The sequence below is a fragment of the Haemaphysalis longicornis genome, unplaced genomic scaffold (assembly GCF_048455015.1).
Source record: "Haemaphysalis longicornis isolate Haplotype H1 unplaced genomic scaffold, Haemaphysalis longicornis Haplotype H1 scaffold_4, whole genome shotgun sequence".
Classification (NCBI taxonomy): Eukaryota; Metazoa; Arthropoda; class Arachnida; order Ixodida; family Ixodidae; genus Haemaphysalis; species Haemaphysalis longicornis.
The window spans coordinates 78,203,545-78,275,633 of NW_027526361.1; the positions used below are offsets into that span (position 1 = coordinate 78,203,545).

A 72,089-nucleotide genomic window follows, 5' to 3' on the forward strand; every position below is an offset into this window, starting at 1 on the left:
GTTTTAACCTGTTTCAATAATTCAACACTTCGTGTGCGGCAGTAATCTTTGTGCACCCTAGCCTTGCGTTTAATTGACGAACGTCTATCTTTAGTAATCCAAGCTTTATAACAACAGCCATCGGCGGTTGGAATTCTCGGTTGGACAGAACTGTTTACCAAAGACAACAGCTTACCGTTAAACCACCAACAACTCCCACAAACTTTCAAAGTCATCGGCGTGGCAGCATTAGATGAACGACTGAACATGCGCATCAAGTTCACAATTGATGCCATCATATCTACCTCTATCGTAAGCGAAAACGTACCGTGAATGAGGCCCACTCATTTCTACATTTTTCCACTCTATGGTGGCAGCAACGAAATCGTGACCATTTAGGCATAGAGTTAAAACAACCCACTTCATCAAATAAGACACTATTACTTACGGTCCGGCTGACACAGCGACCGAAAAATTATTCTCACATACCCTATCTATTGATCACGCCAAGGTCAATCATTAGAAAATTTTTGGCGAGTTTTAAATGCAGAGCATTTCTTTGCCTCGCCTCTTCCTGCGTCGGACGGCGTCCACAGCTCCGCGTCCACAGCATGTGTGCCTCCCCTCCTTCCCTCCTCTCTCTCAACAGCAGCTAGCGGGCGCATGCGTCGTAGTCCCCCCTTTCGCTCCATCGCGGTCTCGGCGAAACAGGTGCGTGATAGCAGCGCGGTGGGGCGTGGAAGGGCGCGCGCTGCTTGCGCATGCGCGCTCTCCGCCCCCCGTACTGATCTCCCTCTACTGCGCTAAATATAAAGCGGCTAGCGGTCGCTCGTGCTTCAGTCACCGCGTTGCTCCTTCCTTCCTCGCTCCACCCTAACGCGACTTTACTTTCCTCTCTCTACCCCAAACCAACACCAACGCAACTACGACCCAACTACCCACCCTAACGCGACTTTACGTGGCGTTAACGACCCCCAATGCTCTGCATTTACTCGTGTTCCCCTCGCGGGAAGGCGCGGGAATTTTTTGTTTGATCTTTAGGAATGCGTGATCTTCTCGTCCCCCTCCATCGCGAACTACAGACTCCGCCAGATGCACGCACCTTGCTGCAGCTTCTAAAATCAGCGACGCGATGTTTCTTGTACGCCTCCCGTGTGCCGGAGCAAGTATGCTTAGCGCTCTAACCACATCAGAGGCAATTCTGCTTTCATTAGCAGCGGCGTTAGCTTCCTGTCGCTCCGTGCAGTTGTCCATCGCTATTGCCATTTCATCACCTTCATTCTGATAGCTTCCTCCTTTGCAGCCTGCACTGGCTGTAGACATGATTTTGCGCTGCCTACGAGCTTTGACGGAAGTAGCGCTACATGCACACTAGCGTCGAACCTGCCGTGCCGCCCTACCGACGGCAGGCAAGTTTCACGCAAGTGTGCACGTAGCTTTACAGGAACGGGCGAGGCATCGCGTGATCGAACCTGCGGGTGGCCGTAGGAAGGTGCAGAGCCGGGCTTCGCCTCACGTCTCGTGACAACCTGACACTATTCATTCTCCAAGGCAGCTCCCTCAACGTGCTCTCTCCAGTCTCTCGTTTTCTATTATCGTTCTCTATTACAGAGCGACTCAAGCGACACCAACATTTTGCCGACCTGCCCCGTCTGTTTCTCACACGATTTTAAATAAATAAATAAATAAATAAATAAATAAATAAATAAATAAATAAATAAATAAATGAGTAATGCACGCGAATGACGGACAATGTGCAGGGGTAGATAAGAAGGCCCTCATTAAAATGTTCGGGAATGTACTGTTTGGGTTACCCTTATGATTTCGCACACGTAAGAAGCCAATGCATAATATATCAACACGTACATATACATTAAAACACTGCAATTCCTCTCGCCACAGTCCTCGTCATGGTCTCCGTATTGCCGGCGCTCCTCTGGACAATCTCGATCATGAACACAATCACTGCGCCATTCCTCCGTCTTCTCCGTCACTGCCGTCATTTTATTTTCGTCGTTTCACTTGTCGCTTCAACTACTGTTCTGTCGGCTCTTTTCTCCAAGCGGTTTTTTCACGGTTTTAAGTGCGAATGCACTTCTTGAGCGAGCCTGAATCGTCCGCCACCGTCGTCCGCATAGCAACAGCTGCGGGTGCGCGCGCTCCTCGTCTTCCCTAGCAACGGGGGGAGATGGGCGCGCGCTACTCTCCTCCTCCTCTCTCCGCTCAGTGACTGCGGGTGTTGGGCGCCTCCTCTCCACTTCGGGCGGGAGAGCTCTCGCTCGCGTAGCGGGCGCTCCGCATTCCGACGCGTGAGGGCGCTCGTGTAGCCCTCGCCGTAACGGCGGGCGCTACTCTCCTCCTCCTCTCTCCGCTCAGTGACTGCGGGTGTTGGGCGCCTCCTCTCCACTTCGGGCGGGAGAGCTCTCGCTCGCGTAGCGGGCGCTCCGCATTCCGACGCGTGTGGGCGCTCGTGTAGCGGCCGCGTGGCGCGGGAGGGTATTAGTCGAGCGCGCGCCGTCGTCGAGAGCGGTCGCTGGTCCTGCATCTCGATAACGATGATGGCGGACCGGGCAACGGTACCAGCAATAACGAGTCAAATATCTTTCTTTGTAGTTGCGTGCGTGTGTGTAATTTCTCGACTACTCATTAAGATCACGATATCCACCGTTATCGCGCAACCAACAACCGTGCATATTCGCACTTACACACTCTCCCCCTAGGGGAAGTGCGAGGGAATTTTTTATTACTCGGCTACTGTTCTTGCTACCACACAACCTGATCGGCGGATAGAACGCACCAACCTTTCAATGTAGAGCACATGCCGAACGGCCACGTTACACCAACTCCAAACCACCCGGTTTTCCGTGTATTCTTGAAAGTGGTATTTTCTTGTTTTTCAATTTAATAACCTCGCATTTGCCTTACCTTTGAGGCCGTTTCTTAGCAAATCATGTGAGTTTTTTTTTAGAAATAATTTGTGTGGCCCTAGCTGCTGATGTCACTAAGCTAGGCCATTCTACGTGTCCTAGTATTACCAAGGTTGAGAAAAGATGTTCCACGCCGAGCAATCTCTAACCTGTAAATCTATTTCCTATAGCTAGGGACCTATATTCACCCGATAAAAACACGTGGCAGGATAACAGGTATGGAGAGCTTCTTGGCGAAAGTGGGGCACACAAAACTTCCTATATACTTCGTGACTGCGGAAAAGCGCTTGTAATCCGTTTTTTTGAATCTAGTAGACTGCCTCCCTGCCCAGCTCGTAGGGACGGCGTTTTTGGTATGGCAAATTTCTGCGCCGGATACGTCCTCTCGGCCTAACGTAAGCATGCGTGCGCTTCTTTTCTGTGTATAATTGAGCTGGATAAAATGTTCCCAGCTGTGGGACATCTTCACGCGTCGTAGATCCCGCAAAGCTCGGCTCCGAGCATCAACATTGCAAACTCTGGCACACGAAAATACGCTGTTTTCCACAGCTGCAATCGATTAATACGCCGCTTTCATTTTTTCGCTAAAGAGGTGCGACAGCGACCAAAATGGGCAAAGCAAAAACAAAGACCTTCGAAATTCTCAGTGACGCACGCTAAAATGCACAAATGTAAGCGGGTGGACGGATTATGGGAAGAAATTGCGGATGACGGGACGTGCACAAACTGTGTGAGGGCGTGCAAATGGGTGGCACTTAAATTTGAGCCTGAACCGTCCTTATTTCCTTTTTAAATTGACTTAAAGTTTTGTTCCTGTTTCCTACACTTTCTTTTTTGTGCCAGCAGAATTTACGTGCCCAGCATGTTTCATACTTTCACACTGTATAATAGTACGCACGTACGAATAATCAGAACAAAAACAAAGCCTGCTTCATGCTTAAACAAATATAAATAAGTATTAGGGGTCACATTTATTTGTCCTTGATAAATAATTTTGTTCGGGTCCCCGCAGGTACTGCTTCCTACGGCTAACCTCTTCGCACTTCGACGACTGAAATTTTAAACGGTGCACAATGAAGGGGCTCTCCGAGCACTAGTGAGTCTAAAGCGTGAGCAAGTGTGAGAGCCCGGCAGAATTGAAACATTGTATCCTCCCTCGCGGCTGCTCCTGCTTAGCCACAAGTTCGCACCGTGGAAGCTTGGCGGCGTGGCGGGAACGCTGGGCATAATTCATAAATTTGAGCGCCATTGTGCAACGGTGTCAGGCATGCATACGGGAACGGTGGAAGGCAGGCATACCGGAGAGGTGTCAGGCATGCATACCGTATACATAATGAATGAGGAAGGACTAGCCCCCTTTGTGACACTGCGGAGCACTCTACGCACGCGGAGCTTAGTCTTGCAGCCAAGAACGTTATATATTTACGGCAAGAGGACTAAATCCGTCAGATGGGGAGCAGCTCAATAGTAAAATATGTACGTTTTAGCTTGCATCGCACAACGACCACAACATGCCGCCCTGAGTGCAGTGGTCCGTACTTCTCGGAGAACAATACGTCCGTTCGCGAACCGCGTAGCCCAAATAAAATGCTGCGAACCACAGATACGTATAATGTCTCAGCACGTTCTCAGAATGTTCTTTGATTGATTGTGGGGTATAACACGCGGACGCAACGCAGGCGATGAGGCGCGCCGTAGTGGTGCACACGGTATTAATTTGGACCACCTTTTGATCTCTAACATGCGCCGAAATCTCGTACACACGGGCGTTTTTGCTTTCCGCTTCCATCAGAAAACCGGCCGCCGCAGCCAGGAATCCAACCAGCGTCCTCGTGCTCAGCAGCACAACGCCTTAGCCACTGAGACTCCACGGCGGGTCCAGACTGTTCTTTAAAGGGGTTTACACGTTTTATAGATTCCTACTGCACAATCATATTCAAATTCTTCTTTTTGCGAACTTTAATACGTTGGCTGGTTCTTGATGCCCTTTGGAATGTCTGCAAACGCGGGTTGTTCACTTCACAATGGCAGAAAATGTTTCATCACATCCGAAAGCATATGAACACCGAAGCGGTTTTGTAAATTGTAGTTTTTTTAGTTCGCTCTTAAAAATACCAATAAAATGCCGAGAACGTGCATATGAGCGCATCTTCTCGGACACCATCTGCAGTTAACAAATCCAGTGAAATGCCGAGCGCTCATGAATGCGGGCCTCGCGGTGACCGCACTGCGTCCGCGGCGCACGTTTGTCAAAACAAGTGTCGTGACCGGCGCAGTGACAACCAGCCACGACAGCGTTTGGGCTCACACTGATTTTTATTGTTGTTGTTGTTATTCCTTTCTGATTGTGGCGCGTACCCACTTGGGGGATTGGCCAGGATCGGGAGATATATTGGGGCTAATGTGCCCAAATTAGGAGACTAAATTTTGGAGAAAAAAAAAATAAATAAAAATTCTCGATCAGAATAATTGTGTCATGAATGTTGGGCCGGACCGCGTGCAGAGCAATGAGCCGTACTACTGTCTGCACAAACACACGCGTTATATTCAACAAGATAATCCAAATCCAAACGGGCAGGTACGAAAGGGGGAAGGTCAATATTTACAAGACTGGCGACGAACTTGTCCACTAAAGTCCGCTGGTGCTGGCACGATGAATGGAGCGGAGACGGGCCTGTGACTTCGGCGAGTCGACGCGAGGTGGCAGACCGTCCGCAGAGGTGACTAGACGTGGGAGCCCAGGTGCTTCAACCCGGTGAAGAACGTGGCGGTGCCGATGATTAGCGGCGGGAGGAGTTAGCTTGGGCTCGAAACGAGGCCTCGCTGCCCGCGCTCTGCATCGCCGGCACACCGCTCCCTCTTGTGCCGGCCCCAGTTTCTCCCGGCGGTGTCCAGGGCTGTCGTCGGGCCTACACCGCGACAAACGGGAACTTCGAAGGAAGCGTCGGTGACGGACCTCGGGCCTACACCGCGAGGGCGCCGTCCTGCTGTCGTCTTGCCCGAACGCTTCCGAGTTCTTCCTCTTCTTCTTCCCTGCTGGCCTGTTGCCTTCGGCCAGCGCTACACCCCTGGTTCGGCGGATTGGCCACCACACTGCCCTGGCCCTTCACTACACTACCCCCCTCTTCAGAAAGTTCTTAGAAAGAACTATTCTCTAGACGTAGGGGATGGAGAACGCCAGTCAGTGTCGAATAGTCGAAGAGAGGGTCTAACCACCAATCCAATTAGCAAAGTCACACAGCACAGTCGAGTTCGTAGAAAAGAAAACAGTTTACACACCAAAGTTCAAGCTCGTCACCATAAACAGTTCGCATGGGTAGGAAACAGTTCAAGCAGTTCTCGAAGCTACCAGAAACAGAAAAGTCTACGGCGTAGTCGGCTTGAGTGCACTACAAGAACAAAAGAAAGCGTCCAGAGCTTTATACAGCAGGACATCGTTGTCCAGAGTCACACTTCCATGTACATGCGTGCGTCTTTGTCGGAAAAGCATACGGTTGCCTAGTAACTCGGCGCCTCTTCCGCTTCGGGGAGCATGAACCTCTGGTGTGAAAGACACTCTGGTTGCCTTTCCTCCGCCTCTTAATAGGGTGTCTGTGTCCTGACAATCCGGTAGGAAAAAAGCATGATTGAAATGCGGTGAATAGGTCACGTTTCTTTCGGGTTTGTGGAGTTCGCCTCCGTTGGCGCTTGCTTTTAAGGGGTTTGCGGGAACGGTTGGGTGGAGTTCCTTTACGTTGCGTACGACTTCGCGGGGTGATCCGGAAAGCAGTGGTTGGTCCTGCGTGAAAGATGCCCACCCTCACACTCCCACGGAGTAATGAGCCTGTTAAAAATCGACGACGCGTTACGTGGTGGTTGTTTCTTATGCTGAACTTCCGAAAACATCCCGTCTCGAGGTGGTTGGAAATCAAATGGAACTGTCGCTGCTGGGATGTGCGGCAATTCGGGGCGAAAACCGATGTTTTCGAAGCCGAATGCGTCGCAGTCTCCTTGTGGCGCTTTCGTTTCCGCAGTCCTTTTTGGGAGCGCGAAAACGTCTCACTGGCGGCTGGGAGTCCTTTGGGAATATTGACTTCCGGGCCGCTGTTTGAGTATGCTTCGGGAATAATTGAACCCGGTGCCTTGTCTTCCTCAGGACCTTCCGCGTTGTCGTCATTAGTCTCCGGTGCTTGCAAATCAAGCTCTCTTTGAGTAGGCACTGAACAATTAGCAGGGTGGCTAGGTGCGGAGACTGGCACCTGTACGGGGGTACGCGATATGTCGGCCGAACGAGCGAGGCATAAGCGCGATTCGAGCGCGGCAATTTCTTTGTTCAGGGCGGCAATCTTGCGTTCATCCGCGTCCTTCCTTTCCTCGTACTCTCTGAGTGCCTCCCTTTCCTCCTCCTCTTCCCTTTGCTGCCATTGCTGCAGGATAGCATCTTTGTGGTCACCAGCGTCTCTCAAGAAAGCAACACTAACACCGAGTCGCCTCGCCTCCCTACTTAAAGATAGCTCTTTTTTTAGCTTCTCCTTCTCCGTGTCAAAATAGTTGCGGAGGGCTGCACCTGTCAGTCCAAAGTCTTGCCCCGCCTTCATTATTCTTTCCAAGCCCGCGATATACATGTTCGAATATTTGCGTGGTCGTAGGGCTAACAGCAACCGGACTCCTCTCTATTGGTAGCACGCGAATCCTGGCAGGCTCGCCACTTTTGTCATGAATGTTGGGCCGGACCGCGTGCAGAGCAATGAGCCGTACTACTGTCTGCACAAACACACGCGTTATATTCAACAAGATAATCCAAACGGGCAGGTACGAAAGGGGGAAGGTCAATATTTACAAGACTGGCGACGAACGTGTCCACTAAAGTCCGCTGGTGCTGGCACGATGAATGGAGCGGAGACGGGCCTGTGACTTCGGCGAGTCGACGCGAGGTGGCAGACCGTCCGCAGAGGTGACTAGACGTGGGAGCCCAGGTGCTTCAACCCGGTGAAGAACGTGGCGGTGCCGATGATTAGCGGCGGGAGGAGTTAGCTTGGGCTCGAAACGAGGCCTCGCTGCCCGCGCTCTGCATCGCCGGCACACCGCTCACTCTTGTGCCGGCCCCAGTTTCTCCCGGCGGTGTCCAGGGCTGTCGTCGGGCCTACACCGCGACGAACGGGAACTTCGAAGGAAGCGTCGGTGACGGACCTCGGGCCTACACCGCGATGGCGCCGTCCTGCTGTCGTCTTGCCCGACCGCTTCCGAGTTCTTCCTCTTCTTCTTCCCTGCTGGCCTGTTGCCTTCGGCCAGCGCTACACCCCTGGTTCGGCGGATTGGCCACCACACTGCCCTGGCCCTTCACTACAAATTGCACAACAAATAAATTTCTCCAGCGCAAGCGCACGTGAGCGCGCGCTTCATGGTTCTGCCTTCGTCGTCGTAGTCGTCTCGGCGCGGCGGACCCGCGCCGCTACACAGATCCCCCCCGTACAGCCGGAGGCCATTGTTAGAGCCCACGTGACAGTTTTGGGCGGTTGATGGTGCAAAGTGCTGGGCATGGTTGTTGAGGCGGGGAAGGTCTGGCTGGGTCGGAAAGAGGCGAGGTATGCAGGCTTTACGCGGTCAGCGGCGACGACGTCTTGGCGGCCGTTGATGTCGAGGGTGAAAGTCTTCGGGTGCCGCTCGATGACGCGGTATGGGCCATCGAAAGCGGGAGTGCGGGGTCGACGGGCAGCGTCGTGGCGCACGAACACGTGAGTGCAGGAAGAAAGGTCCTGGCTCACGAAGACGGTGTGGTCGCTGCGTTGTCGAGGAGGGACAGGCCGGATTTGCTCGAAAAGGCGCCGAAGGTCAGCCACGTAAGCGGCGGGGTCCGCAGGACCATCGGCAGGTGGAGGTGTGAGGAGGTCCCCCGGGAGACGAAGAGGGCAGCCATACACCAGCTCAGCAGATGTGCAATGCAGGTCTGCCTTAAAAGCCGAGCGTAGTCCGAGCAAGACGAGGGGAAGGTGGTCGGCCCAGTGTTCCCTTGGCTCGGAGGTGGTGAGAGCTGCCTTGAGTTGGCGGTGTTAACGTTCCACCATACCGTTGGCAGACGGATGGTAGGAGGTGGTGTGTATGTGGCGTACTCCCAAGATGGCAGCGGGAGCGTTGAACAGGGCTGATTGGAATTGACGCCTGCGATCAGTGGTGACAACAGCAGGGCAGCCGAAACGGGACACCCAACCACCAACAAATGCTTTGGCGACTGTTTCCGCCGTAATATCAGGTATCGGGATTGCCTCTGGCCAGCGCGTGAAGCGGTCGACGCACGTCAACAAATAGATGGCGTATCGCGACGGTGGTAGGGGGCCGACCAGGTAAATGTGCACGTGTGCGAAACGGCTGTCCGGTGGATGGAATGGCGAGGCAGGAGTGACAGTGTGCCTGGTTACTTTGACACGTTGGCACTGGAGGCATGTGCGTGCCCACCGGCGGACACCTGCATTCATGGAAGGCCAGAACCACCGAGCTGTGACGAGGTGTTCAGTTGCTCCGGATGCTGGGGTGACTCTTGCCGTGCAGGGTGTCGAAAACGGCTCGACGAAACGCCGGTGGAACATAAGGTCGGGAGACGCCGGCTGATGTCTCACATGTGATTGTGCCCTCGGTAAACGGCAACGGCACATCCATGAAAGTCAGCGTGGAGGTGTCAGAGCGGCGTTGCTGGAGCTCAGGGTCTTGTCGCTGTGCAGAAGCAAGCTCTTCCATGGAAATGGGTTGGGGTGTAGACGAAAGGGCTTCGACGCGAGACAACGCGTCAGCAGCAGTGTTGATTGGGCCGCTGACATGGCGGAGATCGACAGTAAACTCCGAGACGAAGGAGAGGTGACGGATCTCACGCGACGAGTACGAGCTGTGGCTGCGCTGGAAGGCGAACGTCAGGGGCTTGTGATCCGTAACGACGTAGAAGTCCCTGCCTTCCAGGCAATGCCGGAAATGTTTGATGGCAAGGTAGACCACCAGTAGCTCGCGCCCGAAGGTGCTGTACCTTGTCTCAGCAGATTTCAGCTTCTGGGAGTAGAAACCAAGAGGCTGCCAACCGGAGACGAACTGCTCAACCACAGCACCGACAGCCAAGCTGGAGGCGTCGGTGATGCTCGCGCCCGAAGGTGCTGTACCTTGCCTCAGCCGATTTCAGCTTCTGGGAGTAGAAACTAAGAGGCTGCCAACCGGAGGCGAACTGCTCAACCCCAGCACCGACAGCCAAGCTGGAGGCGTCGGTGATGAGGCGAAGTTGAGCATCAGCAATGGGGTGTATAAGCATGGCAGCGTCGGAGAGGGCCTTCTTCACAGCAGAAAAGGCGGACGCTGCTTGCTCGCTCCACCCGAAGTGCTCTGCAGGTCCTGTCTTGGTGGCCAGCAGATCAGTGAGGGGCTGGACTAGTTCGGCACAGTTGGGAATGAGCCTCCGATAGAAGTTCAGGAGGCCCAAGAATTCTCTCAGCTTCTTAATTGAGGTGTGCTGTTTAAAGTCCTGGATGGCCTTCATCTTGGTGTCGAGAGGTCTGATGCCCTGTGGAGTGACCAAGTGGCCCAGGAACTCGATGGTCTGCACGCCGAAGACACACTTTTTGGGTTTGATGACGAGACCATATTCGTCAAGGCGAGTGAAAAGGGCTAGCAAGTGCACTTCGTGCTCGGATGGTGATGAGCTTGCGATCAACAGGTCGTCAAGGTAGGCAAAGACAAAGTCTAAACCACGGGTAACCTCGTCGATGGCACGTTGAAAGGTCGAGGCGGCGTTACGCAGGGCGAAAGGCATGCGGACATATTCGAAGAGACCAAAGGGCGTAATGATGGCAGTCTTCGGTATGTCTGCTGGCTCCACAGGTATCTGGTGACATGCTTTGACCAAGTCAACCTTGCTGAATATCTTGCAGCCTGCCAGATTCGCGGTGAAGTCCTGCAAATGCGGGAGCGGGTACCGGTCCGGCACGGTGATCGCATTGAGCGCACGGTATTCACCGCATGGCCTCCAGTCACCGGGGTCTTTTTTGGGTACCATATGCAGGGCTGGCGCCTAGTTGCTCGGGGATGGACGGACAATTCCCAGTTCCAGCATGGGCTCGAACTCTCGACGAGCAATGGCATAACGCGATCCCGCGAGACGACGTGCTCGAGCGAAGACAGGGGGTCCCTTCGTGACGATGTGGTAGGTGATGGTCTGCTTCACCGGGAACTCTCCCGTGTGGGGTCTTGTGATCGCAGGAAAATCGGCAAGTATCTTCTCGTACACGGAAGGTGGCACAAAGGCTGGAAGTCCGGTCGCCGTAGCAGAGGAGAGAATGCCGTGTACCTAAAGGCTCGTCGTCATGTCCACGAGGCGTCGAGAGTGCACGTCCACGGCCAGGTTGTAGAAAGCCAGAAAATCAGCACCGAGAATGGGCTGCTTGATGTCAGCAATTGCGAAAAGCCACCGGAAGGTGCGACGTAGGCCAAAATTGACTGTGAGCGACCGCTGGCCGTAGGTGTTGATCGGCGAGTTGTTGACGGCGATTAAAGGGGAGGTCATGTCTCGGCGTCGTCGGTCTAGCGAAGAGGCCGGTATGACGCTGACCTCTGCTCCCGTATCGACCAAGAAGCGGTGGCCGGCAACCTTGTCGGTGACGTAGAAGAGGCGGCTGACTGCATGAGCCGGTTCACTTGCCGCCGCCAGTGTCCGGTCTCCTAGTTTCCCGTCCATGAGCAAGGGTGGCTGCACTTGCGGGCGGCAGTGCCGAAGGTACGATGATACCAACAGACGCCCGAAGGGCCAGGCTCACCGCGTGTTGCGGAGGAGCGATGTTGAGAACGGGACGGGGATGAGGAGTACCGTCGGTCGCGGGATGCACGTCGGCGTCGGTGCAAGAGGGGTGCGAGGGATGACAGCTTATGGCTGATTTCATCAATGCGGCTCTCAAGTCGACCAAGCCTGGAGTCGTCCCTTGAGGTGGAGGGCGTATCGACGACTGCGGCGATGCTTGGGGACCGGGAATAGTCCGCGATGCGGTCAGCCAGTTCCGCAAGTTGGTCGAGTGGCATGTCAGCAGCTGCCGCAAGTACCAATACCATGTTCTGGGGTAGGCGTTGAAGGAGGAGCTCCCTAAGAAGTGGGTTGTTAAGGTCCTGGCTATGATCGCCCAGTAGCTGCCGCATGCGATGTAGCAACTGCGAGGGTCGCCTGTCACCGAGCTCCTCGGTGTTCAGAAGCTGCTGCAGCCTGCTGCGCTCCGACTCCGACTTGCGTTGGATGATCGCTGCCTTTAGGTGGTCGTACGGCGCTTCAGGATGTGGGGCGTCGAGGATGTCGGCCAGCTCGTCCGCGATGCTGCCTGGCAAGGAGGTCACGACGCTGTTATATTTTGTCTGCTGGCTAGTGATAAGATGCAGACGAAAGCGCGCTTCGACTTGCGTGAACCATGTCCGCTGGTTCCGAGTCCAGAACGGGGGTAGAGTAGTGCTGTGCACAGCCGCGGTTGTAGCGTGCTTCGTGGGCGGGCGTAGCTGCGCCGGGCTGTAGTTGGCCCGCAGAATCAGGCGAAGCCGAAGGGTCCGACATGGCGCGGTCAGAAGAGGCGGATTCGGTCCACGTCACCAATTCATGTCGCGACCGGCGCAGTGACAACCAGACACGACAGCGTTTGGACTCGAACTGATTTTTATTCCTCCAGCGTGAGCGCACGTGAGCGCGCGCCTCGTGGTTCTGCCTTCGTCGTCGTCGTCGTCTCGGCGCGGCGGACCCGCGCCGCTACACAAGCATGCCCACTTCGGGAGATTGGCCAAGAATGCGGCGACCGTGTGTGCGGGCCTTGCGACGACCGCACTGCGTCCCTGGCGCACGTTTGTCAAACCAAGCATACCATCTTGGGGAGATTGGCCAAGACTGCGGCGACCATGTGTGCGGGGCTTGCGACGACCTCGCAGCGTCCCCGGCGCAGTGTTGTCGAACCAAGCATACCCTCTTGGGGAAATTGGCCAAGACTGCGGCGGCCGTGCGTGCGGGCCTTGCGACAACGGCGCAGCGTTCCCGACGCATGCTTCTCAATCCAAGCATACTCACTTAGGGGGATTGGCCAATATTGGCTCAAAAGCTCTAGCGTCCGCCGTAATCGTAGCAACCCTTGTTCGGAACGAGAAATACTCCAACGTTCGGCGTAATCGTGGCAACACTAGCTCGGAACGAGAAAGACATGTCATAGCGTACGCCCTTCCAAGGTGATGTCCAATGAGTATTACTCCCAAAAAAATGAAGGACGCTCACACTTATAGCAACAATTATGAAGTAAAATTCGGGTCGGCAGCGAAGAAAAATCAAATCGGCTGCAATCGTAGACTCAAATCCTTCGTGATGGTCGTGAAGGTGTCGTGCAGCATCACTCGCTTCAAGTCTTACGCGTTAGTGTGAGCTTCCTGTATTTTTTCCAGCAATTTTCAATATTATCGATGAAGGCTAAAACAATTACACCATCTTCCCGTAGGGGAACCCTGAGTAGTATGCAAAGCGGCCATGCAGTCGACTGAAGTTCCCATTAGTTTTCAGTTTGTCGTTTCCGTTGACGTTAACCTTCGCGTGCCTTCGTTGTATCAGTAGCTTCTTGACGTAGTTTGAATGAGTGAAGGACATAAGGCGCGTTCGTAGCACCTGCTCCCGTCTCGGTTTGTAGCGCAGTGGGAAGAGTGCCAGGTACCTCCCGTTGTGGCCAGACAGTCGTGGGATGGAAACCGGGCGCCACTTAACTACTTCTTTTGATAGTGGAATGCGCTGACGTCTGCCCAAACGCTGACGGGGCTGAAGAGACGCGCATGCGCCGTAGAGTGCGGACGGTGGACAACAACAACGAGGGAGGGAGGGACACAGCCCCCAACATGAGATGCTTCGCATCTAAAATACAGCAGTCCAGACGTGTTGGGAAAGATTGTGAGAACACTAAGCCTCATTTACGACAACATACTAAGAGCGCCTGATGCGCAAGCATCACTCTCATAATATGGCTTTGTAAATATGAAGCATGGTTGCGAGAATACGAGCGCACCTTTTGCGTTTCTCCATTCAAACTCCTACCAGGTAACATTGAAGGAAAACGCAATAAAACATCTAAAGGGTGTCTAGCGTTTACAACATTATTTTATTCAAAAGCTGTCTATGCCTAGGGTAAACAGCCTGCATGCCATGGAGCAGAGAACCATTCGAGGCGAAGAGTGTTCTTGCGGCAAAGAAACACAGTGAAGTGGCGTCAAGCCAAAAAGGGAACGGGAACGTCGGGGTTTCTAGCGGTGAAATGCGCCAAGGCCACGTGTTTCTGATGTGACTAATTATTATCAGACTTTAGGCGAAATTTTGCTGCATTGAAACAATGTAACACACAGTATATAAGTATTCACATATTAGCCGGGTTGCGCGAAAAGACCTGATTACCAGTCGGCACTGCAGGTAAAGACGATAACCACCGCATCTACACAAAAACAGTAAACAATGAAGGCGTGATTTAGCGTGTAAGGAGCTCCGCCGCGGAGAAGATATAATCCAGTTCTTTCTCTTAACGACTGAGGGACGGCATACTGGTGCATGCGTCGCCAAGACGTGCCATATCGGCGGATTCTACAATCTCTCTTGTTAATTGATAAAATGATTGCACACTCATTGTACAGAGGGGCACAGTCCTTACGAAAGCCACAACCCTTTTGATGGGCGCTTAAGTGCCCAGTGTGGGCACTCTGGACATTCCTAGGGTGTTCACGTGGGTGGATATTGAGGCACCTTGAAGTCTGGCCGACGTAGTTTTTTTCCGCAGGATAGTGGAATGAGACAGACGACGTTGTCAACTCAAGGCACATAATTATCTTTGTTTTATGTGGCAGCCTTCCTTCCTTGCGTTGGCAAATGTTTCTTTGTAAAGTTTTGACAGTTTTAGGGGCGCTGAAAAAACTACGTTTACTTGGGAGGCCGCCCCTATTTTTTTCACCCTATTAACGATATGTCATATTTTTTCACCATATCGACACAGCTCTTCGGTCGTTCTGCACTTTCTTTCCTAGCGAGCCTAGAAACCTCGAAATTCGCACGTCTGTCATTGGGGAGTACCCACGGTATTCACAGCTTTCGTTCAGTATCCACGTTATCCTAGTTGTCAGCAATTTCTTGTCCTTTACCCGTTTTTGTATAAAAAGTCCGAATAAGTGCTTTGTAAGCCGCCGACACGGCCACCCGTGACGACCTATTGTTTCTAAAATCCTGCGCAGAAGCCCCGGGCACGCTTTTGTTTCCCATTGGCGGTGCGCGTCCGAAAGAAGGTGCGTAGGAATCTCGCTCCGAAGCTCTTCCCTTCGACACTGCAATAATTATGGGTCGCGCAATTCGCGCACTCATCAACCTCTCTTGGTTAGTTTCCTGTCTGTCGCTGACACCCGTCGGGTTAGATTTATTTACCTGTTTATTTATTTACAGATGCTGCTGTCTCCATAGACGAGACAGCAGGAGCGGGTACAGTACAGCTGATAACAAACATACATGACGCAAAGTCAAACAAAAAACATACAGTGCATTCGAAACACATTACAAAATTTGGTTACGCAGTTCTGTACCGAATGGTTCATCGGGCTTTCCCCTGGAAGGACCATCTAGGTAGTTCCAAATATCTGTAAAGCTTCCAAAAAAAGAATACCTGAAGCAATGACTGAATCGCTGGAATGGGACAGTGATTTAGCAATAGAAAAACAGAATGAAACATTCGGACAATTTAATTGAACGCTGTAAAGTGGTGTTCCAGGTGGAAGCGAAGATGCAGTGCATTCAAATATTCTGGCTTGGCGAAGAACAAACTAAACAGAACTTTTTATAACCTGGTAATGCGTGGAAGCACGGTGGGTTCATATCAATGTCTCAGTAGATTTAAAGAGCACCACAGTAGTTGGTTTGTGATAAATACCTGTAATAACATTTGTTACAAAGATGCAGTAATAGTTGAGCACCATGTATCCAGGTTTACTTATTGCAAGCATCCGATAGCGCAGAACAAGAAATATTTGTATTTCCGAGCTGTAAAGAGTAATAAAGTACTAGGCAAATAATCTGCAGTCTACCTAGGCGTCCCCGCCAAGAGTGAGCTGCGGGTATAGCACCCACTTCAGTTGTCCGCACTTATTTTAGGTCATGTAACTTTATTGAATTTGAAAGCCTTTGCTCTTGAAAAGGCGCCCACCCCCGACGAAGGGTTGTTAACAGTTCCCATCAGCTGTGTGTATATATCGATTTTTGTCTTTTCGGTATAGTGTGCCTCTTTTAAACTATCAGAGACACTCTCTGCGGTACCCATGACGTATAAAACTTGAAACTGAGCAAATTTCTGAGACGTTAGTGTCGAGGGTAAAAACCTTTCACTGCCGCCCGCCAGGATTTCAGCAAAGTAAAATACCAGAAGAAAATTCTTGTTGCGAAATGATATAACCACATTTCTACCGGATCATTTTTTTTCATCTGTGAATAGTTGGCCAGATATAACCCTTTCAGTCACCATGTCTCCATATGAGCGACTTGCTTCCTCGTTTTCCTCGTGAAAACGAAAAGAGTTCATGCTGCAGAGCGGTGCAGCTGATGTTCGAAACCTACGGAAATGAAAGGTAGCACCATGGGATGTGGAATGGCGGAACCGCCCTCATAAACATCGTTTCAAAATGGACGCCAACAAGTTTTGTGGGAGCTCCGGTGTGTTGCTGTCCTGAGTTCTCTTTTACTGCGGTGAAAATCATTCATAAATTTATAAACACCTCTTTAATGTGCAGAAATTATTATTTCAATTCCTTCCTTGTAAACTTCCTGACGATATTTATTATTCTTTATAGGGAAAAGGATTGAGTAAAGGTGCCTCCGTATGAGGACACGACGCCATTTGCGTAATAAGTATTCTAGAGAGACTGAACTTTTTTTCTTACCTCTAGACACTTGACACTGGACAACTTCCAGGTATGGAATTATTCTGCAGTGAATGTAATATACCGTGACTGAAAGGAATAAAAAAACCTTACGTGACATTCGTGCCATTTGGAGCCCCGTCACGGAATCCCAAGGCAGTGGATTGTTAGCACTCGCGTTGGACAATGAGCTTGCTGGTGTTCTGGTAGCGTTTCTCTAACGAAGGTTGGATTGCGCTGGCCTAGAAGCAGAGAACAAGACATGGGAGGAGGGGAGAAAGGTTCGGCCAAGATTTATTCACACGCTCAAAGCGCAAGCAAGGTTATTGTGCGTGCAAGAAAACCAACGCCAGATCTGGAATAAAGTCGTCATTTGGGCGTGTTCGTACATACTACACAAGTGCGACACAATTTATGGTAATCATAAGCCACCACAGATATCGGCATGGATGACTGTAAAGTGTGCAACAGGATTTCGTATATCTACAGGGAAAATCACTGGCTACCGGTGTCTTCACCTCCATGAAGTGTGAACCACAGTATACTTTCATAGATAACTTCTCGGATGCAGAAATATGGAAGGCGTCTTTCCATTCGATTGTGAGCAGTGAGGTCACTGATTTCTCGCGCGCACTTCGCCTTTTTACGCATATCAGAAGGGCGTCGGAACTGTGGTTCTTGAATGCTACTCCGCCTAATCATTATGATTATGAATAATCGCAAGCGAACAAAGGGTGGGTGTTGCACGTCACGTGAGGCTGCGCAAATTACTCTTTGCGCAGTTGTAAGCCATTTCAAGCTCTTGAGGATCTAAGCGAGCACATTCATTTTTTTTTTTGCTTCCGCAGGCAACACTTTATTTCTGCGTATGTGTTAGACAGACAACGCAAAGCCTGAACGGCTACAACGAATTATGAACATACCAAGATAACCCCTGCGCTCAAAAAATCCTGAAATTCGGGCTCAGGTATTTTACGCTTCCGGAATCGGTTTCTTTCAATCGTACTTCAAATTATTTAGTAGGAGAATACCACCAGCGTCAGTATTTCAACCATCAATTTTTTTAATTAAACAACATTGTCCTACAAGGTTTTAGGGCTATTTTTCACTTCATAAATTCAGCATGCCAGCGATCATTACATGAGACAAATCATGCGAAACACAAGCAAGGTAAAACACTTGATCTTGCGTGTGTTGCGTTTCTTCGTCAGATTTGTCATGTGTAATCTTTGCTAGCATGATGAATTCCCAAGTTTGTAACCAACTTGCCCAATTTTCTGATTTAGATGTCCGGGAGAACAGAACAGAGAAAAAAATTATACTCGATGGTGGTTTTTACTTACATCAAAAACTTAAGTTTGAAAAAAGAATGCACTGCAAAGGACAGAGCAAAAAAGAGGTAAGAGAACTCCACAAGAACTTTTCCCATGTATAAATTCTTGTTGGCTTAATTCTCTAACTCTTCTTTTAAAGCAAAACTAGTCGAAGTGCTCCAATGGTCCATTCGTGTCCGGTAATCGTAAAAAAAAAGAACTCAACAAAATATGCTTTGTGACACATCTAACTTTCCTACAATTATTCTGAAATAAATATCTGTGAAAAAAGTATAGTGCCATTGGTCGCTAAGACAACTTTATAATTACGCTGGCTTTTATTTCATAGTCATAATTAGTTTTTCACCGTGAAGTCGTAAGCAACTCGGGAAATTCCGGTGTGCTGTCATTACATTGGCTTCGGCGGGAAGAGTACTGTTACGGTAACGTAGCTCGTGTTTTATCTGAATACGAAAACAATTACACGACTTGAGACTGCTGAAACGCCTACACAACCTCTAAAACTCCGAGATATTTTAAAACACTGACAGTATCTTTTTATATAAAATGGCAACAAGCCGCTGCTCCTAAGCCATGCCAGCAGAATCGTAAGGCCACTGTGAAGCAGAGAGCCCGTTGTGTGTCTACAAAGACAAAACTGTAGTCCTTTCAAATTTCAGTAACCTGAATAACGCAGAAATATGCTAAATCACAAATTGCAAGCAATCGTGTGTTGTGCTTGTTGTACTAGCCTGGACTCCGCTGTGGTTAATTGTGCTTTCTGTCGTGCTCTCCTTCCTCTTTGCCTGCCAACCACGCTCACCCCATAGAATGAAGGCAATGTTGAAACCCCACTAGCCTTTTTCTTTTTTGAGTTTTACAGCGAATCTGCTGGCCTCTAGGTTGTCCGAATCTTTGTGTTGTTTATGTGCAGAAAATCAGAAAAAGCACAAAACAAGTCACCTGCAGTACGCGTAACTTGTAAATGGGCATGAAGACAAAATGCGAGTTTGGTACATTAGAAAAGTGCTTTGTCCGGATAACAATGAAGAAAATTTTATCACAAGTTCAGGTCATTAGTGAAGACAATGAAAAAACAGATGACGAAGGGGCAACTCCCCAAGACACTTTGCGGGCATTTATTTGTGAAGTCACGGAATCTTGTTTTTACGATTGGCGCCCGCTGACGTAAGCCACCCACAAGAAACATGACTAGTCGGTTGTATTGGGACCTGTAGTTCTGTTTGTTTGTATCACTTAAACATTAACGTGTAGTTACACACTAGTTGTTTTTAATACTAGCCCATACTACATCAATTATGGCCATAAGATATTAGTGTAGCGCAAAATTTGAAAGTTTCTCTATATTTCCTACCCTTTTTTATCATTTGAAAAAGCGTCTTTCATGCTGAAAGAAATCTAGTGAGAAGGCAACGGCTAGTTCTTTCAAATTGAGCAATTTTGTGGGGTTTATGGCCCCTTTAAGGCGTTTACAACCTAGAGAAGGTTATTTGCAAATACAGTCGCGTGCTGCTTGACGTTGTAATCGGTACACACCAGGTAGTCTATGAGCGGTGTATTCTCATCCGTTTCTCGCGCCATCCCCTCCTGCCGGACAGGGCGGCTTTCCTATTTTTGACTTTACAGAAACTTATTCCAAACATGCTCTTAATGCACGTTTCTGTTCTGTGCAAATAATTCAACCCACTTCAATTTGTTTCCTGAAACAAAACACCGACATATTCACATTCTGGCACATGGGTCGATTTATTAGGCCCGAATTAGTTTTTATTCAAAAATAAAACACTAAGCACCCTGGGACCCGTTTGGCCCTGTGGCACGTGTGAGCATTAAATGTCGTTTTTAGCTTACACAAAACCTGTTTGATATTGCTCATCATTCTTCCCTCCATACGCCCGTCCTCCCAGAAAAAATAGACGAAAGAGAGGAAACGCTTTGTGCTTGTGGGATTAGCCTTCAATTTGGAATGACGTCGCTACTCAGGCGCCGTAAATCGGCCGCCATTAGCGTCTTTCAAAGCTAAGCTTGTCGTCGCTAACATTCTTAGGACCTTACCTTCCAGGTATCGAGCCTGGGGGGAGCAGGAGGGACAGCGAACTGTCAGAACGATTCCGTTAATGGACAGAGGAGGCTCATTAGAGCCGTGTGTTCATTTCGCTTGGGTAGCGCTTTCCTTCAAAATTCTGGCATAAAAACCAATTGCAAACCATTGGGAGCTACAAAACTCCGCACGGGGTTTTTGCGAGTTATGTATAATACAGACTGTAAACGCATACTCTAGGAGGCGCTTGTACTAGGTTTTATAGTTGTCTCCAGCCAAAACATAAGGTCACTTGTAAGTGGGCACAAATATTAAAACTAGCCATTGTGTTTGGCGCATCGTCGGTTTACTGCTAAATCAAATAGAAATATCAGGCAGCAGTGCTTTGGAAGCGAGTAGTTCGCGGAAAAACTGTATTCCGAACCCGAACATGCATTATTGTTTCAGTAAAATAATAGGCAGAATCTCAAGACGAATGCTACGTTAAAGATCCCCAGGTGGTCAAAATTAATCCGGATGCGTCCACCACGGTGCGCCTCATTGTCTGCGTTGCGTCGGCGCGTTAAACCCTACAATTAATCAATCAGGACAAATGCTGGTATCTCCAGCAGAAAAAAAGATTAGGCTACAGAGAACACAAAATTTATAAACCCCTGCAGCGATTATTGCAGAATAGAGCGAAGCTATGTTGAAACGCCTGAAATGTCATTGCGTCCGCTCATATAAAGGTTTGTGGGTCAATTGGGGCACAACAGCCCCATGCTCTCACTTTCGAATACCTTCTGGATTCAACTGTCGCAAAAGTGGCATTGCTCTTCCTTTTGCCTGAGTTGCTGCAGGTTACCAAAAATACTGCCCAAAGATTACGAGTACACCTAAGCCCTCGTTATGATGTAGTGATTGCGAAGGCATGAGTATCCTCTTGCAGAAATCTCACAAATCATTTTTATCGTCTTCCTTTACCTTCTGTGCCTCTTCTTTCACTAGAAATGGCTCAGAGCACCACCCATTTTCTATCGCTAGGGAAAGATAACATTTAGTGGGGACATACTTTGGTAGTCGCTTAATGCTATTTGTGTAATTAGAACGCTGCTTTGGTATTTCGCAACGCGCCAAGCCGCAGCCTGTGCTTTTCATCCAGCAGGCGTGCACAAGCCCTTGAGTGTCGCTGAGCGCCCAAAGCCTGCTCTCCCGTGCAGGTCCTTCCCTTCCCCCTTTCGGCTCGCATGAAGGGGCGACCACCGGTGATGTGCGCGTGCCTGGCCAGAAATGACGCCTGAAAAAACGTCGCTTTTGGAGCCCTTCAAGGGGCCTGCAGCATCGAGCCTTTGAGCGGTGGGCCATATTTTGCGTTCCAAGGACGCCATTTTTTCGACGAACATTTATACAAATACTTCCAAGTTAAAATGCAGCACAGGGAGCACAGTAGGAGGCGCTAGTTGCACTATAATTCTCACCACCAGGCACTACCGCAATCGTAATGCCGCAAAGATTACATGCAAGGGAAATATCTCTCTGATTACGAAGCCATTGTAGCAACAGAAAGCGTAATTACAAAAGATCTACAACTTATGTCTCCATCTCGTGTACTGTACTAACAAAAATCAACAAATTTGCGCATGGCTTTCGCGCTCTTGATATACAGTTTGTTCTTTGCATTTCTGGAAAGCACTGCGTTTCCGTTAATTGCGGAAGGGTGGCTGGGTGTCGTTCATTTTTTTGTTTGAATAGACAGTAGCGTCTTGTTTTCTTCTTCTTCGAGATCACTCTAAGCAATGGTTTAGTTTACGTTAGCCGAAGCGTCCCACTGGCTTAATGGTTTTTTTTAAAAAAGTGCCTAATTTGCACACCTGAGAACCAGCAGTTCACGGGGAAATAAATGTGGTTACAATTTTTAAGAGAAGATTTGACACTTTGACACAAAAACTACTACACCCGCGCACGCACGCTCGCGCGAACACGCTAACATACGCACAGATGTAGGATTAATTGCATTAATTTACTGCAGAACATATCTTCGAAGCAAAGAATACTTCGCGTTTATGTGTCTGTCACTCTAAATACTTGTTTAAATCCGGAATGGCGCTCAATTTATTTCGCTCTTTCGAGTTCATAAAGGCATTGAGCCGTATATGCACCTGCGAGGCAATTCGAATTTGTTCGTTACATCGGGATATTCTTAAAATCTCGTTTCGTTGATCGAGTGTTGAGTGTAGCTTAGGTCATTTTGAGGGATGCTTAAAAAGTTTTAGCTTTTTGGGGGGCAGAGTGCTTTGATATTCTTGCTTCTTATATCATCTATACTAGTTAGGTTCTTCCACTCCAAACTTTGTTACCCCTAAACAAAGAGTAAAATGAAATTGCTTTTTTCGAAGCCCCGTGCTCATAGCCAGCCATTTCATATGAAGTGGGTGCGGACTAAAATTAGGTCTGAAGGAATATTGTCTCTGGGGACGTTGATAGCAAATTTGGCGCAGCCTTCGGTGAATTTCGTGCTATACACGCATCGCCTCTTGCTGATAAATAACATCACGCCATTCAATGTTGGGGAAGTTCGTTTGAATTCATTCTAAAAGATGCCAGCTGCAGCGCTCCAGTGAATTTAAAACGTGCGGCGTCGTAAGACGGATGTGGAAATTGATGCTGATTCCCTGAATACTGTCCTTGACGTTGAATGACAAGCATCGGAACTTCCAGTAAGCAAATAAAACAACTGCTTTAATTGGACTAAACGCTGCGCATACAAATTCACGTCTTCCTCCGTCGCGTTCCTTTTTGCCACTGCCCGTCCGTCCTACACTTCCCTCGCTCTCGGCCAGGGCTCAGAGTCCGATCCCCGCCGGGCGGCGGGCTCTCCCTCTCTCTCTGGGTCATGAGGCCCGATTTGGGGGCTGTGCGCGAGACGTTGTGTTTAGGCGACGGGCCATGTTTTCAGCTGGTCGGGAGGCCCCGATATGGGGGCCGCTTTCGATGTCTTGCGCGGGAACTCCAGGGGCCGTATACTCAAGACCGTCTGGCGCTCCGTTCGCGACACATTCCCCCCCGAAATGACGATGTCATTTCTCTCAGTCTCTCATCTCGAGAGGGTAGAGCACTTGGACGGGGCGCCTGACTGTCGATCCCCCGGATACTTGCACCGTACAGGATCGCACTTTTCCGTCGCGGCCACGGAAGGTGTGCTCAACCCGTCCCATTTTCCAAAGTTGTCTGGGCTGCAGGGACTCTTTCAGTAGCACCAAGTCCCCACTCTTCAGGTCCCTCGGTGTTCCTCGGTGAATTTTAGATCCCTGCAGTTCGTTCAGGTATTCTGATGCCCACCTCTTCCAGAAGTCGCTTAGGAGTTTGCTTCGACTGGTCAGCATTTGTTGTAGGTTGCCGCAAGACACTTCGGCGATCTCCTTGCGCTGTATTCCTGGTAAAGATGTTGGCCGTTTTCCGGTCAAGAAGAAAGCCGGACAGAGGGCATCAGGCTCAGATGGTTCGGTGTAGACGTGGGTCAATGGGCGGGAATTGAGCATGGCTTCCACTTCACTCAGCGTTGTCGTGAGTTGCTCGAAGATGAGGTAACTAGTACCCAACGTCTTCTTTAGGGCTTGTTTAGTCAGGCCAACCAGGCGCTCGTAGAATCCACCCCACCACGGTGCACGCTCCACGATGAATTTCCATTCAACACGGGTGTTTGCGATAAAGCTCCTCACATCGTCGTTTCGTATGACCCTCCATAGCATAGCTAGGTCCTTGCTGGTTTTCTTGAAGGTGAGGGCGTTGTCACTGTAAACGGTACTTGGTACACCGCGGCGGGCAATGAATCGTCTGAAGGCGAGAAGAAAGGAGACCGCTGACATATCGCTGACCAAATCAAGATGTACTGCTCGCGTGACACCGCAGGTGAACAGCGCAATGTAGCACTTTGTCGTAGTGGCACCCTTGACCAGCAGTGGCCCTGCGAAATCAACACCTGTCACCTCGAAGGGAGCTGCCTCAGAGATGCGATCGGGTGGAAGCGGCGCGGTAACCTGAGTGGCCGGCCGTGAGCTAAAGCGCTGGCATGTTATGCATTCCCTCAGTGTCTTCTTAACGAGTGGCCGCGCTCCAACCACCCAGTACCTTTCTCTGAGCTGCGCCAACGTATCACGGATGCCTCCGTGAAGCACTTGACGGTGGCACTGGACGACCATCTGTTTTGCGAGGCAGCTCCGTTTAGGCAGTATAATAGGGTGCTTTGCGTTATAGTCGAGTTGACTTCGTTGTAGTCTTCCATCGACTCTGAGAAGGCCATTGTCATCCATCATAAGGGACACGTTCTTTAAGGGTGAGTCTGTAGGCATTTTTCTTTGGTTTTTGAGAGAATCGATTTCTCTTGGGAATCCTTTTCTTTGTTCTTGAAGGACCCAGTACTGTTCAGCCCGGTCCAACTCTTGTGCTGTCAGTGGTCCAGGTTCGTTATTTTCTCTCTTGGCTTTGCCAACAAAACGAAGCACCCATGCAGTGATTCTCAGTATCCTCGTTTACGAACTGTAGTTCCGCGCGTCAATAATGGCATCTGTAGTCGGTGGTGATGACGCCGTCGGTAATACATTCGCTTGCTTTTTCTGCTCAAGCTCTGAGTCACTGAACACAAAGTCGAGAACATCATGAGGCCACTCGCTCTCCCCTAGGCATATCCAGGACGGTCCTGCCCACCACAGTTTCGTCGTTGTCAAGTGGGCCACCGGCAGCCCGCGAGTCAGGAGATCCGCTGGGTTGTCCTTTCCAGGGCAGTGCCTCCATGAAAGATCGCCGGTCAGTGTTTGGATCTCGACGACTCGGTTGCGCACAAACTGCTGCCAGCGGTCCGCGTTCCCTAAAATCCAGTGTAAGGCAATGGTGGAGTCTGTTCACAGGTAGGCCGTTGCCGGTCGCTCGTCCAGAGTGTTAAGGATGTAGCGGCACAACCTGGCTGCGAGAAGACACGCCATCAGTTCCAGTCGCGTCAGGGTCAACTCTTTCACTGGGGCAACACGTGATTTGCTCATCACGATGGTTGACATGGTACCTTCGTTGTTAGTGACTGTGATGTAAGCCACTGCTCCGTAGGCGGCTGGGCTGGCATCTGCGAAGACATGTAATGATACCGATGTTTGTTGTCCTGAGATGTCAGCTCCGTAAAACCGCGGCACCTGGATTTCAGGGAGGTGTCGTAGTTCTTGGATCCACACGTCCCAAGCGTCAGCAATGGCACTCGGCAAAGGGTCGTCCCACTGGATACACTGGCGCCACAGCTGCTGGAAGAGTATCTTGGCACGTACGATGAAGGGTGACAACCAGCCAAGCGGGTCGAATATCCGTGCCGTTGTTTGCAGCATTGAACGCTTATTGCTGCACCCAGATATGGCGTTGTCCAAGCAAGGCGAAAATGTAAGTACGTCCGGTATTGGATCCCACGTCAGTACCAGTACCTTCAGCACACCGGACAGATAGCCGAGCGGCTTAGATCCACGAGAATCTTGTTCAAACTGCGAGCGAAGCCTTTCGTTGTTGGATGACCATTTGTGGAGCTTCATGGAGGCGTCAGTGAACATCTCGTTAGCCTCGTTGTAGAGTTTCAAGGCCGCTTCCTCGTCGTTGGCTCCCGTTAGGAGGTCATCCACATAGAGGCTGCGTCTCAATTGATGTGCAGTGAGGGGAAACTGCTCCTCGCAGCCACTCAGGTGGTGCTGTAAAGTGGCCGACAAGAGAAATGGGCTTGCCGTCGTCCCAAATGGAACACGTGTCATTCTCCAAGTGTCAACCGGAGGCATCGTGTTGCCAGGCTGGGGTGTCTCACGGAACCACATAAATCGGAGGCATTTCTGTCGTCTTTCCTGACGCCTATTTGCAGGAAAGCTTGTTCAATATCCGCGACAAGAGCTATTCGATGTCTACGGAAGTTGAGTAGCAGTCCGACAAGGTCGGCCGTCAAGTTCGGCCCAGTCTCTAGGTTTTCGTTGAGGGACTTCGAGTTCTTGTGGTGTGATGAGGCATCAAATACTATTCGGAGTTTTCTGGACTCACGAATCACTGCCTGGTGTGGCATGTAGTAGACGTTCTGCCCATCGTCCACTTCTCCTTCGACGCGTTCTACAATGCCTTGAGCAATGTATTGTCTGATGACCGCATCATATTCTTCAAGCAGCTCTGGCGACTTCAAGAGCCTGTTTGTTAACTGCTGCAGCCTTTTCGTAGCGATTTCCTTGTTGTTGTCAAGAGATATCTCCGTTTTCCAAGGCAGTGCCACTTCATACCGGCCGTCGACCTTCGTTAATGTCTGTTCGAAGACCTCCATCGCAGCGCATTCGCCTGGCTTGCATTCTTCCTTGTCAGTGATTCCGATGGATTCCAAGGTCCAAAATTTGCTCAGGACATCTGCCGTCTTGTCTTCAACGACCGATGTCCGCAAAGTAACAGTCCCAGTACACTGGTTTTGCTGAGATGTCCCTTCTTTTGGACCCTGCACGCTCCAACCGAACACCGTCTCAACAGCCCTCAGACTTTCGCCGAGTTTTCTCGTTCGGCCAGTTGTGAGGTCCCAGATGTACTCGGAGCCGATGAGTAAACCAATGTCCTCAGGAGCGTCGCCGTTGGCGAGGTCGGCGATGTCGCAGTCAAGGTACCCAAGCTGATGCGCGACTGACTGTGGCGAAGCCGGCATTTTATGGTCGCAAATGTCGTCGGTTTCCAGCACCTCCAACTTGAACCGGCGTCCCTGTTTTGTGTTCACCGTCACCGTTACTCGCTGGAACATCTTTTCTTCTTGACGACCGCCGAACACGCCAACTGTCAATCTTTCGTTTCCCACGACTTGACATCCGAGCCTTTTCGATGTGGCAGACGTTATAAACGACCGTTGGCTTCCTCCATCAAAGAGCGTGCGGATTTCAGCGTTGTAAGTTTCTCCGCTGCACATAACCTTCGCCGTTGGAAGCAAGACGACTGTCGTCTTAGCTGCAGGCACCCCATCATGGGTTACGGTTCCTAGGCTCACGTGCGAGTTGTTGACAGGCTCCGTTGATTCGAGCCACTTTCTCGCTGTATACGTTGGATCGCACATGGTGGTGGCATGCTTCTTGTTGCATTTCATGCATTTTACGTTCACACGGCATGCGCGTGCTTGGTGCTTCCCCGTCGTGCAACGAAAGCATCGTCCGGCAGAAAGCAACATCTCTTCTTTTCCTCAATAGACTTTCCAGAGCTGCAGTTCTGGGTGGAATGCGCGTTGTCGTCGCTGAAAAAGCAGCATTCTTGACGTGCACTCTGGGTCAACGTTGAAATGGAGGATGCATGCCTCTGAGGTCGCTGTTCAGGTTGTTTCTGGCGATCTTTTTGCTCATGCTTCACTTCCTGCCTTACGTCCATGCGACGGAGAGCAGCCAGGTTCTCCCGACTTTCCACTTCTACTCTCAAAAAGTCCAGAAGCCGATAAAAAGACGTCACGGTACCTCTTCGCGAGTCAGTGGTAGTCTCGGGCACACCCTCAGTGTGAGGCGTTTGTCGGCTGTAGTGGCCGTCGTTCGACGTATCGAGGACGCGTTTCCGACTATAATAGAGCAGTAGGTCCCCTGGCAACGCCCTCTGTGCGATGGGTAGCAACATAGAACTGAAGGTCTCCAGCTTGCGCCCGAGTGTCTCCAGGCCTCTGATGTGGGCTGCCAGGGTGTCCTGCAGTCGACGCAGTCCGCGCACATCTTCCGACGACCGAACAGGCTTCAAATCAATCAGCTTTTTGAAGTGCTCTTGTATGAGGAGTTCTTCGTTTCCGAATCGTTTTTTTAGTAGTTGCACGGCATCGTTGTAGCAACGAGCTGTCGGTGGAAGTCCAGCGATGGCGGTGGCAGCATCTCCAATGACGGACACCCTGAGGAAGTTGTACTTGTCGATAGATGAAAGGTCTTCATTTTTGTCGACAACTTCCTCGAAGAGCTCCCAAAAGTGCTGCCACTCGTTGCTTCGCCCTCTGAACTTGATCAGCTCCAGTTTTGGCAACTTGATCTTAGACCGTTGCGTTTGCTCTGTGCTGACCACCTCGTTGATGACCGTTGATGGGGCAGCACTCGGCACTGAGTCGCCGTCTATGCGTTGCTGGAGTCTTGTGAGACACGATAAGATGCGGTCGTTGTAGTCCAGCACCTGCGCGCACTCGTCCTCGAAGTCTTCATCTGGCACGAGCGTCTCGATTTTGTTGTCGAGGGTCTCCAGGTTTTTCGTTACTTTTTTCAGCCGAGTGTGCAGAACTGCAGCTTCGCTTCTTGGGAGGTCCCTCTGCATAGCATCTTGGCACTCGTTCAATATCCGGGTGACTTGAGAGCGGAGAGCGGCACGTTTTCTGAGGCAGCGTCCCATGCCGTTGATCTTACCGGAAGGTCCGATGTCGTTCGTTGGCGGAGCGTCCAAATCGTTGTGGAGACACGCAGTCTATTGAAGCCAATAATTGGACGACTCCCGGGTTTCGGCACCAAAGTTTTTTGTCCTTGACGTTGAATGACAAGCATCGGAACTTCCAGTAAGCAAATAAAACAACCGCTCTAATTGGACTAAACGTTCCGCATACAAATTCACGTCTTCCTCCGTCGCGTTCCTTTTTGCCACTGCCCGTCCGTCCTACACTTCCCTCGCTCTCGGCCAGGGCTCAGAGTCCGATCGCCGCCGGGCGGCGGGCTCTCCCTCTCTCTCTGGGTCATGAGGCCCGATTTGGGGGCTGTGCGCGAGACGTTGTGTTTAGGCGACGGGCCATGTTTTCAGCTGGTCGGGAGGCCCCGATATGGGGGCCGCTTTCGATGTCTTGCGCGGGAACTCCAGGGGCCGTATACTCAAGACCGTCTGGCGCTCCGTTCGCGACAAATACTGTTGCGTGTAAAAGTAACAGCTATGTTTCAGATTCCCAATTCAAGTAGTATTCAAGGAGGCGGAAGCTCACATGCTTCCGTTCGGATTGGCTACAATTGTAGCAAGACAGAATGAAGAGGTTTGCGGGCATAACTCTTGGAAGGGTCGAAGTTGTAATTATTTTAATATTACCGTGTTTTACGAACGGAACCCAAAAGAAAACATCCCGTGCCTATCTCGATCTCTGATACCGATTCGTTTCTCGTGGTTCATAGGACGCGTCAGCACCCCCAAAACTATGTATATATCTTCAACGCCACCTTTCCCTACCCCAACAATTTGACCACGAATGTTTCTAATAGGGCAGCATACGCTCATATTTTCTTGAGTAAGGGAATCCTGGTACGTAGGTTCCGTTTTGTATGGGAGAGTAAAAGCAACCATTCGGTAATTCTATAGCTGTTACTTCGTCAACAATTACACTCACACAGTTCTGCAAGCACCTACATGTCGCAGTACAATGCGGCTGTTTTAAATGCTTATAGAAATCGTTCGGAAAGCCCAGTCACCTACACTCTTGCCGTACGATGAAAATCGTGTGTTTTCCTTTGAAAAGTTTTCATTGCGAAAGAAAAGCCCCAACCTGAGGATTTTAAATGCTTGCTTGTCCACCAGGAACAGTTTCTGTTCCATTTAGTTTTCTCATCTGATAACCAAACGTCATTCTCATTTACACAACAAACAAAAAACATGGATAGTTCTTTCTCACGAAATTATTCGGCGCAAAAAAATTCCCTCCTAATGGAAACAACAGCTCCCGACCACGAAGAAGAAATATTTTGTCACGTACGCACCTTCTCGAAATACTTTATCTCCTTTCTATTACACAATATCGCTTTTGTTTTCTTGCCACTGAGAGTTCGGAATGAAAGGAGGCATAATTAAAATGAGAAATGTTCGTTAAAGCAAGCGATAAAAAGAAAGCAGAGGGAATGAGAACGGAATAATATTCTTTCATTTATTCTAAATTCTTTTTTTTGTGCGCTCGGTATTTATTCCACACTTCTTCTTCACCAAAAATAGTCGAATTTACGTGCGGAGTTTATGGAGAGAAAATTGAAAATAAATGGGGCGTGTAACTTCATTTACACCCGGTGGTCGAGCAGTGTAAGTTGATTTTGCATACTCTTCGCCCTCAGTGTATTCATTTGCCTCTCGTTTACGCTCGGTGCTTTCCTAAAATATACCTTATGCGTTTCACGGTCGCTTGCAGTGCTGCTAAGAATATAATATTTTGCACGGACAGCGATGATTGAAGAGAAAAAAAAAAAAACAAAAATTATCCAGGCCACGCTTGATCAAACCAACTACTCTTTGGGCCAAAAGTTGAGGGTTACCGAAGAACGTAGGTAGGCTTCAGGGCTGAGAAGCTAACAAAATCATGGCCATAAATACGGTCGATTTATTCTGTCGTATTTTGTTGCGCAAATAAAAATAAATTAGGCATTTTCAGCCTACGAGCACAAGATAACGGGGGTGGGATGGCGCAAGTTCTGTCTTCTTCGTCTTGGATATAAAAACTGGTACTTACGATGACAAAGACATATAATTTTCTATAATTACGATGACAAAGACATATAGAAAATTTCTGTAATTTTCTCTCCTGGCATTATTAGTAAATGCTGCAACCTGTCTCTTCAACGCTACCCCCTCATCACCATAAAATTACAGTTATGGCGTTAGAACGGGACTAAACTTATACTTGTCCATAAATAACATTGTAACCGCAAAGTTTAGTCATGCAGAAGTCAATACGACTGATTAACATGCAGAAACAAGACTATTCGTGCACCCAAAGTCTGACAAAATCAACTGATAGGCAGGGAATTTCTCACAGAAGGTGGTTATAATATTACCGCGGTGCAGAAAGGTCCCGCATGTCTCGCCGCTTGGCCAGGGGGATGAAACTCCGCCGTTTTTCCGTCCCGTGACCGCAGCGATTCTAACGGTTGGGGGCTGTACTACATACGAGCATAAATGAACGTTGTTGCTGCATTTTATATTTATTACCAGGTTACTTATTAATTACGAAGTTTTTAATATGCAAGTGAACTTAAAAGTTGTGGTTCTAGACTGCAAAAATACGAGCGCCACCCGGAGTGGAAAACCGGAAACCGGAACCACGCCTTTCTGCTTCGCACCGCAGAAAAGGGGCGTTTCTTGTCGCGCCCGCAGATATGCTACGATCCACGGTGTTCCGAGGGCCGTTTTTACCACCGTGAAGTTTGTTTCATCGAAACAGACGCATGAATAGATTCGCACCGTCATCACAGATCATGCTGTACTGAGTGGTGTCAAAATTATTCACGCCAGGCCGCATAAAACTCTTTTGGATCCCGGCGGACGAAAGGTACGATCTGCATGCTGCTCGTTTTGCTTTTCTACGCTTGCACGACATAGCAGGACGCGATTTCAGCAGTAGATTTATAATTTAAGTGAGTATACACGTGCACTATTTATTTATTACATTCTGATTGTCTTCTTTTCCTCTTGAATTACGCATGAAATGCGTAGCAGAGCATCTGGCAATTAATACAATGACTACATTAGCTACACACGTTTGTTTATACATGCGTTATTGATTTAATGCGCTTCGATCGTGTGTTTTGCATTTTAGCGCAGGTGAACGCACGGTATACAGCAAAATGTATATGAGGCAACTATACAATAACTAATGCAACAGTGTGACCTTATCTGCACTCCTTTTGTTATCTTTTGATTGCCTGCGTTTAGTATGTTTTCCTAGCATGCGTTGTAGTTATTATTATTAATATTATTGTGATTATTATAATTATTATCAGTATTATTGTTGTCGTAATTATTATCAGCCTATTTATGTCCACAGCTGGAGGAAGGCATCTCCCACACACTTTTGGCTCAAAGGGTGGGTCCAAAGGTTCATTACGGATTGTTAGCACAATGTTAACTAAGTAGTGACCACATTAATTATTTTATTGCGTTTCAATTGTGTGTTCTGCATTTTGTATTCACGTGAATCCACGGCATATAACAGAATGAATTTGTAGCAATCAATATACAAACTAAGCAAGTACTGTATATGTTTATAATACAATCATAAGTATAATTCCACCACTTATAATTTATAATTTACGCTTCAGTTCCGTGCTTCGAGTTTCAGCCTTTCAGTACAGGAACGATATATTCACAAGAACGGAGTTACAGCTATAAGCCGATAAATAATTAGACAATGCAGGTTTAACCTGTCCTAGTAATTTATTACAGGTTTTTAAATAAGGTGTTAATAACCGGTTTACTTCAGGGCCCGAGAAATACCTTAGGAATACAGAGCGCGCGAAAGTATATATGCCTTAATAATAGTTTAGAAATCCCGGTGTGGGACGGCTGCTTTCGTCTAGAGAAATATATTTTGGATTAGGAGCTAGGGTGGGTCTTTTCCACCGAACACTATAATCGCACAGATAGAAAAACGTATCCGCGTCTCTTAATAATAGAGGCTGATTTTAATTTAAAATTTGCTTTTACGATTGGCGTTGTCACAAGTCGTTTTTAGCCAAAATCAATTTAAGAAAGAAAAATTCCTAATAACGTTTATTTCGAATACAGATGCCACAGAGATTTCTCTTCAAACTATCGTATGTGCGCTTGAAAGCAGCTATAAAGCTAGTATTCATTCTAACCCAAATATGCACACGTTCTTGTTGATGTTTAAGATCTCGCATTTGGCTCCAGTGTGCGAGAAGGGAGGACCTGGTTCATTTACCACCTCGTGAGATCTACAGCAGCTACCGGCTGTGTCCTGCCCATTTCACCAGCAGAGTCTACGCGGACCTTGGACAGATATGCACTGGCTGGGTACCTAGTTATTAGCATGCGGCCATGGGCCATACACTTTTGTATGCGACTAATAGCGCAAAAAATCCAAGTTGTATTTTTACTGTACGAATGGTACATTTAGGCAATAAACATAAAAAAACTGCGCTCTTTATTCTTATCTGGATTGTGTTTACTAATAAAGCAAAACAACGTCGTACTTAGAATAAGAGGTGAAAAAAGAAGTAGATGCGCAAAACTCTATCAATCAGACCGAAACAATTGCCCTTTTGATAATGTGACGGGTTGCACAACAGGAACAAGGTCGTGCGCTGGCCATCTGAATGCCTTTTGAATTGGCGCTAAATCACCCCCCCGCCCCCCCGCTCGGCTTTTCAGTCCGCATCAAGATGGCGTCTCCTAATGCATGTCTGCAACGCGCCGCAGTACCGCCCCCAAACACCAGGAGTTTGTCCGGCGCTGCGAGCGAATATCGCGTCCCATGCAAGGTATAGGAAGTTTCACTCCCCTGGCTTGGCTCGCAAGTAAGCCGGTGAGATGAGGAGTCGACGCCAATCACGAACGATGTGAACTGAACGAAGCTGCGCGTAGAGTGCCAAAAAAATGAATGAGGAGCAACGTAGTGAAAGAAGGTAAAACCATGCGAGCAGTAAAGAAGTATTGCAATACCTCAAACAGAAGAATAAAGGCTGTACTCATAAAACAACTACAAAAAAGAAGCTATTCTGGGGTCATCAAATGCACCTGGGGTAACGTTTCTAGAATTTGGTAAGAACGCAGAAACTTTAGACGGTTTACAGCACGGCTACCTGGGCGCGGCCATGTTGGCTGACGTGACGTCATTAGGCATGGCTGGCCTTGTAGGACGCCTAACTCGCAATGGCCATCGCTAGTGACCGTGGCCATCGGAAAGCCCTCGGGCGGCTTGATACGTGAATTTGAGAATTATTATCGAGGGTTGCTATGAATTGGCACTTAACGTCTGACTAGGTAGAGTTCGCCAACCTTCAGAGATTACTTCACCATGAAAAATCGTTCGTAAATGTCGTCTGCGCGCTGTTTTGCTTAGCGCCCGTCACCAAATATACTGTTACCACGCATCACTCAACAAAGTTGTTCGATAGCTTTAGTTCCTTTTTTTATTTTTAGGGGCTGTCATACAGCATAAAAGCCTAATGGCTGAAACATTGCGCAACATGACAGAATTCTGCATGGAATAAAACTTCTCTAATAATTGGGAGATTTGCTTTCCAGCTAGCGTACGCTAAAATGGTTGAATGTGGACGGGCTATTTATGACTACGAAGGGCCCTGCCACAAAATAACCCTTCATGGGTGTGGAAGTTCTGTGTTTCTCCATGACCGCTTTATGTTTTGACGTGCGATGAAAAGCTGCAGCACCAAGCGTTAGCTGCCAGGTGACGCGATACAGCGATACACAAAAAGGTGCTAAGAATCTCGGGATCCGGACAGGGCGCCTTTGAAAACTGACCCTGGCATCATTCAACCCCCTTACCTTGTCTCGTGAGGGAAACTTAGCTGTACTACTAGGCGAGCTCTCGGACGTTCAGTGGGGCATTATAGGATAAGACAAACTTAGGACTGAAGAAGGCTTCATGGACATAACTAGAGTGCATATGCTATGCAACAGTGGGCCCACCAAGAAGAAAGAAAACGGGGTTCGATTTTTATCCACGTAGAAATAGCAGGAAACGTGGAGTTTTTCAGCATTAGCGAAAGAGTCGCGGCTGTTGTAATCAAGTTCAACGATTTTTTGAGGAAGCAGAACAAAATGCACGGCACCCTCATCATAAACAGCTTCGCTGTAAAAAAGACGGCCTGAGTTGCCTGACCGACTGCTCTTGGTGCTGCTATCATGTGCTTCACTAAAGATGGGCATCATCGGAGCCGTCGTTATTTTGATTCGTGCTGGATTGTCCTAGAAGACATAGTTATTTTGTTTGGCGCTCACATTATGTACCTCCTGTGCGTCATCATATCTGCTTCCCATGTTCGCCCGCATCATTACAGGACCTTATGTTTACTGCGGAGCAATCATTGCGAAAGGTTGAGTGGCCGGCTCGCACTGTCCGCCCTTTTAAAGGTCGATCTACTAAAGGCTGCGTCCCCTGCAAGTAGCAGCATGTCGACTAAATGTAAAATGCACTTCGTATTCCGATGCCGACACCTGCATGTGTGGGTATCTAAATGGAGGCACGGTTTAGACACTGCGAAAGTGGTGATACCGCGAAGAATAAATTCCACGTCAAGAAAGCATAAAAAATGCTTTACCCACCTGTGCGTCAAAATGACTGGCTGCCTTAACCGCCCTAGACCTAAAATGAAAGTGCAGGTCGCCAAGAGCTCCGTGCTAATGTTAACGGCGGGAGCTACTCAGCAAGCCACATGTCTCAACCCCTCTGTAGCTGAACTGCAGCTTACACGTGTCACCCATTAGGCCGAACTACTGCGCTTTCTGTTGCCGGCTCCTGTGACACTAATCTTCCGCTGAAATTCAAATGCCGCAAAGCAGTCTAATATTTAGCGTAGGATCTCTAGGTACTGCACATCAAAAGATGAACGCTGTAATTACTTGACATGGCATATTGAAATTAGAACTTAACACGGCACGCAGTAGGTGCAAATGTGCATGCGCACCGTGCATGTTTGATCTTACGTGCAGGTATAACCGCGTAACATACAATAAAGTAACTAACAAAGGCGTCAGAACAGGAAACTGACTTGATGGGCAGAATTTCGTCAAAGCCAAGCAATAGTTTTTGTTCATGCGAAGGTGTGGAGATCATCAAAAAATAAGCGAGAATTCGAATAAAGCTATTTATAAACAATGAGTCTAGTTAACACATGCAGTGACAATAGTGGTTTCTGCTCGTCTTACCGATATTTATGCAACCTTTTGCCATGTACTCTACCCTATCCCAGCCTGGCGCGGTTAAATGCGGCTTGAAAACCAAACGCCGGCATCCGAATTTGGCAACTGTCTGACACTGATCGTGTTAAATGAACCCATACGAAATTATAATAACCTTGCGTACACTCGCACTCAGGCAAACATTGATTGATTTTTGATTCAAGACCACGGAGCTCCGTGTTCAAGACCTTGTGGTATAAAAATAGAGCGACTGCCCTAGTTAGGCGGTGGTCCCATGCTCGAACCCTGGAGGAAGTATTTTTCTTGAACTGCGAAGTCTCCGAGAAAGATGTACAGCTTTCTTTTGTAGTCGTAAGGCTGCATTGACATAGATTCTTCTTCGCAGAATTTTTTTTCTTGGCAGGAAATTACTCTTCGCTGAAATTTACTCCCCCTTGGGGATTTCCCATAAATCTGGTCGACTAATCGAACACTTATTGTAAAACATCAACGTGCCCTGGGTTCCAAATGATGTCGAAGTTATGCCGTCTATTTTATTCAGTCGATTACCCCCGCCCTACCATGACAACATGAGAAGATTCGAATCCCATCAGACATTCGATAGCATATCCGCGTAGCACCTCTACTCTGAAGAAATCCACCCGGTTATCAACAAACAATGGCACATGGCACAGAATCGTTTAGTTGAAAAATAGCTATCACTACTTATTATGCACTTGATACACAGATGCATCGATGCCCTCATCTGAAAGCACATGCAGCCGTGTGTTTAACACGCCAGGCACAGAACAAGCAGCAGCGCCCATTCTCACCGCTTCCTTCGACACTGCGGAGGAGGTTGCCATCGCCCTCGCTGCCACAACAGGCGACGAATTCCTTACCATCACAGATTAGCAAACCGCCTGCAGAAATTTTCTTACTGGCCGCATCCCTCAACAATCCGCACTGTACATTCTTCAAAAAGCAAAACGATTACCAGAACCTAACATTATTTGGTCACCCGGCCACCAGTCCTTCCAGGGGAACGAGACGGCACCCCCCGTTCCCGTGCTCATATACACCGGCCCGTTACCCCAGAACGAGATAACGACGACAGATCCACTTGAAATCCCACCCCACTCCACACATACACTGAAATCTGAGCCCACATAAAAAATGACCACTGTCGCTGCATACCACCTCATTCACAACTAACACGCGATGAAGAAACAACTTTCCGGCGCCTAGAAACCACTTCGTATCGCCAAAATGCCCTACTAAACTCTACGTAAACCACCCAACAACCTGCCTACTTGTAAATTTTGCCCCGTTGCTGGTACCTTGTATCACGTGGTATGGGAGTGCCAACGGACCCTTACTCTAACCACAAATACCAGATTTACCTATGGGCAGTGGGTGATGCACCTGACCAGCTTCGAGCTCTCGGCGAGTACCGACTGGTGGAACGGGCGCGGACGGCCATTCAGCACCAAGGCATTTTGGAACAAGCATGCCTCTCACTGGGTTGGGGCCCTAAGAACTTTGTCTGCTCCCCAGTAACTACCATCGTCCTTGCGCAGATTGGTAAGGAGAATTCGGCGACAGTTTCGTGAAAGTGGTGCAGCGCTTCAAGCCATAACGCATTCATTTCATTTCCTTGAACACCAAAGCTCAGACGCTTTATGCTCGCCTCTATTGCCAGTTTTCTTATTCACTTTCCGCATTCAAGATCTCCCAAGTCACAAACAGCCCACCTTCTACTTCCACTCCCACACTTGCCGTAGGGTCTTCCTGCCACAAAAAACGTTATCTATTTCTTTCACTCTCTCTTATTACTGCTCAATCAACATAGCCGATATCTTCGACATACGTCGACGCCAGGGCATACTGTAATAGGGTAAGTTGAGTTGAGCGTATGTACTGAAAAACAGAACTTGAAAAAAAGCAATTTTTAATGGTACAACGCCAGAAGAAAAGGAGACAGTAATATGAACTCTTTAGCGCGATGGGACATGCATACTACCCACAGAGAGAAATGCGTGGTTTACGTTCTGTGGGCTCCCTCTTAACAGCCAGGAATAACAGCGGGCACTACACAGCCGCTCCCTCCGGCTTGTTTCCCCATGCCTTCTATGTAAGCGGACGGAAAGCAGAACCCCACAATTACGCACAGTCCTGGCGGGCATCTAAGTGAAATCGATTGGTGGTGGGGACCACTATGCTGCTCGAGAGGGGCGGCGTTCTGGTTAATGCCTGTCGTATCGATTCTCTTGGCACGTACATTCTAATGTGCGCATATCGCGCAGAGTTTGGGCTCTGCCAGATTCCTCCGAAAAACACACCAGATCTCTGAGGCTGCTTTGCATGAGAGGGATGTGGCCAGTGTTCGAAGTATGGTGACCGGCACTGCCAAGGTGTTTTTACCCCTGCATGAAACAGATAAAGTACAATATTTACCTCAAATTATAGAAATCAAACTGCAGTAAGAACGATCACCTCTCAGGCGTGCTGATTGGTAGATTTCGGGAGTTTTGTGCAAACACTGGAAAGATGCGGTTTACATGCAATCTGTAAACGAGGCACCCTAAATAATACGACGGGGCTGACTGAATGAATCTTTCGCGCAAACTTTCAGCAGCCCGCAGTGCCCGTAGCTGAGCTATACTTTAAGCGTTAGATACTACGTTCAAGTTTGGGTCAGTCGGCGTCACTTGAGCCTAAGCTTAAACGGGCTCCGCAGCAGCAACTCTAATTCTTCACCAGCAACTTGCGCCGTATGTACGTGGATGTTCAAATTGCCTTACCTTAACCTTTGCGAGAAGATAAGACAATTACGGTAGAACAATAGACTCGAAGTCTCGTACAATCTTCATAAACGAATCGTTCCATCTGTAGAACACGTGCAATCACGCTTCTCCTGCCAAATGTGAAAGTACGGGTGAATGCCTGATGCGACTTCTGGAGGGACAAGCACAAAAACACAACGGCTATTTGGAAACCAAACAATAACACACTGAAGAAAGAAAGGGTGCGGAAGAATTGTTTGTAAAAGGACCAGCTGCGTTAAACGCTAAGCTCAGCGTGTGCACAGACACACACACACACACACACACGCACACACACACACACGCACGCGCACGCACACGCACACGCACACACACACACGCATGCACGCACGCACGTACGCACGCGCGCACGCGCACACACACACACACACACAAACACGCGCGCACGCACACACACACAGAGAGAGAGAGAGAGAGAGAGTAAATTTTATTCAGTATGCCAACTGTGATGCTTAGTCGCCGGCCGTGATCGCAAATGGCCGTGATTTTACGGCCATTTGTGATCGCCTACGGATATTGCCACAACATGTGCGCCAGGTTCGCTCGTTCCTGACATCTATACACTGGGGGATGTAGCGCCCCGGGTACCAATAGCTATACACAGGTGGATTTGGATACGAGTGGGCCTGTTGGAGTCGCCAGACCACCGAATGCCGCTTACTGAGAGATGGGTGCGGGGGTGGGAAGCGGTCCCGGCCTAAACGATAATGTCACTGTATGACAATAGCCGGTCCCTGGCTGACATGGGGACTTGGTCCGCATCGGAGGTTCCGTCCGCTCGGTCGGTAAAGCCTCGAGCGGCTTCGTGCGCAGACTCGTTCCCTGGAAGGCCGAGTGGGTGTGGGTCCAAATTAAGTTGACCTTGCTTGTCCGGTTTTTGAGGGGGAGAACAGAAATTCGGATTACTGACGCCTCCATTTATACGTGTCTCACGCGACATTTTTTTCTTTAGCGCGGAGCAAAATGGTGGTTTTGTCAAATGCGACCTCACACTTGCACCTCACACGGTGTGCCCGCGCTAAAGACAAAATGTCGCGTGAGATATTCGAAGTGTTTTCAATGGTATCAGGACGTGAGGGTGGATGCGTCAGCACCCCTTCGATTGCGCTCACCCAGCGTGAGATTCAGTTTTTAGAATCATCTTTTTAACGACAGCACGTGGAGCGGCTTCTACCACCGCTATCTTTTTATCTGTACATTTCACCCGTCTCACTTCCCTTCTCCATCTATCTGGTATTTGTTGTATTCTGTGTTGTTCTATAGATGTTTTTGTATTGTTCCGAATTAATCAGTTGTTAGTGCACCCTCTTCTCGTGAAAGTCTACGTTTTTTTCCCGAGTCAGTCTCAGTGTTCACAACAACCACAACTTACCTTCAAAAGCACGTTACACCAACAAGCACGACATCAAGCTTTACTCAACTTCTATCGTCAAAATAAAAACAAAATTGGGCAAAGCCTACAATGTTCCTGTTCAAATGGTGCAGCCAACATTATTTATATAGAAAGCTACTGCGAAGGCTCTGATTAGTTACGTGACGGGGCAGTTGCTTTCCCTTTGTCAAAATTCCTGCCTACGAAAAATGAATTTTTCATATTTTCTGCAGCCACTTTTTTTACTCGGTACATATTTTTATTACGACGCTTTTTATTATTCATGTCAGGCGTATGCAGTAATTTATTGCGGAGCTCTCCGTGAAGGAGTAGAGACATCTTGCGGAGAACTCCAGTTTTTCTTAATTTTTGGTTCCGCTGCAGTATTGTACTTCTGGTGATCTTTTCTTAAGTATTCCGGCCTTCAGGATGTGGTTCTTGTGGAGTTTCGTCATGTGCAGTAGATTGGTGCTTACGAATCACCGCTTATAAAGGAGAAGGAGAGGCTTCATTCATCATACGAATCCATTACAGCTCATTTTTCTCTACTTGTGAAAATGTACACCTAAATAAAATTTAGGAGGGAACAGAATGAAGCTGTTCCGTACGATAATATACACGGTCCACTCAAATGTAAGAAATGTAAAATTAAAGTTCGTAGAAAATACAAAATTACTCAGGCCTCGTGAAATTGTGTGGTTCTTGCTCGCCCTCTTATCAAAGGAGCGCAGAATTCACGGAACCACAGAGCCGTTTCTCTAGGGCGCTTGCAAAGAGCGCACGACTTTAGACTAAAATTTCTGTGATCCCTAAATGTTTTCTATGCTGTACCCAAGAAAAAACAGGTTGCCAGCACCTATTTTTCGTAAACTGGGTGGTGACGAAGACACGCCCGAAATATTTTTGCTTAGTTGCTGCTCGCGTTGCGTATCTTTAACCTATGGAGGCTAAACAAGATGCAGCGATGTTTAAGATAAGAAAATTTGTGAAAATGGGCGCACGTTCTAGTTTGTTCTTTTTATAACACCCCCTGAATGGTCTTAGGATTACACGTTTCAATTTCCCGGTCGAAAAAGTTTGTGAAGCAGCTCCAATCTTTAAAAAAAAAAATCTTTTTTCTCTCGTGCTCTCACACATACAAAAACGCTCATAATGGTATTTGAAAATAGGATGCAAAATCCACGCGCTGATTGGCGCATTTAAGCTGCCACTAATTTCGTTAACCTGGAAAGCTTTTAAACCGCTCAAAGTACCCTTCTTTCTTCCAGCAATGTACATCAGATAAAGATGATTCAGTATGCCCAGCTGCATTTCCCAACCTTCTGGATGGGAAAGAATATATCTCAATATGCGTTACGAGGTGCATTTTTATTTTCCTGTTTTACAAAGAATATGGGTGAGTCTTCGCGTAATATTCTAAGCCGTCCAATAAACATTTGTTTTAGTTATTCCATCGCGTATCGTAGAAGTTATTCACAGGGAAACCGATACGATACCCCGCAAACTCTGGATGTTCTGCAGTGTTTAACAAGCACTCCGAGGCCTTCAGCACCGCACTGCGGAGCGCTACTCGCCAGGGAATTTCGCTACATGAGGAGATGCCGTCCTTTCTTATTGCAAAAACATCGCTGGTTCCTCCGGTCCATCGCTGCATTCAATTTTTTTAATTTATTTCAGTTGAACACTAGAAATAACATACCTTAGTACGAGTTTCATATCTTGAATGGGTTGTCGATTGATAGCATAGAAGGGCGGGTTTGAAAATACGCTCCCCGCTTAAGTAGCCACGTTCTTCAGATCTGTACTTTCACCCCGAACTTGTATCCTTTTTTTTTTGCGGTTTCGCCGAGGAAATCGTTACTCGGCTACTGTCCTGCAGTCATTGATACCCATTTGTGCTTTTTAAATTCCTAGGTGTTCATATTCTTTTCCGGTTTGGGTTACCGACCTTGTTAGCTATTAAGCTTTTAAGGTTTTGCTTAAATGTTTCCGAATTTATTTTTTATATATATTTTTGCATACCCCGAAAAATCCCCCCTTTGTTCGCCATCAGCAGGATCAGATCATTCCATTGGTGGTGTTTAATGGTGTTCCTAAGATACAAGCCCTCGCATGGGCTTTACATAACTCTTTCGGCATGCTTTCCAGTCTCCGTGTCTGCATATTTTACAGGCTGTCCCCTGCAGAAACTTTGTTCTTGCTCTGAAACACCGTCAGCTATGTGACTTGAAATTACAAGTAGTATAAAGGCGCGATGCTGGAATGCATGGCAAATCACATCGCTCTTACAATAAACCACAATTTGGGTGGATAAATGGCATTTTAGATTATTAGATTGATCGAGTTGTCTTTCTGTTTTTTATTAAGCATAATTAAAAAATCAGACACCCAAAATTTTGTCTCTTTAATTTTGAAAGGCCAAAAAAATTACTCAGTGCTCCTAAGCGTCCATACATGCACTGAAGATGATATCCTCTGGATATTTATTGACACCTTGTTCCACTGCTACACTGTATTTTCATCCGTTTCTTAGCTTTCGTTTTTTCGTCTTTTGGGGCGAATTTCATGAACCGGCTTCTTTTCTGTGACGTCGCTAATGCTTCTCTGTCGCCGTTTTCCTTTTTTTGTATTAGAACGCGAATTGCGTCAACGAGCAGATTGGCACATGCCACATCTCTAGAATCAAGGATCCGCGTGGCTGGTGTACACCTGATGTTATCACGTGCCATCCCGTTCAGCCGCCACGAGGTACGCGTTTGTTGTTTCGAATTCATGTTTTTGTGAATTTTGTGAAGCGGGCCCACCGCCCTACGAAGTTCATGATTCCTAGCCAAGCCCCATGTCTGTATGTGTCCTGACGAAAAGAACATCAGCGACATTAAGATTTGTTCTCCGCTGGGATCGCGCACAGATAGCACGGCTTGTACAGCAATGCGCTGCTTCTTTGAAACCCGGATTCAATTTATATCCGGAAATACGTGTGCTTTTATTTACTCTTTAGAGCGGCGGTAATGTTTGTGACCCGATGACAACATCAACGACAACGGCGGCATTTCGCAGAATGGGGTACTTACGGCTTACTCTTTAAAAAAAAATCACTGACATGAACTTCGCACACAGCGAGTATAGCAGTGCGCCACGTATACTGCAGAATGCATGCAGGCAATTAGAGGCCCACTGAACTCTCGCTGTGCGCTGTAAAGAATGAACAGTCGCACCGTTGCGGAACAGCGCACATTGGTTGGCGGAGGCGAAACAGAACACAAATCAAGCACCCCTCCGCAAGCGACGGCGATAGTTGAACGTGGAGCTTCCTCGTCAGGTATTTATTGGTTGCCGTCTAATTTGGACTTTGACTCGTTGGGCCTTGACTTTGACTCGCACGGGGTTTGGAATTTTTCATCGCATGCGGTTTGACTTAGACCCATCTCCAATTGATTTCGCACGTGATTTCGCACGCGCAAAGTTTCGCGTTCAACCATCGTCGTCATTGGATGGAAGGGTGCATGATTCTTTTGTCTAATTTTCTACGTAGGGGAAAGCGAAGGCCGGCGATGCTCAGTGGCCAGCGTGGCGAGCAAACGGGGAACAAGGTTGTAGCGGTAGGCCTGGTTAGGCCTAGCCTTGTGAGCGGCGCGGTCCAGACTTTCGGTGGATTCTAGCGTAGGCAAAGTTGGAAATATGCCCAAAAGAGTGATGTCCAAGGGGTCCATCTGTCTTCCGGTGACACCACTGCGAACTGCGAAGATGGATTTCAACGCTTTCTCTAATTAAAACGATTAATCTGCGGAGACGCCGGGGAGAGCATGCGCTTAGTGTGGCCCCTTAGCGGTCTTTTCCGTCTTTAATGGGGGACTGAGAGGTCAAACGAGCCAGGTCGCGGTGAGCAGCGTTCAATTGAACATAATGGTTTCGCATTCATGGAAACAAGAAGTGCTTAGGTATCCGTAGAGTTTTAAAGGGAAGCTTTTTATTCCTGAGGGATGGCGTCCGGCGCACGGCAAAACGTACTACAGGAAAGCCAATTTTGCGCAAGAACCTAAAAAAAAAAACGCTTCCAGTGGTGGTAATCGAACCTGGGTCCGTCGCCTTATGACGCCGACGTATATACAATTGAGCCATTAATACAGGGTACAAGCAGTTTGAATTTTGAACTTTGACTTTGACTCCGGTTGCATGGAACAAAATTTCGCTTTTTAACCATCTTTCTGTTTAAAAATGGCTTTGATTTTTTTGTTGCCGTTTCATCCGTCCTGAAACCTACATGTAACAACTACATTTTGTAAATAACTGAGATAATACTTCCCGCATCCTGTGTATATGTCCAATACGTTTATGTTCTCATTGTCTACCACGAGCTCAGCGCAGATGAAATGTCCAGTGTTCATGCGTAAAAGTGCTATTTTTTTGCTTTCCTAAGTTTTATAGCTGTTTGCTGTTTTTTTCGGTGAACTTCTTACTATCTGTCATGTCAAAGAGCATGCAAAGGTCTTTAGGAATAACAAAAGGCTATCCTTAGTGGCATAAATTCGTGTCCCTACTGTGCAGTGCAAGTCCCATAAAGGTGTATATTTCGTCCATAAAACCGGAAAACAAATGACCTGAACGATTACCGCCAAGCAACGCTTTTCATACGGTGTCCTGCAAAATGCGGGAACGTGTATTTCCCAAACAAATTAAGTGCCAAAATTATAAATTTCAAGTGGCATAATTTTCATTCATCCGTATGCCTGAAAAAAAATCTCACACGTCCATCCAGGGTACCCTGCGTTTAAAGGGGCAGTATACACTCGCAAATACAACTGATATAAGAGTGATAGTATCAAGATTCCATGCGGAGGGGCGCACTTCGCTGTCATAATTATCTCGCGGAAATGTTGGCCCGGAAGCAGCAGGCCGCACGGCTAGCCGGACGCCTAAGCTTCGCGCCCGCCGCCGTTAGACGGTGCCTTAGCACGGGGGCAGTGGAGCTGTAAGCGAGAACGGCGGAAGCGGCGCACACGGTCGTGTCGCTACGTTCTGTGAGAAGCGACGGTGGAAACTTGGAGCAGCGCGAGTGGGCGTCCAGCCTTAATGTTTACTGCAAAACTATCTCGCCCTCCTTCGCCGTAGCGAACTGGCGAGAAAGAGAGGAAGCGACGTCGACGGAGATAACTTCATTTGCGCAAGGTTTCCAAGTTCCCGAAAAACGGCCGTCATATTTTTTGAGTCACCTCTGGCAGCAGCACTTGACTTCTTTTTCTCTTGTCTATCAGGTGCGGCTATTTTTTTTTGGAAAATTCCTAATTGGTTTTTGGAATTCCTTGAAGCATAACTTCGCACAGTCCAACAAACAATAGAAAGAAGAAAGGTAGGTGTAACGCTAATGGAGCCAGTCGTGCAGAGGACATCCTGCCTCAAATTAGGAGAAAAGAGAGGCAGGCATTCTGGAGAGTGCCAGAATGAGAGAGAGACAGAATGGATCACAAAGTTTTAAAAAGGAAAGAGATCATTCAGTGAGACTAATCTTTGGCCTTCCACTTTGCAGCGGGCCTATGCGCAGGACAACGCCTGGCTTTCGAACTGCTGTGGACATAGTTGGGATGTTCCTGACCACAAAACGAATTACTTAATGACGACAAAAAGAAAAATAGAGTTTTAGTTTCAGAATTTCGAATTGGGGAGCATCGCCATATATTAACAATGCTACAGAGTCGAACTGTTAACATGGTTAATACACATCGTTTAATAACAGTCTTGTTCAAGATGTTAACACATTCTGGTGTTTATACAAAATAACTTTTGCCGGTGGCTGAGTGTGACTGGCCAAAAACGGCGTTTCTGTACCCCCAATGGCCTATATGAATTCAACGTCCTGCCGTTTGGGCTATACAACACGCCAGCCCTCTTTGAAAGAATGATGGACAACATCTGCGCGGGATAAATTGGCACATCTGTCTCTGCTACTTGGAAGATGTCGTTGTGTTCTCTTCTGACATCGAAACACATCTTGCTCCTTTGCACCAAGTACTGACCTGTCTCACTGCTGCTGGACTACCACTCAATCTCAAGAAGTGTCGTTTTGGTGCAGATAAATTTACCTTCCTGGGTCACACTGTTTCGAAAGAAGGCGTGTCACCCGATCATGACAAACTACGTGCCGTTGTCAACTTTCCCAAGCCCAATTCAAAGAAGACACTCCGCAGCATCATAGGGCTATACTCCTACTTCCAACGCTTTGTTCGCAATTTTGCTTCCATTATCGCCCCATAACGAAGCTGTTGAATGGCGACAACAGTCTATCCGCCTGGCCTTCTGAGTGTGACGACGCCTTCACATCTCTGCGACGCCAATTGACCTCCCCACATATTCTCCTGCACTACGATCCATGCGCTCCTCCTGCAATGCACGCGGACAGCAGGGGTGTTGGTCTCGGTGCCGTGTTTATTCAGCGCAAGCCCAACTGCCACGAAAATGTCGTTGCGTATACGCGTAGAACTCTCACCAAGGCTGAGCGCAACTATGCTGTTACCGAAAAAGAATGCCTGGCGATAGTTTGGCCCTTCTCTTTCGACGCCGATTTCGAACCTACGCAGTACCCCCACCACTCCCAATGGTAGTTAATTAAATAAGCTGTCCAAGCGAGAGGCGGATAGGAGCAGTCTGTCCAAAAAAGGTCAAGCCGGGGATTTCCTTCCTAGACGCTATGACAGGCACTAATGATAGTTATTGCAGGTCCGCAGGATATACCCACGCACAGAATGGCGATGGTTCTGCCCATACCGTTCCTTTCTCCAATTGGTCATGACATTTCCCCACGAAGGAATTGGACGATCTTTTGTGATTCAGTCCTCTTCATTACACTTTTTAACCTACATCAAACAGTTAACTGGCCGAGTTGGTTTCGATTAGGCGCAAAAAACTTTACTGAGTCTAGAAGCATAACCACGCCTAAACCTGGTCTAGTCTGCAAGGATTACCACGCATAAACTTAACCGAACCAATAATAAGCTCGGTGGGGCAACCAGCTCCGTTGTCTGTCCAGCCGTGCACAACTAGAGCAAGCTGTGCTAATTTAGTTTTGTTTATTTACAATGGCCACAGTTTTCTGAAACTATCAATCAATCAATCATCAATCAATATATATATATACATATATATATCTATATATATATATATATATATATATATATATATATATATATATATATATATATATATATATATATATATATATATATATATATATATATATATATATATATATATATATATATATATATATATATAATATATATAGGAGGGTTTGGAAATGAGGGGCTCGTTAGGAAATACAGAAAGAAATTCCGGCAGTCTACAACACCAGAGAAGTCATAGGGGGATGGTTCGAAGATTTTTGTTTTACCGTTAGTGACGTTACATTTTATTATTATTATTAATTACGTGAGAAAGAAAGAAAAACACGCGCCCAGAGTGGGGACCGAACCCACGCCTTTCGATTAGATCTCGAATGCCTTACCAATTCGGCTATCTGGGCGACTGTGTCCTCCTTCACTTTCTGGGGTATTTATATTTACTACAACTGTATCTGACGCTTGAGGGAGATCTAATCGAAAGGCGTGGGTTCGGTCCCCACTCTGGGCGCGTGTTTTTCTTTCTTTCTCACGTAATTAATAATAATAATAAAATGTAACGTCACTAACGGTAAAAAAAAAAAATCTTCGAACCATCCCCCTATGACTTCTCTGGTGTTGTAGACTGCCGGAATTTCTTTCTGTATATATATATATATATATATATATATATATATATATATATATATATATATATATATATATATATATATATATATATATATATTTCTATTTTTGAGCCTCGTCTTCATTAGCTGGAGTGGAGAAGAACGTTATAGGCTAGGCCGCTTAGGGACAGGGCACCTAGAGCATTGCTTTGCACTCCAGGAGCTCCCTCGTCATTAATTTATTACACATATGCAGTAATTTTGAAGTCAGGTTCGGGTCGTACCAGACCTTTTAAATTGCTGCCAACACAGCGTGCGTAAAAATAGTGTTCATATTTTAGAAAATAACGAGGTCGTGCGTACAGCAGCACACCCAAACCTCAATGTGGATACGTATGTAATGGAAAGGTACTTTTTTGACGTATTTTACATTTCACATATCAGTTTGTGTCGTCAGTTTCCATATAATGGACGCCGCCGCAGCAACTTAGGCAACCACTACGTGCCTCCAATTTTTGATGAGTTCCTTGTCTTCGTTGGTGAGATATGTGTTTCAAACTTCTTCCTTATGATGCACGGTTTGCGTGCTTCGAAATAAATGGGGTTCTTGCTCAAACCCCGTGTCACCTGTTCGTCGCTCTGTTGTTTTTTCAGTGCCATAGTTAGTTAATGCTCGCGCTTGCGAAGCTCGAGCTACAGGGTATTCTGAATGCGGACACGAAATATCTGGGGATCGTAGCCGTATACAGCTTCACTGAAAAAATACCTAACTAGTTATGTTACTGCAACGCATCCAGCAAATCCGAAGCGATAAGTGCGCATAAATGACATTAGAAGGATGTGCTCAGGTATCCCGTGTGCGGCTGCCAGGGCTCCCGATGGGAATTAGGTGGCTGTCACCTCTGTTCCCTCTGTTCCCCACCAATTCAAACTATCGATCTTGCGAGCAGAAGCCTTATAAACAAAAACTGTGAACAAGGCTTCCGGGCTTGAAGCCGAAACATCAAGAACCATTTTTGTGACTGGTTGATCTCGTTTTTGTCTAAAGAGTAGGCAAAAACGGCTCACTTTGGATTGTTTTATTGCGAGAACATTAGACACAGTCGCCACACCGGCCGAGAATACCCTCCTCCACACCCTGCATTTACCAACGAAGAATCCTGCATCTGGCGACGTCTCCAAACAAACACATCTTAATACGGCACCACCCTGTCTCATATCTCCCCCAGCCGTTGCACCAACAGCTGGACTGACTGCGACACCCCAGCCACAACTCCCCACCTCGTATTCTTCTGCCCACACCACCCTTGCCCACTCCACTCACCTACTCCCGTGCTATGGGAATGCGCGCTGACCAGCTCGGACCTGCAGAACCAGCGAAACCCGATCCAGCGGGCCACCCGAGCAGCGACAGCACGCGGCTACCTGGACTAAGGCGGCCGCCCATCTGCTCTAGATATAAAAAAATCAGCATTTGTTGCTCCCCCTCCAGGCCTTCGCGGTGATAACACACTTGATCTCTTAGGCATGATTAAATTTAATGTATAGTTGTCTGTCTGCGAAGCTGCCCTACTCTAGCGTTCACAGTGCAAAATAGGCAGTTTAAAATGGTAAAGCAATAACGCGTTCCCCAGAAAACGCCGACTTTTTTTTTATTTTGCGGCCACATAAGAAATGAACTTGTTAGAGAAGCTGCCGGCATTTTTTTCGCCCAGTTAAAAGCAGCTGCGTAGAACGGTGACCACAGCTGTTGCTAGAGAAATTTTGATAAAGGGATGTGTAGAAAGACGCACAGGAAAATCACCTGGAGGAAGATAGCTTCAAGATTCAGAAAAAATTTCATACAACAACACCATAGACACACCGCATGGGTACCTGCAGTCCAAATTTAATGCTAACTAATGCGCCGCTTGCGTTTAGTGCTTCTGTGGTGTTTTGTAACATCTTAGATTTTGTCCAGGTACCATGGGAAAACAGCTGAGATAAATACAAAGGTTGGAGACCCAATCTTCTTTAGGCACAGAATTCACAGTGTGGGATATAATCATTCAGAACGCTTCAACAAATGGATCTCAAAACATACCAAAAACGCGCATTCTGCATCTGCGAATAAGGAGTAAACGGCGGAAAATGCCCAAGACCTTCCACGTATATAGAATTAGATAATATCGACACGTATTGAAGGAATTGGCGTTACCCATTGCAAGCGAACATGAAATCACGTTATACTACCTCGCCGATTTTTGTGCCTAACTACAAAACGTATCATCCCTTTGCTGTCTCTGAATGAGACAGATATCATTTGGACATCGGCCATAAAACGCGCGCACCATCCGTTTCAACACTGCTCAAGGAGAGGAATGGCAAAACAGAAGAAATTGTTCCGCAAACTGCAAGACATGCGTTCGGCTTTAGTGGCACAGTTGGCTTTGGTAAATGATTCGACACTAAAGCACGCCCAACTGGAAGGATTCTGGTTTACTTTTTTGCTTATGTCGTAGGAGCAATGATTCCCACTTGGAGCTGCAGGAGAAACAAATTACTTTTGCCTTTGTAGCCTTATACGAATAACATATACGACCCCCTCCATTTTTTCCATATTTCCCGCATTGATCTATTGTTTGTGTAATTACTTTTGTGCATTTTTTTGCCGAACGTAGTTTCCCCGGGCTTGGGGCGGCGCTTCCCTGGTTTGTGCAGTGATTCACTGATACAATAACTGACGTTGTTTGTTCATCCTTCTCTAGCACTGAGCTCATTTTACGTACGGCACTCAAAAGCAAGCCGGGGTTAAAGCATTTCACGGAAATAACTGTAATCTGCTCTCTTATACAGTGCATATTCGTTGAGATTTCTTGCGATGCCTTTTGAAAAAATAAAGGTCCATTAACGGACGAGGCTTTATTACCCCAAACTCCGCACGCGCTCATTGGTTACCTTTATCTCAATGTGAAATTGATTCTCTTTTAGACCATTCCCTAAAATGGAGGTTTTGTCAGCAAAATGTTTGCGCTCGCTGATTTATATTCTGCTCCAAGAGGACTTTAAGAAACGTTTTTTTTTTACCTGTTAGGTATACGGATTTAAATTAGGCTGCAAATTTTACAAAAGGGCCGAAATAGCAGGAGCCAAACATTCAAATCAACAAAATTGTTTGATTTACAATCGAACGTCATCTCTCATATCGCGTTTTTTTTTACTTTTTACTGGGGCACTACATCGCGACTTGCTGGTAAACAAACGTCGGTATTTCCAACTCATGGAGCGCATGTATCACTTGAATTACAATCACGCGTTGGGAACAGCAGATGGCCCCAAAATTAAATGTGCCCGCCCTCGAAGGTGACTTAGAACAAATGGGGCTGAGAGTAAAAACGAAACACAAAACATGAAGCGAGCGCCAACCTCTCAATGGTGTAATAGCGGCCCAGGGGAAGTTGCAATATGCCAGTGTGCCTCAGATTTCCAGGAGGGATGGATTCCGTATCTCAGAAGAAAAGTGCCTAAACTTCGGGTGTACTGTGGGCTTCTGCGTCCGCTAAGCGTGAAAAACCACGCAAATACGCTAAGGATAAAATGTTAGAGTGGCAGAACACCAAATTGACCCCATGCCACGCCGTGGAGGTTGTTGGACAGCAACGCCATAGCGCCGGTGTTGTACTCTTGTTTTACCGGCGACTTTGTCCTTGTGATCACCTGCACGCTGAGGGGTTTCAGTGATATTTCATTAATGTTAGTGAAATTCAAACTGTGGCCAGGCTCCACGTCCGGATAACTTTTCTTGAATTTGGAAAACGATCGCGGTGAAACTGGAAGGACGCGGCAACGCATGTTTCTGGATTTTGGACACGGTTTTGGTCAACTGCACCTGGAGCTTGCGCATGGCTTCCCCTGGCGTACGTTATCCGTACCCTGGTCACGACGTCCCTAAGAACAATCTAGATTGTGCTGTAGATGCCTTTCATCATATTCTGCTTTTTTTTTTCGGGCATGCGTACTATGCATTGTGTTCCCATTTCGCATCGTTAGAATTATCTTTCTGCGGTAACTGGCGGAATCAGCCACCTGTAGCTGCTGTCGAGGGTAAGCTCATATGGGAGGCCTCAACCTTGAAAAAGCCTCTCCATGCCTTCTTCCATGCTACTTTTTTACTGCGCGGACATTTAACTGTTCTCATAACTCCTCTGTAAACGCTTCTCATGGAGCACCTCGTGCTTGGTAACCTAATAGCCGCGTCCTAGCTACGTACCAGGAGTTCTGTATGTGAGCCATTCCCTGCCAGCGTACAAAGGCCATCAGTTGAACAGCTTCCGTCGTAACACCAGCTGAAGCCATAATGCATTCGCATACGGCCACATAAGGAAGCTTACGTTTTCAGAGGCACTTGCATGTGTCAGTGATATTTTAATGAGGTTTAAGTAGTTGTGTTTTGCAAAACGCAGACAAATCGCTGGTTCCTTCCGAGCTCTAGAACGTTACAGAACATCACAGAATATCAAGAAGAAATTCTATGTCACTATTCATACCGTGTTCGTTGGAGCGGCTCAACTGAAATGTGAATAATTAGGCGGAAGGGAAATACGATCGTGCTAACAAAAAGGAGATAACCTTAATCATGCTTCTCTCAGTCTGTTAACAACAGGGGCTTTAAAATACATCTGTATACCTTTATAGAAACTCTGAAGGGCCAACCAATGCGGAAACAAGCTATGGTCGTTGACACGAGACAAGAAATGCTGGAGGTCATTTCCAGCACATGTAATTATGGCAGCGAATAAAATTTCAGTTTTGGCGGCCAAGATTGTATAAATATATACTTAGAAAGCAAGAAATGTAATGTTTGCTGGAATGTAACAGGAGCACAGGATAAAGAAAGGCGCGCGATGAACGAAAGTGCATTGTACCAAGGAAAAAAACCCCGATAATCTCACGCGTGCAACAGCCGTCCAAATTGCACAAAGGACTGCCGCCCCACTGAGCTTTTGCCATCTTTCAACTCGCTTTGCTCAAAAAATGTCGTTCTTTTTGGTAACAATAGTTCGCGTATCCTACTGCTCACTCGTTTAACAGAGGCAGTGCTGCTATTTTTCTGTAGCATCTGCGTATAGTTCCTGTGGTTATGGCGAAAAGCTACGGAATAGGTCTTGGACAGGAGATTCGGTTGCTTTGCAGGCGCATCAGGATTTGCGTGCACACCGAAAGTCATTACCATTTCTACGTTTCAGCAACATTATTCGATCCCTGTTTGGGAGCTGAGTGAAACCGCCCATCATTAGTGCCGCCTTTTAACGTTACGGTGGGTGGCGGTATGAGCTTCCATATGAATGATAGGATCATTATCCGTCGTACTTCGATGCCATGCTTTCTTAAGAGAGCTCACAGAAGCGGAAACGGTTTCCTGGCTGCTAATGTTGCAGAAATGTACTGCAGAAGGCGAACATTCAATTCTACCACATCATCATTCATCCCCCTTTCTACAATACAAGAACCATTAACTTGCTCTTTGTGGCATTCCTGTCTGTCCCATAAATACCATACCAACCCCCCCCCCCCCTTATTCCTATCAGCACGATTTGCATGCTGAGAGAACGTGCGCAGCATATTTACTTCCTGTCGGCTATATTTACTCGGTATTTGTATTGGTTCTTTGAAAAGTGGCCGCAGAAATCGGTGTACGACATTCGATCGAGGCCCACTGTTCAATATGGTGGGCGCAAACACCGGCATCCTAATGAAATTTCACGTCGGCGTCTGCCCTCCTCGAAGTGTGTAACCAAAGAGGGGGCAATGCTAAAAGCATCCGAGAAAAGATGGAAGAATGAGCGACAACAGTTGAGTTTCGCGGCAGAGAGCAAAACAGAGGCCCGGAGACCCGATCCATCCTTGATGTACGGAATTGATCGCTCGCGGCATTCCAGGCACCCATCGCTTACGGTGGCATGGAAATCAGCCCTCGCCACTATTTTTGGGGAGGCTGTTTCGTTATTTGAGGGTGGACTACTACGAGTAGCATGTTGACGAGAATGGAGTTTTGTTACCTCTGCATGATGGCTGTTAGTAACCTTGCTCTAAAATATCTACCGAAGCAGTATTTTTGGCTTAGCCGTTGCCTTATTTATATTGTTTAATGAACTCACGCCGCATCATCTCTGAACAGTAAGGATAAAGAAAAAGAACAAAAACTGAAGTGCCTAAATTTGTGAAGCTCTAAAGAAATTTCCGTGTGAATTAAGTTCATCGCTCACAGAACCATTTAAAAAAACAAGGGAAGGTAATTTTTTATGTAGTTTTTGAAGTGCAGTACCGCTAAATTAGAGCATTCTCTCCTAATTAACAAATGTCTTTTCGTGAAAACTGGTTGCGTAAGTTTTAGATCATGCAGGGAATTTATGTAGACGGTTTACAGCGCGGCGCCCTGTGCGCGGCAACGCTGGCCGGCGTGACGGCATTCGGTATTGCAGGCCTTTTCGGACGCGTTTCTCATCGTCGCCTTCGCTAGTGCCCGTGCGCGTCGGCGAGCGTCGGCGCGTCTCGGTAGGCAAATCTCACCATCTTTTTTTCTCTTTGTTTGAGTGTTGATATGAATGGGGGATTTTTGTCCAAGTCTCTATGGTGTGCCAACGTTCAGAGATTACTTAGTCACCAAAAATTCCAAACAAAGGTCGTTGTAGCGCTGTTCTGATTGGCGTTCGTCGCTCGGTTCCCTGTCCACGAGTTTCGTGGACGAGTTTCGTGGATAATTAAGCTGTCCGATGGGTTTAGTTTTTTTTATTTCTACATAATCTCTTAAAGTAACGAAATAAAGGCCTAAGAGCTCTAGCATAGTGTAATAAAACACAATTTTGTGTCTATTAATAACGTTTGTTTTGGAAACAACCCTTTCCAGCCTGCGCTAAAAGGGTTGTCTGTTGACGCACTATATATTGTGAATATGAAGGGCTGCCGAACAAAATATACCTGCATGTGTGCGGAAGTTGTATATACTCATTTGTCGCCTCTTCATGTTTCGACGTGCGGTGAAAAAGCTGCAGCGCTCAGCGTTACAATTGTCAGCTGATTTACAGCTGACGCGACCTGCCTTTGATACCTCTTCCGCATATCAGCTGTTGCCAGTGCGGAATGCGCCAACTTGCGGCTGCAGAACGACACATTGAAAGTGCCATTAGCGCATACGGTGGACAGAAAAATCGCATAATTGCGTGGATAATAATGTTAGGCACGCTCGCAGGCGCATTAAGAAAAAAAGAATACTTAGCACGTACAGTGAAAAATATAAACGCTCAAATGGGGTGATCAATCTTTCTTTACACATACAAATACTTCGCGATCTGGCACATAAGGCGGCGGGTGTGAGCATTTTTGTATATTTATATTATGCATAACATAATTGGTTAGGTAGCATATGCGACATGGCAATTTTCGAATATCTCCTTAGTTTTTCTTTTTACTCACTCATTCGCGCAATATTTTCGTCAGATTTGCCGCAACAAGTTGTTCCTTATCTGTGACCTAATGGCTTAGCTACAATAACCATATATGCCCCTGGTTGGAACCCTACACAGGATTTAATTACAGAGACTTAAGGGGCGAACTTCAATTTTGGGCAGAGCCTAAGTTGCGGGTCTGAATTGGACTACGCTGAAAATGTACTGCTAGAATAATCTACCTCAACGACTTGCGCAGCGAAATGTATCGCTGAAGATTTCAGATACTGGTGTCCTCGAGCATGCGCCCTCGTGAAGTACGGGATGCTTGCAAAGTGCGCAGACTGAGCATACGTTCGTAACGTCACTTTGTAATCAAAAACGTTTTTAAAGCAAAGCTTTCTACCTCTACCAGCCAACGGTTCTTTCGTGGCGTACGGGACAATAAACTCCCAACGCGGCGGAGGGGGCGATGGTGGGGGGGGGGGTGAGGGCGGGAGAGGAGGAATTCACTCACGGAGTACACTGTAGATGGCGCGGCAAATTTGAACAGCGTAGGGGATAAGTACTTAAGAACTCACGAGGAGCAACTTCAGGTTAAGGGAAAGCGAAATGCAGCTATAATAAGCATAGAGCGCTGTGGGGGTACAACAAATATGAAGTAGCAAGAGGAATGTGGAAAGGAGCAATGGTTCCGGGTCTCACGTTTGCGAATGCTGTACTCTGCCTAAAATCAGACGTTCTATCAGGCCTTGAAGTGAACCAGAGAACGGTAGGACGTTTGGCCTTAGGCGCGCAAGGAAAAACAACTAACTAAGCAGTTCAGGGAGATATGGGATGGGCGTCGTTTGAAGTTGGAGAAGCACAGAGTAAAATATGCTTTGAAATCAGGTTGAGAGCAATGGATCAACGACGGTGCGCAGCTAAGGTTTTTGGGTACCTATACTTGATATGCGTGGACACGCAGTAGTTAAGGAAGACTAGAAGGCTAACGATGAAATACGGAAAAAACAGTGGAGAATCCAAAACAACCAAGGTAACGAAAAAAGAGGAAAGGCAGATTGGGAAAATCAAATGGAGGAAAAAAATGGAAGCTAAAACGTCGTTAGAGATGTACACGGCTGAGAAATTGAACATCAGAAAGGAAAATTTCTACGATAATTCACAGGGCAGCGCTTTGCTTTTTGAGGCTAGAGCAGGTCGCCTGCGAGCTAAAAGCTTTATGGGGACATATTCACAAAATGATGGGGTATGCGTGGTCGGCGGAAAAGAAACAGAAACTATGCGGCACATAGTGTTAGAATGTCAGGGTATTCAGCCAAATATACATGAAGGAAATATTCGGCTTCAAGAAGCGCTACGATTTAAGGCTGTCGAGGGGATGAAAAGAAGATTATAATGCTAATGGACGAAAAGCAGAGAGGGGAATATTGCCTAAGACAGTTACCACCTGTAACAGAAACAAAAAGAAAGCATTTTGTGCCTGCCCTAGGCAGCGCTAGTATTAAACCAAGAGTGTAAAACATAGGTATATTAGTCCTTTCTGGTAAGATGACATGCCATCACCCCGATACAAAGGGGAAACGAATAGAAATCATCATCATCGTCATCATCATCATCATCATCATCATCATCATCATCATCAGCGTTCCCCGCATGGAGGTGCCTCCTTGCGGCCGTCGCGCCGGCGGTACGGCTTTGTCGTCTGCTTTAGCGACGGTTGTTTTGGGGCTGCTTTGTACAGCTTCGGGTTCATTTCCCGCTTCCTTCTCACGGCTTGATTAACGTGTTCGACAGCGCCTCCTGGGTAACCCGGACCCGACGGAATTAAGTGGTCGTACGGCAAAAATACGTTGAGGATTGGTTTGAAGAGCGGGAAAACAAAATGTAGAGACCGCATACAGACATCTGGCCGCTACCGAAACGGTATCTTTGGCGCACTGCTTGCCACGAATGGGACTCGGTTTTCTAAGTTGATGAATACCAATTGAGTTGTGTTTTAAGTCGTATTACAAAAGGCGGAAGGAGGAACTGGCCCTGCCAAATAAAGATCATAAAGGTTCCCTCCTCTTTCTCGCAATTCTCAAACTTACTAAACTAATTAGTTTAAATCGGTATAAATAAGAATCACTAAGCTCGCTTGCCGAATTGTTTCGTTATCTACGCTTGTGTCGCGCGGTGGTGTGCTCCCGAGCTAGCTCATCAGGATGGCTAGGTTCTGCTGTCTCACCCTTCGAAAGGCGCTCCTCTCCGTTTTCTTTCTGCCGACGCACGGCTGGGCTACAGAGGCGGCGTCCAGCGCTCTAGCCCGGTGGTGGCCGACGCTGCTACGTTCGGGACGCCGCCCTTGCGAATTCCAAGTAACGGCTGGCAGAATCTCTCGTTTCACTCTTTGTACAGCCACTTATGTGAATTCAAGTGGCTTCGCGTGGGCAATTGTTGTGGGTGTCGTTTAACGCTTTGCTTTCCAACCCCCGTAAGTGGGTGGGTTAGAGCGAATTTTTTTTTCTCTCGTTTTCCAACCTTTGTCTGATCTACCTGCCGTAATAAGCACGAATTCATAATGCCTTTTGAGGGAACCTGAACGCTTAAGAGCGAATGCCGGAATCACGCTTGGCGGTGGCGCGCCGGAGAATCTAATTGTTTCTGTTCATTGGAGGGCTTCCGCGAAAGTTTTGTTCTTTTTTGAGTTCACCAATATTAGCTCCGGCTTCGTCCACAATATTAGGACTTTTCTTCACGCCTAACCCATCTTACAAATGACGAACTTCGCGCGGAAAATCAGTCTACCGTGAAGCCGAACCTTAAAAAGTCCAGTATCAGCGACTGCGACGCTGCAGCCATCTGGCTAAGGCGGACCTAACTCCTCGTAGTAAACCACGGCCTTCGCGATCAGATGCGGCGCACCGGTGGATGATCGCGGAGGATATGTGTAAACGGTCTATATGCACGGCAGAAAACCCCGGCAAAGCTTGCATCTCAACCACGCCAATTTTGTTTGAAAAGTGATGCGAACGTTGTTCAAAACTTGATTTCACCTCTGCGCTGCATACTCAGGTATAGAAAAGTAACAGAACAGTACATTTGGTAAACTCTTTGTGTTCAAGTAAACTAAGCGTGGGAGAATGTGGGCCATGTGCAAAAATGAGCCATGAATGTTCGTCTCTGCGGATCCATAGTGATTAACTGGATGCCAAAACGCACCATTTAGTTTTTTGTTACCGCGTATTCTATAGCTGTAAAAGCGTCATCGCTGCGATTTAAGACATACGTCTGCAGACAGTATCATAATTACGAAACACAAGTTATTGCAACAAGTGACTTTTTTATATACGTCCATGTGAGAAAATCTCAACTTTAGTGATAAAGAAACCCCCAGGGAAACACAAGTGGTGGTTCTTGGCGCGGAGCGGCGATACGTGACGGTCAAACGTCTCTCAGGGTTTATGTTGATACGTTAGGTTGCGTAGATATCACGAGAGGCAATAAAGGCTAAAGAAAGATGTTGAGCATGCCATACAAAGAAGCGGCTTGTAGTAGCAATAGCAAACTTTATTCGTTCAGCGCAATGATAAGGTATGTATGTTCAATGTACGAGAAAAACAGATTCGTTAACGATACAAACAAAAAAATTAGAAATGCGCTATAGATAAGCGTCTTGATGGTATCCTTCCCTTGAGGTACATAAATGCCTTGCGTACAAAAGCGATCACAATGTTGCAACCGCTGATACATCCGGCTGCATTTCCCAACCCCGATCGTCTACCAACAGAACCTGAAGAATTGCGGCTAAGTGGCGTTAAACTTGGTTTCGCCTATGCAGGAAAATATGATCTGATTTCTGATTTTGACACGCACACAGTCGAACACTGTAACATACGATTCCTAAAGCATTCAAATTTAGTAGCAACACTAAGGAAGCACTTAGTTGGGGCTAATTTCTCCCCAAAACTAAACTTTCAATCACCGAGCCTTCCGTGACAACCAGGGCTATTGGGTTTTGTAACGAAAAAAAAAAAAAGCTATAATTGGGAGCCAAGTGTTTTCTGCCTTAAATTGAGGCTCAGAAATATTCCCTAAAGTGAGAAAGAACAAGTTGCGAGCACCTGCATGACTATAATTTCAAACACAAGCGACAACTGAGCCGCGAGATGCGCGAAGTAAGGAACGTTTTGCACTTAAATACTTATTTCTTACGTCTTTCCACGTCCGGCTGTGTGGGCGAGTGGAGGAAGCTTAGGTTAATGTTGCAAGACGTGGTGGTTGGATTCTTGCGGTGGTGTGTGTTTTCTTGTTGTTGTACTGCGGCCCCCCTCCAGCAGTTCTTCCTTGAGAAGTATCAGAACGAACCAAGCGTTCGTTTGCTCAGACCGAACGATCGCACACTAACAGTTCGTCCTCTTACTATGACTCCAGAAGGGTTAGGGATTGTGGCAAGTACAACATTTATTCCCTAAAGGACAAACCGTTGCCCTTTTTGCCTTAGCGGGTATATTCTTGGCGGAGCGCTAGCGCCTGTCACCAGGTGAAGCCTAACGACGTGGCCGAAGGTATGTACTTCTGACTCGCCATGCACGTGGCCACAAACCCTGCTACCGATGAGTGTAAATGACTAAAACTGACCATAACTACCATCATAATTGCCATAATCATCATCATTTGTATATTACAAGGGTACCTGCGCCGACACACATAAGTTTGGCGAGAACAGTGTCGAACTACCTGGGGTGGTACTCAGATGCGGCAATTACAAAGTGTTTGAAACAGAGTTCAAGTTAAAAGTTAGTCAAAAGCAGAACTGGGTTGGGGTAAGAACACCTCTGATGGCTAAATAAGCTTCACAAAACAATTGCTGATACGACGTTTTGCCTTTGGCGGTGAGCTCCACCATGGGCGAAGCGCGCCTCCGTAACGTCGGCTTAGGGATTCCAACATTTGTCGTCTGCTTCACTCGGGCTCGCTCGCTCTGCTGTTTCTTTGCGTGCGGTTGACTTTTGATGCTTCTCCGCACCAGATTTTGCGTATGTGCAGCTTTTTTCGTAATAAAATGACTTCAAATCGCACACATTAGCTGAATGTGTGATTTAATGTACAGTTTTTGATACCGCTCCAGCAGAAACATCGCCGGTGTCGCCCCATTACTGCGAAGCAAATACTGCGCGGAGCGCGAAGAGTTGGAGCTAGGCGTCAGCTTCTGTATTCAGCAACCTTTCGACAAAGGTATCAGGCGGTGTCTAACACCCCACCACGGCGAAAATGCAAGACCTAAACAAATTCCAGGCCTTCGGGGCTTTCGGGTTTTGCAAAAGGCATTACGATTCAAGGTAATCGTATGTAAGATAAAAGAGATTTTCCAATTTTGCCTAACATTCGAAAGTATTGTATCACGTAACTACGTTGTCACGGCACGAAAGTGTGCCGACGTGCACTATGGGGTACAAAAAATGTAGGTTGATTTCCAAAACCCCTACTTTGCGTATAGGCGCGCGCTGGTTTTATGCCAGGCTTCTAATAAGCCAGGTTTAGGCTTATTGAGCAAAACGAGTGACCTGTATGGTACACATACAGTAGCACAATGTTTGTTCAGATGTGGAGGGATATTTCGGTGAATTTACCACAGCCATATCTTCGCACCATTGAAATAGAAGTTATAGTACACCTGCACTCAAGAAAAGGAGGAGGCAGAGGAGGACGAGAAAACATTATTTAGCAGTAAAATCGAGCTGGTTAGTGGGGCGGGCTCCTCAATCTAGGACAAGAGAGTAAGAGTAATTTCCTGCAATTCATCAAACGTCATCCCGAGTAGGCCAGGATTTGTTCTTTGCGCCTGAAGGCGTTGGAAAACAATAAACAGCTGCTTGGAGGTACTCATCGGTACCGAATGGTGTGATAGTGAAAACCGGAACGTATACTATTTATTGCGTTCTTTAGCAAGTATAGCAAGCCTTCAACACCGTAATCATGTGATAACTGTTCGGGTTCAGATTCAGTCCGTTCCGATAACGATGGCTGCGATATAAATTCGGGGTACCAACGCCACCTTCGAGTACTCTGGACAACGTTATCTCCGCCGTTTCGCGGTGGCGGAGCACAAACCTTCGCATAGCATTTGCATCTGCATATAAAATAATGCACGCTGTGGGTATGTACTCTTGTACGTAGCCATAAGGAAAGCCGGTTTCTGAAGAAGGTACTGCATGCCTTACAGCCCGAAGAAAATACCCACTCGAACTTTGTGAGCCTCAAACATCCGCAAACCTCCTAGGACGTTTGCGATGTTGCAGAAAAATTAATGCGTTGGGCCCACACACACACAAAAAAAAACCATTTAGCTGATACAAGTCAACAACAACGAAACAAATAGAAGACAGCCGTTTTATTTCCTGCTGTGCGAACGGTTGCTTGGTGTATAGCATTAGACTGTTGAGTCTTATAGGAGCATCTGAAAAATATTTTAGGGAAGTCTACGCCATTTGAATACTTATCGAGGACGTCTGAGCGCTGAAACTCGAAAATACGCTAGAAAAAAGGACGAGGTAAACACGATCGTCTGAGCGATGCTCTAAGAAAGTCGTTCTCTCTCTCCTTGTGTGTTGTAAACTTGCGGGGGTACAGCTTTAAATTATTCAGAGGTGACAGAAGCTGGCTGGAAATATTTTTTTTAAAGCGCTAAAGCATGAAATCGGGCGATTTCTAGCACAGGGACTTCTGCCAGTCACAACCGACGACCGCGGCGCGAGTGCACCAGCGGCGCGAATGTAGCAGACGACAGCGGAGCGAGTCCCTAAGCCGACGTCAGAGCCAGGGGGCGCCACTCAAACATCTCACCGCTAATTAAGAGTCGTCAACACCAGCAACACGTTTCTATGTGTTAGAGGAAAAAGCTACGCACGTTATTAGCAAGAAGCACGTTAAGTTGCATTCGGCCCTCTAGTCCTGTTTTTACCCTCTTCGTCACTTGCTGCAAATACCGCCTACGTAATTGTTGTACTCACCACACCCCTTGTGGCCTGGTTAGAGGTAACGATAGGACATCATAGTTTTACATGCTCCTTTGGGTGTAAATAGTTTCAGACATTGCTCTGGTGAAGTACTTCTATGTAGCTTCCACTTATTATTCACCTATGTCAGAGCTGTGTATTTGGAGCTTAATCTGACAGCTCATTGTCGACGAGATGTTAAGATAAACAACTTTATTCTTCGTTAGTGTTCACTTACAGTCATGGTTAAGCTATTCCATAGTCTCCCGGTGCGGTATGGTATAAAGCAAATGGTTATGTATATCGCGAAAGCACACAGGAAAAAAGAAAAAAAAAACATAAGGCGCCGGATATGGTGTTATCGGCGTTGTTTGACGGGTACATGAACGAGCATCCATGCATCTGTTGGGCAAGCTCGATAATGTTCGAGGTTTCTTGAACAAGAGCTTCAAAAAACCACAAAAATATGATGCCTTTAATGTCCTCTTTACTTTCTGCGCCGCGACATCGCCTCACCTAGTGGGGGAATTGTTATGTTTCTTTTCTGATTAAGTGCCTGGCTCATGGCGATACCACGTACCAAAAACAACATTTCGCAGCGATCCTAAGCCCCGCCGCGTGTCCCAAAAGCAGCTATTGTGTGCTCTTGTGTCACGCTTGTACCTAGCGGAGGTGAATCAGTGCCACTAAACAAAAATCAAAAAGAAGGAAGAAGACTGGCTCAGACAGCAGTGATTAATGGGGGCTCCTTCGAACTTTGCCTTTACGGTTGTTTCGCTTGTTGCATCGAAAAAGCGTTTATCACCCGTTATCTCCACAGCTTGATGCCTGTTGGGGAAAAAGCCCAAGCGGCCCCGGATCCCTGTCGTGGCACCGGAAGCTTCGCCAGTTTGTTGCTCTGAAAGAACGAAAAAGCTGGCACGAGGTTTTTCGATGTGCTAGGGAGGATCATGGGCCTATCTGTACGACCAGCCGGCGTCATTGCGACCAGTCAGAAACCACACGATGGCCTTCGGAACATTGCGTCACTATTTGCAGATAATGCGGTATTATGGCAAATCTACATACGCTATTTTTTTTTCAAGGGCATTATATTATTATTATGTTAGTACGTTAATAGTGTCATGAAAATGCGGGATTATTGCGGTCAGAGCACGTTGTTTCTTCCATTTTGGGTTAATTTGCTTTGTCGTATTTCTACACTTGGATGAGTGAATAATTTGCATACGGCTTCTGCTCCTCAGTGCAACATTTGAGGGTACGTTGACGAAGTCTGAGTGTCCTCATTTCAAGGGTACGTTGACGAAGTGTGAGTGTCCTCAGTTCATGCGATTACTATGGGATCATTTCTTCTCTCGGTTGAGTATACTTTCCGGCACGCATCTTTCCGGTCTATGGGCTGTTTCGGGGAGGTTCATTGACTCTCTGATACATGTTCTTAACTTCAGTGCCACTGAAAAGACTTCAGGAATCTGCTTTTTTCTGTAATTTTTATACCCGTAGGACACGTTATGACTGTACAGGATTACGACGGTTCTTTTATTACCACGGGACCTGTTCCAGGTTCAGCCTTTTCGGAAGTCTGCTGTAGGTCGTTCACCACGTAAAGGTGGGAGCAGGTTCCCAGACCGGATGCCGGCTCGCTGAAATCGGTTCCCAGACCCACTTATAAATGGCGCAGCGGTCTCACACGCCGTATTCACTTCCCTTCTCTAGGTGAGGTAGAGAAGAGGGAGGCTCCCGCCGCTGATATTTACCTAGCGATTCCTGTGAGCAAACAGTAGAATTTACGTGGCGACGGTGCTGCGTGTTCTCGGACTAGTGCCCGTTGATGTTCGATCCGAGTGGAAGAGCACCAAAGCTGCACTGTTTAAGCAGATTTCATACTTATGGGAACTGGGGTTAATCTTTTTCATTTGGTTCTCGCAAGAACACAAGATCTCGCAGTCGGTAGTGTTTCACTGAGTGGCAGTAAAAAGCTTGCCCTGAGTTGGCTTATCTGGGCCATTTATGTTTTCTTCCACGGGAAGAAAACAACCCCTCGTGATCGCTTCGCCCAAGGAGGAGATTTCAATTCCCCATAAACAAAAATCGAATGTCGGCGGTGATATAACAGCAGACTTTTCTCGGTTCTTTTCTTATGCCTACAGCTTGCGTAGACTTTCTAGGTCTAGTAGGTCTCTACTAGATCTAGTAGGGCCTAGTATTGGTAGATCTAGTACTAGATCTACTAGTACTAGTACTAGATCTTGTAGACCTAGTAGGATCTCTACCTACTAGGTCTAGTAGGTCCCAATGCTTAAGTCTAGTAACGGAATGCAGTCATTTCCTCGAGTCGCTTGCGTTCATTTCAAGTCATCATGCTCGTGCAAAAACAGTAAATATTATTGTCGGTACATTTCCGTAAATCATTTTTAACTGAATACAAAATAAAGAATTATCGATATCCCGAAAGCAAGCATGGATGTTTATTCGGGCTAGACATTTTTAATTTCTCTGTTACTCTTACAGAGAAATCATGAAATATTCCACTTTGTGTAGGCGGATGACCCACGACGAGGTTTCACACACGTCATGAAGGTGACACAGAATTTCTTGAAGCCAGGACGAGTTTCTTGAAATTTCAGGACGAATTTCTTGAAACAGGACGAGCGCTATAGCGCTCGTCCTGTTGTCCCCTTTCTTTGTCCGTGTCTATTTTGCGCTTTCAGTTTCCATTATGCCGTGTCAACGTCCGTGCAGCGGTTTCTTTAGTTTGAAAACGCTGGGTGTGTTTTAAAATCAATCACGGCTCATAAGGCATCTTCTTTTCCCCTCAAATAGCTTGTAATTGGTCGGTTATAAGAAGAAACCAGTTGCGTTGACTTAGAAACTCCACCAAGAACTCCTCCCGAGCTGAGCCACTAACGAGAGTCCGCATACCCTCGCTTCGTTTGGAAGCAGGTCATGTCTGGTCGGAGCCGATGGTTAGCTTTCAAATGAGGTATTTTCCGCATGAACACCTCTCCATGCAATTTCTCGCAGCATCGTTTCAATCCATGAAACTTACCCCGCATCATGTGAACGCACGTGTCGATACAACTTTAACGGCAGAAGACGTGTAGACTTCGCTATCTGCACGGGGCGCCGGACTGAATTCGCTCTGGAAACTCAAAACCCGGTTATTCTTAGCGTCTTCCAATCACGCGCTTTTCACTTTTGAGCCCTTCTGAGCCGCTCTCGTTAAGACCAATAGTCACGTCCGGATAAAAGCGCTGTTCGTCTGGAGCAATGATCCCCAGTAATTGTACCCAGTTAGAATGGAAACGCAAGTTGAGCTCTGCGAAGACACGTATCGTCTGGCGAAGGCTTTGCAGCGACACCCACTTTCGCTCATTATAGGGTTTATTCGCGCGTGATGATGAAATTTGGTAGACAGCTAAACCAACTTACGACAGTCGCTTCGTGTATAGGAGCAGACATTGTCACGAAGTTTTCATCAAATGCTATGCTAACCCTTACGGTGCGCCTTTAGCAAGGTAGACCTGACGGCAATACAGGGAATGGCGCGCACGTTGGCGTGAAAATAATAAAAAACGCCAGGACTAATAAGGACTAATAAAAAAAAAACAGGACTAATAAGAGCGGCTCTGAGTCCTCTCAACATATATATTCTTTCATTGCGAGCATTTCCAAGGATACATGTTTATAATTTGCAATTCATATGTTGCAGTCAGTGATAATTTCTTCTCTAGTCGTTTTCTTCCCTTCGGAGAATGTATGCTTTCACGCACTGCAGCAGTTGCACTGCAGCTTTGCCGAGAGAATAAATACTGTGTTGGTGCGACAACCAAGAGCTTAATACTTGGTAACACGGTATTGCAATCTAAACATCTTTTAGCAATGGTCGTTTATTTTATTTCCTAGCATACCACAAGTTTTCCAATTGGATATATGGATGTAGTGTTTGATTTAGCTACACGAATAAAAAAAAAACGTCTTTGTTTTGAACATTGAGGCCTAGTAAAGGTTCACATACATACACAAGAAGAACTAGACGCGAAGAATGTGTGTGCAGGCAACAACAAGAAACTTTTATGTTTGCAGCGAGGTGCTAGGATTTAAAACCCTCAAGGTATTGCACAGGCCTCGAAAACGCAGTATACGGGTCCGAATTATTCGTTGCTGAATGCTGCAGAACGTTTCTTGAAGTATGGACAGTATATGAATAGGGAAACAAAAATAGGAGAGTTAGCTTTTTTTCAAATTTCTGCAATACGTGAAAATGTGAAGGCTAGTTCGCCCCAACGACCTCACAAATTGCGAAAAACAGGTTACAAACCATCCTTGAGTAGCCCGCAGGATTTTTTTAAAGGGATAGCATTAAGCTCCATTTTTTGAAAACCGGTATTGTACTTTTCCTGTACAGAAGATGCCGTAGCTGTAAAGGGTAGAAAAAAATGTCGGAATATGTGGCAGTGTACCAGTTTGGAGTAATTTCGAGTAACTAAATCATATAAATTCAAAAAAGAAACATTCGTGCGTTAGAGTACGTATCGCTATGGGCTCCGCGTTGCCAGAGTGGGAACAGAGTGCGCTATCACGTTGCCAAATCGCCACCATGCCAGCGCCGCAAGAAGAGAGCATGATGCGTGCGGCGTTGCTATCATATTACGTTTCAAGTGCACGTGTGGCATATGAAGAGGATAGGTTCACCCCAGCCGCGGGAAATGATGATATTTGTCGAAGGGATGAAAACTGCGCGTTGGACGAAGCACAAGTACCTACGAAACCAATGTGCCTTGATTCCTGCAAAAGCGTACTGCCACGTTCTTCTGCTGACTCACAAATTTGGAAGACGGACATCACTACAGCTTGGGGGGATCTTCCCTAAGGTGGTCGTGAGAGCATACCATGGGGACAAATTTCATGTCGAAGGTGTGAAGGCTGAATGAGGTGGGATGTCCTAGCCGTTGATGTTCAGTGCGGCTAAACTGCTTTTTTGTAGAATCAGGATGGCCAAATAAGACATTTTTCAGCGCTAAGACTTGTATGAACCCCCTATTCAAGCCCTCCCTTACGTACACAAGGTGTCCGATTATATTAAGGAGGTTATAGGAAGGTCGGGCGCGAGTGGGATTTTTAGACCACCAAACAAGCTCGGACGTCTGCGTCGAAAAGTAAACTGCAGCCACAATACGCAAACTTTGTGCTAAACGAGTCATGCTCGAAGTTGTGTGGAATGCACGTCCTTAAGTTTGTACAAAATCCAGACCTTGGAAAATATTCTTGAAAAAAGGTGTTATACTGAATAGAAAGGGCGCTGAAATAACGGCGCCTGCGTCAACACGCCAACTCGCTCAAAGGTTCCGTTGGCAGCTACCTTGCTGTGCACTCCCACATATGCGGCTGCTCCTTTATGTTTGAAGAAGTCAGAGCATACGACGCGATAGAACATAGGTTAACGAGGATTTTGCATCACATAGTGCTGCGATGAGTGTGTTAGTGTGCCCAGTTTTTTGCTGTGTGAAAAAGAGACTGCATGCCTTTTCAATTAACCCGTGTTTTTCCTCCTTCTTCAGTTGTGCGCATTAGAACTTTATTCTGGCAGACTGCTTTGCCCTCTTATTTTTCCGAAGATTTTGTTACGTAGGCTTTGCCACACTTGTCTAAATCCGGCGCCCCGAAGCTATAAAAACATGACGTTATTAGTCAGCGCGAGTGTTTGTCTCGTATTTCGTGTGTCTTGTCCGTAGCTCTGTTTTCATTCCTTCGATTATGCACCAAGCAGCCATTGTTTCAACACTCTTTCCAAGTGCTGGTACGTAGTACCTTCATTAAAGGAGAGGGAACTGACTCCTGTTTTCACAATAAGACTGCAGCGCGCATGTATTATGTCTCTATTAGTTCCTATATACAGCGTCCACTTCTCTGGCACCATAAAACTTCTGTCGCATTTCCACTCCTAATGTGTATTAGGTGCCACTCGTTAGTTCTTGTTCATTGTGGGGAGTCTGCAAAAAACTTAAAAGTATAGTCTTTTCTCAAACATGAAAAAAAGGTTGAGTTCAACGAAAAAGCTGCTTGACAATGCGGCCACCGTACTCCCCGTGAAAAAATCAGCATCATTAGTCACAAAGATTCTACGCACCCGGCCTGAACTAGGAGACCATCTGTGATCGTGCGCTGCGGTGCCCCAGCGCTAAACGGCCACGAATTATTTTCTGCTCTCAATCAATATTCGAGGTTATACCGTAACCAGTACAGTCTTTGTCAAAATTTTGTGGGCCACGGCGACCGTGGCCAGAGCAGGCGCGTGGCTGAGCAGGGGCGCTGCGCTTGTTGCTATCAGCTGGTTGCGCGGCTAAAGAGAGTGAGGGGAACTTTTGCTGTTCCTTTCATAGTATGGCTGGCGCGATAAGTGCAGCTGGGCCGGTTTTTCAGAGCAGGGGAAGGTCGCTTCAGCGCAGGCACTTTGCGCAGCACTTGTCGCGCTGGACACACTACAAAAGCAAGAGAAAAAGTTCCCCTCCCTCACTTTAGCCGCGCAACCAGCCGACAGCAACAAGCGCAGCGCCCCTGCTCGGCCTTGCGCCTGCTCCGGCCACGCTCGCCGTGGCCCACAAAATTTTGACAAAGACTGTACGTGCGTTCAGTACGCCTTCAACAAACATCAGAGCTAGACCTATGCTCCTGAAAGCGAGTGTTGTTAGGAACATGCGCAATAGGCGCACTGTCTACTTTGCGCATATCCATTCGCTTCAATACTCGGCACGTCAGTCGTGTAATATCGATAAGTTCATAGAGAACTGTGCATTATTGACTCCATGAATGCGAATTGGGCAACGAAACACTGCCATGCCCACAGACCCACACCAGCCCCAGAGAACGAATATTTACAGAAGTGAAAGTTCGTTGCTAATGGAAGTATCCAACGTTTGCTGTAATCCTTTATTCCCCTTTACTAACTATATTTATTTTAACAACTGTTTCTTGGATGCAACCTAAGTTTAAAACAAATATACTTAATACAAAACACTCAATATCACGTGCCTTTCACGTGAGGCGAATCTACTCGTTCAACGTGCACTTTTACAGCTCAATGCTCGTAAATCGCTATCTTATAGTTCAATGACAAGAAAACAGAGTTGCATTGGTAAAAGAAACGCAAAGGGGTGAACGAACAAAACGCAACGAAAGCATTGCTCGAACGTGCATTCCCGACTTTGTAGGAGACGGGGACTCCGAGATGGCAAATTTGCTCGCCTACAAACAACACTTTATGACCCCACATCAGAACAATCGCCGCCATTTTACCCGTAACAAGGGCCCCGTCTGATTAGCAGAATCCGCCAGAGCCTAAGCGCGACGGTGCTACGCATTTGTGGTCTGTAGGAACATGTCGTAAAAGGGGTATCTGGAATTCCCACTTGATTTATGGTTACAGGTTTATTATACACGCAGTGCTCGAAATCATAGTCAGGGTGGGTATTTCCAGTTGGTGCTTTTATCTAGTAGTAGACCTGTGGTTATAACGAAGCGGGAAAACCCTAACAAGCCATGGGATAATTTTTCTAACTTTATTTCTGAACCTATGAGGGGACACTGCTTTTTGCCAATGGTTGATAATATGAAAAGCGAATACGTTAGTATTCCTTATAAAAAGCAGATGAGAAGTTGGTGCTAACCGATTTGAATTGATTGTCAGAGCGCTAAAAAAATGTTCGTTTTATACAAATAAAAAATGTGCTATGCAACGGGCTTCTTGGCACGCGAGCGATATTCAGAAGAACAATAATGACAATAGCCTTTGCAGGAAACACGGAAACTAATGTATTTCGGCGATTTATACATTGAAGACTGCAAACAATGCGATTCTTGTTGGCCCTAGTTGTAATTACAAGTGAGAAGAAAAATATTAGTTGCTAAGATTTTATCTATGAAGTATTACTGTCACCATCGCAGATGGTCTCGGTAATACTTCACAGCATATATTAGAAACTACGTGCTAAGCAACTGCAGTAACTTCGCGCGTGCAGTTACGTTTGTTACCGAAGTAAGCGCTGACAATCATACAAGATCGGTTGCAATCATGTTCGGATAGTACGGTGCTGCGAAGCTGAGTTACCGCTATTTCAAATGGGCTCACAAATGGTACGCTTCACACAATGCAAGTGCAGTTTATTCGAAAGCTCAGTTATTCAGGATTCGTTTCTCATGAATTTAGAAATATGGGTTGCAATAATGTCGCTGAGTAAATTTTAGCTTCCACTTACTGTAGCGTCGACTGAATCTATCGGAGGTTTGTTGAGCCGCACAGTCAAGCCAAGCCTTCTAGAGTAGCCGTCACACGAAACGTCATAGGAAATCGGAAATGAGGATGCAGTTTAGCAGAAAGCACTTTGGAATTGATTTTTCTACTAAATAAAGTCGCGTAAACGCACCCAGAGTAGTCAATAGCTGGCCTAGGAACTACGGAATTAAATGTGGGCAAGTTCTTCCAAAGTGTTTACAAATCATTTCGGTGTCCCTTCAAACGCACATAACCAAATTTAATCTGTTTAGATACAATTGGCGGCGCGCTTATCCACAAAAAATAATTGGGAAAAGTCTAGTAGAGAGGAAAAAAAGTTGGGCGATAAGAGGTGCCACAATTTTAGGTCGTGAACACGATGGTGCAAATCATCTCCTAACAAATTATATCGCAGCCAAACATTTGCCAGTCATGCACAGCAACCACAAATAAAAGTCATGAAAACTACTTTTCTAATAAAGCGGGTATTTAAAAAAAATGCCAAGTCATTCGGATGGCGTAGTATTACTTAAAGGGAAGAATTGTAAGGGGCTCTTAAGAAAACAGGCCAAAAGTAGCGTCGGTGTCTGTAAAAGCGGCATTATAGTGGATAAATAAATACAAATGTAAAAACGACATATTGTTCCTTGCTGACGCCGTAGGCCCTGCTCAGTATACACCTAGTATCGAGCTTCAGAGCTCAGTTGCCTGGTAGATGCCTCGCATTCTATTTCTCCTTGGATGCGAAGCGCGCCACGAGCAGCATGTAGACGAGTTTACCTCATAAGAATTGCATAGCAGATACGGCGTCTCAAGCACAAAAAAGCTTGTGTTATGCGTCCTTGTAAACTAGCGCGTATGTTATTTTAGACGTGTTTTGTTTTGTTGGCAAGATTGAGCAGTATTTCTGTGTTAGATCCTGGCCTCCACTTCTGGTGATGCTAAAAAAAAAAGTTTGGAATTTGTAAGCCTTCTTGAAACACGTTGCACTTGAATTCGTTTTTCGCGCATGTAATATATTGTTATTCTTTCTTTATGCGAGATCGGATTATGGAAAGTGCGGATGACGTACGTTTTTCTGTGCCTTCGAGGTAGTATTGTACGAGAACACCGTTGTACGGCTCTCCCAGCCAACTACCAGTTAGTTATTCAAACACTGACTGTTGTCTTTGAGATTTAACGTGCCGACGCTACACAGTTGATGAGGCGCGTAGTAGTGGAGGGCTCTGGAAGAATTTTGACCACCTGGGTATCTTTAACGTGCGCTGGAATCTCCAACACATGGACCTTTTCGCTTTTTGCCTCCATCAAACAGATGGCCATCGCGGCAGAGGAATGAACCCGGGTCCAATTATTCGAACACAGCTTCAGAATAATATCCATGGTACACCATTTATGTTGCACGTCTTGAAAGGTAAATTGGATGAGGCCAAGTTTCAAAGTAGTGTTAAAGTCCAAAGTCCGACACATTTTCTGTCCTTAAAAAAGCGGTACTTTATGAAAAAAAAAACAGAATAATGATACATAGATTGCTGTTCTTCTCACATTGTGTAAACCTCGGTTCCTCATGCAGATGCTGCTTTACTTATTATGTATGGTTATTGTAACAATGATGCCACGCCTAAGTCGAATAAGATAACAAAAATCAGCGCCGTGTTTGTGTGGCAACAATTGTGGTGACCCGCCTTTTGCGACTTGTCCGTACCCTTACGACGGGCA

At 47.0% G+C, this 72,089-nt stretch overlaps 2 protein-coding genes across 2 annotated transcripts; both read right to left on the minus strand.

Annotated features, from left to right (window-relative positions):
* Positions 1-23,236: 23,236 nt before the first annotated feature.
* Positions 23,237-24,349, minus strand: LOC144179799 (uncharacterized). The gene has a single exon (XM_077708235.1). It carries the CDS (start codon positions 24,347-24,349, stop codon positions 23,237-23,239), a length of 1,113 nt encoding a protein of 370 aa, XP_077564361.1.
* A 699-nt stretch (positions 24,350-25,048) lies between these two features.
* On the minus strand, positions 25,049-27,240 carry LOC144179800 (uncharacterized). Its single transcript, XM_077708236.1, has 2 exons — positions 26,098-27,240; positions 25,049-25,867 (listed from the first exon to the last, which is right to left on the minus strand). The coding sequence occupies exons 1-2, from the start codon at positions 27,238-27,240 to the stop codon at positions 25,049-25,051; spliced, it is 1,962 nt and encodes a 653-aa protein (XP_077564362.1).
* Positions 27,241-72,089: the final 44,849 nt, after the last annotated feature.

What these genes read in the sequence shown, in the direction of transcription:
- LOC144179799 (XM_077708235.1), bottom strand. Translation starts at nt 24,349, where the DNA reads ATGGTCGTCCAGTGCCACCGTCAAGTGCTTCACGGAGGCATCCGTGAT.
- LOC144179800 (XM_077708236.1), bottom strand. Translation starts at nt 27,240, where the DNA reads ATGTGCGATCCAACGTATACAGCGAGAAAGTGGCTCGAATCAACGGAG. An exon ending in CGAACTTGACGGCCGACCTT is followed by an intron (nt 25,868 to 26,097) that starts GTCGGACTGCTA and finishes GCCACTTTACAG; the next exon opens with CACCACCTGAGTGGCTGCGA.